At 41.5% G+C, this 72,089-nt stretch overlaps 2 protein-coding genes across 2 annotated transcripts; both read right to left on the bottom strand.

The window, feature by feature from the left end:
• Window positions 1-34,973: 34,973 nt before the first annotated feature.
• On the bottom strand, window positions 34,974-51,801 carry LOC141004575 (uncharacterized). The gene is made up of 13 exons (XM_073476188.1): window positions 51,707-51,801; window positions 50,859-50,983; window positions 50,242-50,607; window positions 49,805-50,054; window positions 49,486-49,709; window positions 49,245-49,392; window positions 47,441-47,550; window positions 46,904-47,109; window positions 41,875-42,088; window positions 41,479-41,648; window positions 40,821-40,990; window positions 40,247-40,472; window positions 34,974-35,451 (listed from the first exon to the last, which is right to left on the bottom strand). Exons 1-13 carry the CDS (start codon window positions 51,792-51,794, stop codon window positions 34,974-34,976), a joined length of 2,775 nt encoding a protein of 924 aa, XP_073332289.1. The 5' UTR covers window positions 51,795-51,801.
• A 3,015-nt stretch (window positions 51,802-54,816) lies between these two features.
• LOC141001041 (uncharacterized) lies at window positions 54,817-58,060 on the bottom strand. The gene is made up of 8 exons (XM_073471978.1): window positions 57,343-58,060; window positions 56,948-57,176; window positions 56,612-56,842; window positions 56,276-56,417; window positions 56,030-56,176; window positions 55,685-55,911; window positions 55,437-55,564; window positions 54,817-55,366 (listed from the first exon to the last, which is right to left on the bottom strand). The coding sequence occupies exons 1-8, from the start codon at window positions 57,842-57,844 to the stop codon at window positions 54,963-54,965; spliced, it is 2,010 nt and encodes a 669-aa protein (XP_073328079.1). The 5' UTR covers window positions 57,845-58,060; the 3' UTR covers window positions 54,817-54,962.
• Between the last annotated feature and the right edge of the window lie 14,029 nt (window positions 58,061-72,089).

Genomic DNA, 72,089 nt, shown 5'->3' with positions numbered 1-72,089 from the left:
ACACAAAATTCACTTCACAGTTCGTACTTGCATCCCTAAGTGGCAAATTGGGTCGTGAGAAAGACATTCCAACACGGTCCTTGAAATAGAGAAAATACCATATTTTATAACATTAATAATTAATATGTGGAATGTAAAGGGAAATAGATGCTATATTGGGATTCATTAGAGATTTCTATTCAATATTTTGTAATATATGGGTCCTTTCATTGGCGGCTATAATGCCAATATTGGAACAATCACTGCTTTTCATTTTACCCCGGTAATTTGTTTTCGATTAAAATCCAAAAATTGAAAGCAGTACTAATTGGGATTTTATCTGTATCATTTCATCTTACTGTTTTCTGAAGTGAATCCTGGTGGCCTGTCTACAGTGAACAAGACACTTCCTGAATTTATATCCTAAACCAGTCACTTTCTGATTACTTAATGGGCAACCCATCAGGCCTGTGATTACAGTTTTCGAAAGCTTTTATCATCATCTTTTATTTGAATGGCTGCCAATGCCTCAATGGAACAATGAGAGATTATTATATTCTCCTTTGAAGGCTGTGACCCTTTGATGTCTGAAAGAGTTTACATTCCCCAATAGTGTACCAAGAAGCATTCTGGGAGTGTTGTCAATAGTCACTCAAGTCTCTTTTTTTTGAAGTAGTTTGGCATGAAAGATCGCTTGTTGGGAATGCTGATCGCTAATTAGCAAAATTCACCCATTTTTAATTAGAGTTAGCATCTAAGATTTCACTTTTGGAATATGAGTTATCCTTGTAATTACAGTAGTGATTTCTGTGCAATATTTTCAATGAGTAGGAATGCTACATTGGGACTGGTTAGGGTTACACCTTGCAATTTAAAGTAAAATTGGTAATGTGAGCTTATTACATTACGCTATGCCATTTTTTTCCCCAACGTACCTCAATTCCAGCTGTCCTTCTGGTAGAAGTCTGGCAAATACAAACAGTTTCCTCAGCCTTCCACGGATGTTGTCCAATGGCAGATTTAGCTCCTTTGCCGCTGTAACCAGCTCCGCAGACTCCTTTAGCACTTCTTTGATCCAAAAGGTGGACAAACAAAAGGGGGAAAATAAACACTGTCATGTGCATTGTTTTGAAGGTAATCCTGCCAAGGCCTTGAAGCTCAGAGGGCAGTTTTCTTTTTTACAGTGGAAAGTAAATAAAATGGAAGAGACACATTTTAAAAGCAGCAAGACAGTGTTGTTAAAGCATACAACAACAAAACTTACCCGTTGGCATCTGATGTCCTTGCACTTCAGTTCTTTCCCAAACAGGTGTCGCAGTAACTTGTCAAACTCTGGCGGATAGGTCAGTCTTCTGCATTTTCCCAGTGTGGATAATGACATGTTATGTGCGAGAAAAGAAAGAAAATACTGTTATATAACAATCACTACAAGGATTATTTATTTATCTGTAGTACTTCTAGCCATGATCGTTGTGCTAAAGACATTGTATAAATTTGTGTGTTTCACTCACAGGCAGTGGTGCCAATGTTGGCAAGTCCTCTGAACTGCTAGAAATGCTAGCCTCCTCCTCCTTCAATGAACTACTATTGCAGCAATCTGGCTGACTCTACCCTGTCACAGTAAATCAGAATATAGTTGTTAAGAATTTGGACATTGCCACACCATGGTGAGGAATGTCTTGTCCTGGGTTTTGTGTCTCGTTAACTTCCTGTTTTATTTTAAAAAGTAACTCTCCTCTCGTTTCAGGTCACTTGCCCTTCCTCATGTGCCACCAGTCTGACGTCTCCCCTAATCCCTAATTGTTTCCACCTGTGTTCCATCACCTGATGTCTTATAGTCTGCGTCTCCCTTTGTTCTGTGCCAGAGTGTTGTATTCGTCACGCACCCCAGCCCTCATTCACAGCCTTGATATCGCCAAGAGTCAAAGTTTGTATTTCTGTTCTTGATCCTCTTAAGTGAGTGACTTTTTGTTTGTAATTTTTCTCAGTGAATTCCAGGTCTGGTTTATAGCCATTTGTTTGCCTCCGGTGGAGTGCCTCATTTGTTTCATTCTTTTTCATAGTCAGTCGAGAGAGTAGTTTTATGTTTATAGCCTTTTCTTCTTCCTCCGATTGGAGTGATTTTTTGTTATAAGTTTTCATAGCCAGTGAGCCAGAGTAGTTTAGTTCTTAGTCCTTTTATTTGCCTCCTCAGGAGTGATTTTTGGTTTCCTTATTCCTTTTTCTTTGAGGTTGTTTTGCCTCATTTTGTTGTAGTGCTGTTGCTTGTTTTTTTTAGCCAGCAGATTAGATATTGTGCTTTATAGCCTATTTGTTTGTCACCTTGCTCAAGAGTTCAAGTGAAGAAAACAAATTTCTCAATAAAAGCCTGCTCTAATTGTCCTAATTCTGCTCCTGAGTCCTCCTTCCTAGCCCAGGCCTGACAGACATTTGATTTAGTATATAATCACATTCTGTTGTATATTGAAGGACTACTGTATATGTCACATCAATTTTAATTTGCGCATGTTAAATACTAAAGTCACTAAAATTGCTTGTGTGGCATTTTACCTCAACACCCTCACACTCTGACTCCTCCTCGCATGGAGTAAATGTTGACCCAGCTTCAATCTGAACAGTATGAATGGATTTAAGTTGAAGGTTTATCATCTTATACTGTGTTAAGTATGACTGCTTTACTCAGAAATTTGGTGTTTGTGTGTGTGAATATGTACTCACTGGTGAACCATGCTCTTCTTTGATGTCCACTGTCGAGGTCATGTGTTCCATCTGAAAGACAGAAACCTGTAATACAAAGAAGGGACACATAAATTAATTAGAACTACTGGCAAAGCACAAACCTCCACCAAGTCAGCTTAGTTCCCCTGGATCCAGATATGCACCAAAATTTAATGGATTGTTTCTTGGGACATAACCTACCAGTCCTGAAAATTTCACCAAAATCCATCCATAACTTTTTGAGTAATCTTTCTAACAGTCAGACAGACAAACAAACAAATGCTGGCAAAAACATAACCTCCTTGGCAGAGTTAATAATTAGGGCAATAGTCTTTCCATGGAAGCGGGGTTAGGGTTAGGTAGAGGAAATAGTGTTGTTAAGTTACCTGGGGAGGTTTGTTTGCACGGGCAGCAGGGAAGAGCGAAGCCCCGTCCACTCAGCTATAATGTGTGGGTGTGTGTCAATGTGAGCATAAGGAGGAGTGCTCAGAAGGTTGATGTGGGACTCGAACCCGTGTGTCGTTCTGGGAAGAGTGTTCCTCCTTGTGCTGGTCAGGAGGAGCAATATATAAATACAGTAAGGATTATATACATGGTTGAGTGATGGACGCGAACCCAGGTCCCCCCGTGTGGTAAGCGGGAAGTTATGTCTTGCACCATCGAGGGATGATGCCATTAAATCTGTGGGGGCATGTAAAATGATTGCCGGATTGAAGTGGAGGAAACAGAGAAAAAGGGAGGGGGAAAGGGGTAATAGGAGTGGGGGGTTTTCTATTCATTTGTGATCGGTAGGGTGGGGGATGGCGTGGGTTGCACCCCCCTGAGATGAGAAAGGGTTAATGAATAAGAATGCAAATAATTATCGAATAAAACAGGTAGGCACACAAAACCAGTGCAATAAAATGGTGTAATAAGTCAAAGCATGCTAGGTTCAAGGACCCTGAGGGGGAAATCCGGCCAAATAACCATCCCACCGAGCTCCATGTCCTGTCTATGTGAAACCATACTTTCAAAATAAATTAGATAGGGTTAGGCTGAGGGAACTGAGCCTGCCCCCTGAAGGGGACAGGAGTTGCACGGTCGTTCCCCCGGTCGTACTCGACCCCCACAGTCCACCCTCCATCAAAATTTCCCATCCTTGTAGGTAAATATTTTTCAATTGTTTTTTAATTCTGGTGTAGCCTTTTGGTATATATGTAATAACGTAGATGTTTGTTATTCATTTATGAAATGAACTGTTTTATCTGAATTAATATTTTTAAACTCAAATTTTGATATAAACTAAAGAAATGAAATTGTTTTTAAATGTTTTAAACAAAAAATGCGAGTGCCTTGGGCATTGTTTCGACCCTGTCTGGGTTTTCTTCAGGCCTGCAAACAAATGCTAACTGTCTGACTGACTTGTGGAGAGATGCTTCCCTTTCAGTGATCTGAGCGAAGGTGAGCTCCTTCTCCTGAGCGTATCATTTTCTATCCCTCTACTCTTGTGTTTCAATGGTCCCGCAACCTTTCTACATTACGGAGCAATACTATAGTTCCCCTACAGATTTAAACTTTTTTGTACATGAAATAATCTGAATGTAGGTTTTTAAAGTAAGTATGAATTTATGTATTTATGAAATGATCTAATTAAGGACTAACTTTTTAAGGTATTTAGGGCCAATATACCTTGTTTACATAAAAGTATACCCTGTTTTTGAGTGAAAATAAAATGAAACAATTAAGTATTTTGACTTTATATCATTTTGACTATTTGACTTATCACAGAGTGGTATATGTCAAAGTTTAGTGAGGATTCCATTTTTGAATCATTTTAATTTTTTTTTAATGGCAGCACATAATCACACCTGCTGTCCTCTGGGGTCAAAATTGACCCTGTCTGGTTTGACTGTTATTTAAAGAATATAAAGTGGATACTTTACCCAATACTGTGTTACACCTTTAATAACAACTTCATTCAAACACATTAACACCATTTCTTTATTCCATTTGAAATTTAACGCCTATAAGACCTCATTTAAATGAACTTTTACCTTGTTTTTGAGTAAAAATAAATAAAATCATCACTAATTCTGACTATAGTTAACGATCAGAGTCACGTGTGTTGATAGATCATCACAGACTGGTATATGTCAAAGTTGAGTTAGGACGCTGTTTTTAAACCACCATTTCTTTTAATGGCAGCAAATAATCACACCTGTTCTCATCCCGGGTCAAAAATGACCCCGTCTGGTTTGACTGTTTATAAAACAAAGTATAAATTATCACCCACCTCTGTGTTTCAACTTTTTAGTCAGTTTTATTCCAACTCATTACCTGACATATACAACATGTCAACATTCATTTCCAAAACATTTAACTTTTCTAAATTAACTTTTCAGATTAGGGAGAAGGAAGAGCAACAGAAATGTAGCTTAATGCTCACCTTGCGTCGCTTGTTGTGAGGTATCACCAGCTGTCGCCCGAGCTCCTCCAAGAACAGTCTCCTCCTGTTGTATGCAGACGCGTCAAGAATGTTGTAGAAGACAACGAGGGACCAACGGGCTGTCATTCTTTTGCACGTATACACACTGGTAACCTGAAACATACCAAAAAATATTCAGGAAAGGAAGTTTATTTCCCTACACACAAATTCAATGCATTATTCCTTTCCATATATAATATAAATATTATGAATAATAAATGTGCATTACCTTGTCAAGGTTATCGACACCCCCTTTGTTGTGATTGTAATCTTCGATGATTTTTGGCCTTTTGTCATCCCTGTTGCTCACAGCAGCATCCCGATGCAGAGTGCTCATCAGAAGAACATTTTTCTGTTTTTTGGGGCGATATGACACCAGAGCATGGGTCTCGGTGAAGGCAAACTTCGATGAGAACCGAGCCCTGTCTGTTTTTGACACCAGTGCAGGGGGTAGCTTGGGCTTATTCCTCAGTACTGTTCCCACCATGTACAGCTTTCTTTTCAGCAGCTGCAGGCCAAGGACATGTGAAGTAAAGAAGTTGTCACAGGTGATTGTTTTCCCCTGGAGCCCTTCTGTAATGTTAGGGACAATTCGCATGCCCTGATTTCTGATTGCGCACCAGCAGGTTTGCCAGTAAATACCTGCATGTTCCATGCATAGCTGGACCTGGCATGGCATGCTGCCCATATTTTTATCCCATATTTCCCTGGTTTACTCGGGATGTACTGTTTGAATGACAACGACCTCTGAAGGGCGACCAGGTGCTCATCCACAGTCACATCAGTGCATGGATCATACATCAACGGCAAGAGAGACACCCACTTGTCCCATAAGTCTCGAATGGGAGCAAGTTTGTCTCGTGCACGGCGATCTTCTCTTGTGTCTTTATCATCAAATCGAATCACTCTTGAGATTTTATGAAACATCTTGAGTGTCATGGTAGCACGGAAAATTTCCATGCCAGACTCAGCTTGCCATAAACTAGCTGTAGCTTCTTAACTGGATCGGTACACGCCAGCAAGAATCAACATACCCACATATGCCTGCAGGACCATTCGATCCATCTTTCTCCACTTGTTGCCATACACACGTTGCCCCTCCTTGTTTGTCATGTTCAGCACCACCTCTTAAATAGGCTTGGGCAGAAACAGGTCAAAAGTGGGCTTTATGACATCAATACAAGACCTTGCATATGCGGTTGGACCATGGTAGTTTGTCTCTCTCTCTCTCTCTCTGCTGTCAACATGCATCCTCCGTCACTGGGAGGGATGGAAGACCAGATCAATGTTTCATCCTTTGACTGGAAATATTCTTCTATCTCAGCTGGGTCCTCTTCCTCAGATTCTTTCTCATCAGTTGATTTTTCCTCTTCATCATCATAAGTGCAGTCCTCCACTTCTGACACTTCTTCCATTTCAGCTTCAGGTTCTACCTCATCATCATGTTCATCATTTCCTTCACTTCATACCCTTCTTCCATTTCTGCAGCAGGCGATGTGGGGGCTTCTTCAGAGGAAGAAGTAGCATGTTGGATCTATCACCTCATCATTATTTCAAGTTCAAGTTCAAGTTACTTTATTAGTACGCAGAGGTAGATTTTGTTTGCAGAAGAGTCCTCATACACACCTATCGAAAAAAAAGAGGCACATATCACACATCATCCGACTTATGACAGTGGAAATTAAATATTGATATTGTATATTGTATTGTATATAAGATATTGAAGTAAACTAAAATACTAATAGTAAAAAGAAAATAAGTAAGTAAATAAAATAAATACAGCAAGGAGTAAATAAAAGCAGCAATAATCATCTGTGCAAAATACAGCTATGCATGGATTAAAGCAAAAAAAAAACTTTTGACTGAAATGTATTGTCGAGCTGTAGCCAAGTCATATTCCCAATTTGTAATTTGTGAAACATGTTACAGGGCACGTTACTTGACACGTGCTTAAAAAATAAGATAAGATTTACAGCCTCACCCCACACCATTTTCTCTAATGCAGACATAAAGTTTAAATATTTGACCAACAGTGTTTTACAGGAGGATGATCTGAACAGCTGTTCTATTCACACTTAAAAAATGTTTTTGTCTTTTCAATGTCATTTTCAATCTATGAAATCAAACTGTCTTTACTCTTCCAAATAATCAACCATCTACAGAGCTTTTCAGTACGCTATTTTTCTACTTTTTCTCATCATCATAATTATTACTATTATTATTATTATTATTATTTATTAGTATTAGTATTATTATTATTAATAATAATAATAATAATAATATTGTTTAAAGTGAGCCTCTTATCGTTTAACAGAAAAATACATCATACAAGCAGCAATTTTTGCAGCCTTGTCAGTCTGATGGCGAGTTATCACCTTTCTGTCATCACTAACATACTGTTAATAATCAAAGAAGCTCTGAGGCTTTGTTCTATATGTTATAATACAAGATTTAAGCATTGAGCTACAATCAGGCAACATTCACATTATAAAGTTTCAGGGCGTTCCTGTAACCATGGTAACTCACGGTGCCAGAGGGGAGGGAGAGATGCTGAATGAAGCCGTTTACACAGATACACTGCAGACAAAGTCCAGACTATAGTTGTTATTTCACACATGTAGCACACAACAGGAGACTCTCCATGTCAGACGAGTTCTCACGTGTTGACTAAACTCAAAAACTAATTGATAACGTAGCAGCGCAACGAGTCCTTGCTAGCTAAGCAGCTAAACTTTAGCACCGCTCCGTGTCGAGATCCCGCCCTGTGTGGTTCACTACACTGTCATTGGTCAGGCGTGCACACACTGTTAACGATACCATTGGCTGTAGAGTGTGACAATCCGTCAATAACAATCAGCCAACACTTGTTCTCCTCCGATCTACATTGATCTCATAAGTTGCCTCTGTGAAGTTTGAATGATGGAAATCCGTCGTAGCGATGGAGAACTTTAATCCATGGCTATGACTTATTCCTCAGTGTAATGGCTGCAGGGACAAAACTGTTTTTGTGTCTTTTTGTACTACACCTAGGGATTGTAAACCTGCGCTCAGAGGGGAGAAGCTGAAACTCAGTGTGCAATGGATGGGAACTGTCATTTAAAATTGAACCACATATGTGCTGTAGCTGTTTTGTATACAAGGTCTCCACGTTGAGCTGAGGCTCACCAGTCAGCCTGCTAGACCACTTTACTATTTGGTTGAGTGAGCTTTTATTTTTCAAAGAGAGGTTCCCAAACCAGGCTGCTAGTGCAAATAATAAAACTGATTCAATAAAAGCATGGTAAAAGAGAGTCATGATAGATTTGTCAATGTGGAAGCGACTCAATTTCCTCAAACAGAACAGGTGTCGATGCCCTTTTCCACAACATGGTTAAAAATGAGCTCACAAGCCTCCTGTGCAGTATAGCGCCTCTGCCTCCTCATTGTGCTGCCTGTCTCTCTCAGACTTAAATGTGAAATGCCCCAACACCTGTGAGAAAAGACCTTTTTTGTTGTTTTGTAATAACCATTGCTTGACCCCACACATCAAACATCCAAGATCAAAGATGTTTTGGAAAGCAGTATGGTGTGACAATTTGCTCCATCGCACCACTTTGTGCTGCAGGGTCTTTTTGACCCCAGAGGACAATTATTAAGGACAAGTAATTCGATTAGACAATAATTCAATCAAATTATTTCAAATTTATTTCAATCATTAAGAGCATAGTATCGGACAACCCCCATTATTTTCAGACCATTTGATGAATAAAAAACAAATTTTGACGGGAAAAAAATTTAACTTGGGGTCAGAACCCCAGGACAACACGAGGGTTAAGGTAAGTATGAATTGTTGTTTTAAGTTTTTAACGTAAGTATAAATTGTGGGGCTGGGACTTTATCACATTAATTACGATTAATTAATTACAGAAAAAATAACGCGACAAAAAAAATAACGCATTTAATCGCAATTTATTTTTGCACTCCAAACAGCGTGGAACATTGCTCGTTGCACAAGTTCTGGCAAACCCGTAATACCGATGCACAGGACACAACACAAGAAATGGAAACCGATGAGAAGTCGTTGCTGGGTTCAGTGGGTGGAAATTTTAGTTTTAAAAAACTACCAGGTGGAATCCTGGATAAAAGCCCAGTTGTGTGCAAATTGTGCAAGAAAGAATTTGCCTATCACCAGAGCACTTCCAGCCTCCGCTACCACCTCAATGCCAAACATGTTGCAGCTAGCACAGACAACACTCCTAGTTCAAGCAGGCAGTGTCGCCAATCCACACTCGACAAGATAACAGGGTTCAGAGCCAAAATGAGTAAGTCCACGAATGACAAATTAACAAACGCACTGGCGAAGTGGATTGCAGTGGACTGTCAGCCACTCTCGGTGGTAGACAGGTAGGGACTGTCATCAGTTGATGGATCATTTTTGTTTCTGTGTTGTTTTTCAAAACCATTTATGGTAGAAAGGGCACTTTATGTTTAACTGTTGGACTGTTTATTTTATGCCAAGGATATTATTCTAACTATTTTGCAATGTTAGTACAGTACATTCCAGAAAAGTGGAAACCTAAGTTCTGTTTTTTATTTTAATAAACAAAAACAAATGTGTTTAAGACATAGAAAGTTTACAAAAAGTCCTGAAAATTCTTTTATTCTTTGTTCATATTGCACTTTATGTTAACACTCAGTGGTGAAAATAAACACGATTTTGTTGTTTAAGCTCATTTATGTGTCTATTCATTGATTCAGTCATATACCAAAATCCATTTAAATTTAAAAATTTTGCTTCCTGTGTCAAATATTGATATGAGATTAATTGAGATTAATTAATTACAAAGCCTCTAATTAATTAGATTATTTTTTCTAATCGAGTCCCACCACTAATAAATTGTTGTTTTAACTTTTTGAGGTAAGTATGAAGTGTTGTTTTTAACTTTTATGGTAAGTATGAACAGAGTATGCAAGGTTAAAATCTCATATCGAGCAGGCTCTACAAATAACCTGCACAGGCACATTAGAACTGTACATTCATCAGTGCAGTTGGAAGTGAACCTGCTACTAATGAAAGTGCCAGTTTGTCTGCTGCATCTGTTGCTGCTGCTGCAGTTGTAACCCAGCTGTAGTTTCAGTCAGCTGATGTTTTCAGTTAGTATCGTTTTGTGTAGTGCCCTTTAGACGGTGTCATATTACGACAGTGTTACGACAGCCAATAGTATGGTGCTTCTGGTAGGGATCGTGGGCCCAGTAGATCATTATTGCTGTGTATTGACGTGTGTCCTGCTCATCAGTGCTCTGTATTAGCCTGACTTCATTTATCAATACAATGTTTCCTTGCTAGTGGGTCATTATTGGAGCAGAGACTGCTTTTAATGTGGCTACTGGGAGAACAGCTGCCGCCTGCCATCTCTTGGACCCGTCTGATATTTTCAGGCAAAACATCACATTGCACTTCACATATAGAGCTCTATATAACTTATTTTTTGCTGGCCAGTACTAAACATATTTTTTTTTGCTAACGACAATTAAAAGGACAAACAAAGGCTTCCTTTCATTTTGAATTGAAGACCGTCCGGTATTGAATTGTTCTCATGGGTTGAGAAAGGGACTCCCAATTCAAACAGACAAGGAGCATCTTGTCCGGTGCCTTTGTAAAGAGTAAAAATAATAATTTCATTGTTTATAGAGAATGTAAACAATCATTTGTTTTCAGAAAAGAAAGAAAGAAAGAAAGAGGGAAATATATTTGTGTTTTATTTTTATTTTAATCCATTTATAAAGAGTTAAGGTCATACAGTTGTGGTTGTATGTTGATGGTAATGTGTATTTCTATGGTTTCCACTTCTAGCATTTGTAGCACTTCAGTTCAGAAATTGAAAATTGTGAATAAAACCGGATAGGTAGTAAACTGCTACCATAACCCTGGATAAATTCCACTTAGTGGTTACACAGTGTCTACACTACACCACCACAACCCAGAGCTCTATAAGACAGTTTGTGCAAAAGGCTATGTACTTAAAAAAATATTTTTTGTAGCACTCTGTTCCATGTTGAGTATAATAAGCCATATACATAATAAATCACCCATTCTTGAGAATTGTGACAAAACCTTTTTTTTTTTTTTTAAAGGGGACATATTATGCAAAACTCACTTTTTCCTTGCTTTAGTATATATATTTGCGTATCCGGAGTGCCTCCCCACCCCTTAAGCATGATTTTTCGACAACTAAGTCAATATTTCGTAAACTACTGGAGTCAGGGATTGGGTCTCTAAACGAGCCGTTTGGATTTCGACCAGATTGTGACGTCACAATCCGGTCTTTTGCATACTCCAGTCCTGGCGCTGGCTATCTCCTCCCACACTTGGCCAGCTACCTGGACGAGGATCCGCCATTTTTCTCGTTCTCGCTTAACTTCTACGGGACAGCCTGACCGCTACCATGTGCAACCCGAAAGCCGAGCACTGCTGCTCTGTCGTCGGATGCACGGATCCTTCTGTTTCGCTACATGGCCTCCCTATCAAAGAGGATATCAGAGCGAAGCGGCTACATTTTATTTATCAGGGAAACGTCCCAGCTTCAGTGAGCAAAGCGTTACGGTCTGTGCCAGTCACTTCACGTCGGACTGCTTCAGCAACCAGGGTCAGGACTGGACGCTGGACTGGCAACAAGATTGTCCCTTAAAAGATGGATCCATACCCACTGTCAATGATGGAACTGTAAGTATTTAAAAAACAGTGTAGTTTGTGTTACTTTGGCCGTTTAGCACATGAGCTAACGCTAATGCTAACGCTAACCGTCGATGTAAATATGAGGCTAACGTGAAGTTATCAACGTTGGGCTTACTGGCCGTAGGATTCACGATTTGTCATATCAGCACTCTTTTAAAACATGACAGTGAATTGAGAAAATGAATTAGGATATTGAGATTTTATCGCTTCTAACCGGTCGGTGAACCACTGCTCGGCCGTAAACAAGCAGAGGAGATTGTATGAAATCGTCTCGGTTGTTAGCGGACGGTGAATCAGAATCAGAATCAGAAATCCTTTATTTGTCCCGCAAATGGGGAAATTCCTTAGTCACAGCAGCCAAAGGACAGTATCACACTTAAACAATAATAAAAAGTAAAAAATAAACAATATAATAGAGATAAGAAATAGAATTAACTCGTATATACATAGTATTTACAATATGAACTTGGTATTTACAATATGACATAGTATTTATAATATGAACAGTGTAAGTATAAGCAGTTTGGTATTTTTATTTACAAACATTAAATAATAAATATGGGTATTAAAAAATTGTCCAATTAGTGCAAACCAGAAAGTGTGTGGATATGTGTAGAGTTTAGTATTGCACAGTGCACATGTGAGGTCTACTGGGAGCAGTGCTGGTTGTACAGTCTGACAGCAGCAGGAAGGAAGGACCTGCGATACCTCTCCGTCACACACTTGGGATGTATCAACCTGTCGCTGAAGGAGCTGACCAGTGCAGTGATAGTGACCTGCAGGGGGTGGGACTCCTTCGCCAGCAGCGATGACAGCTTGTCCATCATCCTGCTCTCTCCCACCACCTGCACTGGGTCAAGAGGGCATCCCAGGATGGAGCTGGCCTTCTTGATAAGTTTATCAAGTCTCTTCCTATCTGCTGCCGAGATGCTGCTGCTCCAGCAGACTACTCCATAGAAAATGGCTGATGCCACCACAGAGTCATAGAAAGTTGTCAGGAGTGCCCCCTGCACCCCAAAGGACCTGAGCTTCCTCAGCAGATGGAGTCTGCTCTGACCTTTCTTGTATGTTGCTGCAGTGTGATCAGTCCAGTCCAGTTTATTGTTCAGGTGAACTCCCAGGTACTGTTCCTCCGTGAACACGCAGAGGAGACGGGGTGAAATGTCTCGGTTGTTAGCGGACGGTGAGGTACTGTTCCTCCGTGAACAAGCACAGGAGACGGGGTGAAATGTCTCGGTTGTTAGCGGACGGTGAGGTACTGTTCCTCCGTGAACACGCAGAGGAGACGGGGTGAAATGTCTCAGTTGTTCGCGGATGGTGAGCTACATTAATTCATTAGCATGTTGTGCTAAAGGACAGTGACCTGCACGTTACCTGCAGTCAAGCAATCACTACTTTGTTTTGGAGCCGGAGACAGGGGTTAGCTGCTACATGTCTGCTGTGCTACTATCAGTTATATGCAGGCATGGACACAGAAAAGTTGCTTCGCAAATGTGTATAGCTCGTTGCCATGGTCACGCGATGCTGTCCTCACGTCTTCCACCCGGCAGGAAGAGGTGGGCGGCGCACGCAGTAGCTCATTAGCATAAAAGGGAAAGTCACTCAAACCTGCCGCTTAAATCAGGGCTGTGAAACTGGTGTGTAAACACCCCTGCTGTGCTCAATCCTTCGGTTTTTTCGACCAAAGCATGTTACTTTCATTCCATTTAGACATCAAGGAACCATGTCAACAAGCAGAAATGAGCATAATATGTCACCTTTAAATTATTTTAACCTTCAATCATGCTTGGAAGATATATTTTAAAAGATCAAAGTCTTGGCTATTAAACCTTGTAATGGGCCAACCACCCAGTGATTTAATTTTTTCTTAAATAGCATTTTTTGCAGCTGAGGACTTGAACTTTGTCAACTCCGTCAGGCACACAAAAAGTCATAGTATTATAATATAAAATATTAAGGAAATGTTTAATGATTTTTGTTGTATTAAATACAAGATGATTTAATTAGCTGTATAATCAAAACGTTTAATATTTTCTTATTCAAGAAATAAATACCATTATAATGTTGCCAACTTACAATTTTTGTTAATAATGTCATTTGTCTTCGTGATAAACAACATATAATATAATTTATAACACAAAGGACACACATTAGGTGTACCAAAGACACTTTTTATTGACATGAACTCATTTTATAAACCATTATGAACATATATTTCATGAATATCACAGAAAAAGTCCGTCTGACGGAGGTGACTTCTCTATGACGGAGTTGACAGCCAACTGACGGAGTTGACGTCATATGAAACATAATAGTACACAAACCTTAAAAACTGGAAGCACACAGAAAGCCATTCCAAACATGAATCTTCTCTTTTTGATTGTTTCAGATTTTGACTTGAAATCAGCTAATTCATCGATACCTTAAAAAAATCTGAGAAGATTGAGAAACTTTGTAACCAAACTGATCAACTTTCAAACTAAATAACAATAACTGTGAAAGACCTATTTTCCCCTGAATTAAACAGCCACCATTTATTACAACTAGGGATGGGACGACATATCTAAATTCAATATTGCAATACAAAAATGTAAGGACATGTATAGGTCAGAAAATTGGGGATGCAGGAATTCCACTCTCACATCCTGGTTTTCACCATCCACAGAAACAGCTCTGGCCAACCACCAGTGCTCTTCATAAACTACTGCCATCCAGTCCCCAGGTTTAATACTCTCAGCAGTTATTCCTGTGGATGTGCCCTCAGGGCCTGATGGTGGCTCTTCTTCCATTTCCACCAGAAGTTGTGCAAAAGGTCTTAACACACATCAGTCCCTCCAGAAAAACACGATTATGCGATCGCATAATTCAACGCATAATCAGCCAAAGTCCGCACATTTATGCAGGGGCCGCATTTTTTTCAAAGACACCACACTTTGGCCGCATAAATCGCCAATTTCCGCGCAAAATGCACAAAATATGCGGGGCTTGCATGATTTCATAATCCCCACATTTTCGTTGAAAAAAAGTCACATACATCTTCGCAGAAAGTTGAAAAATGTTGCGTTTACTTCACACAAGAGCAGCCATTTTCCTCCTGTTGCCTTGGGAACGTTATGAAGTGAAGTCATTGGAAAGCTGAGAACTTAATTATTCCCAGCACTTTCTGTGATGTAGTATGCTTGCTTACCATAGGAAGTCATTAGAAATTACTAGGTCTAATATTACTAATATTATCAGCTGAGCTCCGAGTGCAAATAAAGCCAACTTGGTCGGGGTGAATCAGGTTGGTCATCACCTTATCTAACCTTACAGCTAGAATCTTAGCAAGAATTTTACTGTCACAGCCAATCAAACTGATTGGTCTATAGCTTCTACAGTCTCAGACAGTGTGGGGGGTAGGCTGCCCTTATCCAGTGCTTCACTATACATTTGCAGAAGTAGAGGGGAGAGTTCCTCAGCATACACCTTAAAAAATTCTGCTGTGAAGCCGCCCAGGCCTGGCGCCTTGCTAGATGGAAGGCCTCTAATAACATCCACAATCTCCTCCCTAGTGATTGGCGCGTCAAGCAAATCTACCTGGTCCACTGATAAGGTGGGGAGAGTGAGGGAGGTCAGAAATGCATGCATCTCTTGCTGGTCAACTTGCGTTTCTGACGAGTAAAGCGTTGCCTAAAACTCTCTGAATATCTTATTTATCTCTTTGGGATCACGCGCAACAGCACCACCTTCTGTCCTAATTGCTGCTATTGTGCTCTGAGACTCTCTCTGTTTAATCTAGCCAGCAATCTTCCTGCTTTGTCGCCCTCTTCTAAGTATTTTTGCCTAGCTCTGAAAAGAGAGAACTCTGCCTTCTGAGTCAGAAGGGAGTTAAGTTCATATTTTAGTCTGGTCAGATTAGTGAGATTTGAGGGGGTCATATTTTGCTTAAATACAGCTTCAGCGGCATAAATCTCCTTCTCCAAATCAAGTTTTTTTGTTATGTTAGATTTCTTTTTGAAAGAAGCACGTTGTATTACATGACCTCTAATAAAGGCCTTGAACGCTTCCCATTCCACACCAGCAGATGGTGCTGACGCCAAATTAGTTTCTATAAAAAGATTAATTTGAGTCCTTAAAGATTCTTTGAAACTTAGGTCAAGCAAAAGGCTGGAATTGAGCCTCCACCTGGGGGACTTAGGGGTATTGCAAAAAGGGGTTACACAAAGAAACACAGGAACATGATCCGAGAGGAGAATGCTACCGATAGAGCTAGATACTATGGAGGCGATACCAAATCCAGAAACAAAAAAATAATCGATCCTAGAAAATGTATTGTGACGCGGGGAATAGAAAGTATAATCTCTTGTGGTTGGGTTTAATAACCGCCAGACATCAACTAGATCAGAAGCTTTGCCCATTTTGTGCATAATGGAGGCTGATTTGCATTGACGCTGTGATGGGGTGCTACGATCCAATATGTTATCCATAACCTGATTAAAGACACTCCCCATCAAAATCGGGTAGTCTCCCATATCTTTGAGTTTACACTTTAGTTGCCCAAAGAATGTGGGATCATCAATATTAGGGGCGTAAACATTAGCTTATATTACTTTATGGCCCTGAATCTCAGCGAGAAGTAACAAAACCCATCCAGCATCATCAATACTTTCCCTAATACATTTTAATTGCATTTGTTTGTGGACTAGAATTGCTACCCCCCTGCTATGACCATTCCAGCACGAGGCGGAGACATGACCAACCCAATCTCTGCAAAGCTTTCTAGATTCCTGAGTTAATAAGTGAGTCTCCTGCAGAAATGCTATATCACATCTTTTCGGCTTAATAAATGTTATGACTTTTTTCCTTTTGATAGGGTGGTTAAGACCTTGCACGTTCCATGTCATTAGTTTCAAGGTCCTTCCTTTATCGGCCTGCATCATTAGATTGGAGTAGGTCTAGCAACCGATGCATGTAGGGGATGTAACCTATCATTAGGAACCACCATCACTGAGCAACAAGCATCATGTACATGGGCAGGAAAAGAATTGGGAAAAAAAGAAAAAGAAAAAAGAAAACAATATGACAGGAAAAAAAGACGTGTATACATACTGATACATGGTGACCGTGAACTGTCGTCACCTGCAGGTGCTCAAAAAGCACCAAACCTAACACACAAAAAACTTGGTCCGTGACTTTGAACAGTCTAACAGCTCGCGAAGAGGGCAGTCAAGCAGCTTTAATTATGTAGCTACAAATTAGTAAGGGCTACATCAGTACAAGAACTGTGTAACGGTCATAAGCAATAAATAGTCAAATATAACCAAAATACTTGAACAAGTTAGTTTTAAGTATCTCTCCACTCATCTAGTAATGTCTATCTGAGGCATATGTCTCCCCATTAAGCCCTTATCAGCTCTGGGTTGGTCTATAGTGCTAATGGAAATGGTGGGACGGAGCGGAAGAAGACAAAACAAAACAAATGTATTTCTCCACCCCAAAAACAGGTGAAATAATAAGTGGGTGAGTAATAAAATAAAGGTACACCAGTAAGTTCAGGGAGTGACATACATTACAGATATGCTCCCCCTACTATAGCAACTCTAATGCCAACAGTATAGACAAATAACAATCTGAATCAGAGCACAACCAAAAATGATAGGTATAATAAAAGCCATAATGCCTCCATCCAAAATAGTAAATGAAATATCTCTTTCATATTCAGATGTGTTTAACAGTGTAAATGAGAGACGTGTACAGTTCAACTGGATGGTTCTAGGTAACTTAAGGGCAGAATATGAATATGCTTTCACGGGGGCAGAGAGCGAATGAATTCCAGTGCTTTTTTGGGGTCTGTGAACTCACGTCTACCGTCCACCGTCCTCAGGGAGAGCACAGCTGGATACATCATGGAGAACTTGATCCGACGCTCGTGAAGCAGGCATTTGCATTGATTAAAAGAAGCCTGTTTCTCGGTGACAAGTTTGGAGTAGTCAGGAAAGACCATTATGTGATGCTTGTCCCAGTGCACCTTTCCCATCTTCCGCGCAGCTTCAGCGATCCGTTCCCTGTCCTGGAATCTCAGGAAACGAGCAAGGATCGGTCTAGGGGGCTGGCCGTCAGGTCTGCATCTGGCAAGGGTCCGGTGCGTGCGGTCAATTTTGAGGTCCCCCTGAAAATCAATGTTCAGCATCTGTGGGATAACTTTGCGTAGAAACACGAGTGTGTCCGGGCCCTCGCATCCCTGCAGGAAACCAACAAAGCGCAGATTGTTCCGCCAGCTCCTATTTTCCAGGTCGTCCAGCTTCTGTCGCTAGATTTTCACCTCAGTTTGAGTGGCGGGAGGATTAGTTTCTAGCGCCTGATGAGCGTCTTCAAGGAAATCTATGCGAGACTCAACATTGTTCAGGCGTGTAGCAATGTCAGACAGCTTGGCCTCCACAGCCCGAGTTGCTGACTGAATGGCATTAAGCTTGCGCTCTTGAGACTCTGAGGTTTCTTTTAAAAGTGCATAGATGCTCGATATGTCCTTAACCATCTGGTTGGGGGGGGTAGCTCTGTCGCTGGGAGTTTTGGAGGGCAACGGCGAGTTGTTTATAGCCGCAGTGTTACCTGCTTTAGCTGTGTTACTAGCTTCGCCGGGTTTGCTAGCTGCCTCTTGGCTTCATGTTGCGGGCTTTTGCTGCTGGCCAGGCATCGTAACTCAACGAATGTAGTTTCAAAATACTCCAACGTAAAAATGTGTCACACACATGTCAAAATAAAGCAACGTGTAACCCTTCATTTAAATAAAATAAACTACTCAACTGCAGAGCCTCCGACTAAGCTGCCATCTCTGCTGCCTGCATCACGTGACTCCCCGATTTTGAAGACTTTTAACAAATTTTTTAATCGTTTGAAGTTGTAAATTCCTGTCTTGGACAACGGTGTTTTCTGGCATGGCAAGTTTAGAAGTTAAAAAAAAAAAAAAAGCACACCAATACATTTTATAAATCATTTATTTCATATATATAAATCCTTTAAAAGGAAATTTTCACCAAAAAATAAATGGAATTAGTGTGTTGATAATTAATAATTTTAAGTTTTTTTGGTAGGACATGATTTGTCCCAATTCTCAAGAATGGGTGAAATATTTGTACATTAGTAATTAAATTTATACATATTTTTTTGTAATAAATTAATTAATTTAAGCAACAAAAAATTGGAGGAGCCACTTGGGAAAGAGCCAGCTCATTTCAGTGAGCCGAGTCATAAGAACCGGCTCTCTTAAAACAGCTGGAATTCCCATCACTAACGGGAGGTGCACGGTCCTTCCCACTTGAAGCCTCAATCACTCAGTCCCAACCGGGTTGACGGTCGCGCCCGTAGCGTACCTCCGTCCAACCCCCATCCATTGTTTTGTTTTGGAGTCGTGTATTTATGTAATTATAGTTATTGAAATATTTATCATCATCATCATCATCATCATCATCATCATCATCATTATTATTATCATTGTTGTTGTTATCTACGAATAATAATAAATAATCCCAAGGGCTACCACCAATCACATTGTGAAGTTTGCGGACGACACAACAGTGGTGGGCCTCATCAGGGATGACCACGACCTGGCTTACAGGGAGGAGGTCGAGCAGCTGGTGGGCTGGTGTAGAAAAAACAACTTGATCCTGAATGTGGACAAAACCAAAGAGATCATTGTCGACTTCAGGAAGAAGCAGCCCAGCCACGTTCCACTTCTCATCAACAACACGGCTGTGGAGGTGGTCAGCAGCACCAAGTTCCTGGGGGTGCACATCACAGACAACCTCACCTGGTCTGTGAACCCTCGGCACTGGTCAAGAAGGCACAGCAGCGTCTGCACTTCCTGCGAAGGATGAGGAGAGCCCTCCTGCCCCCGCCCATCCTCACTACATTCTACAGGAGCACCATAGAGAGCATCCTGACCAGCTGCATTTCCATGTGGAGGACAGCGGAGAAGATCATTGGGACTTCTCTCCCCTCCATTCAGGACATTGCTCCCAAGTGCTGCATGTCCCAAGCTGGAAATATTATCAGAGACTCCTCCCACCCTCACCATGGACTGTTTTCCGCGCTGGCCTCTGGAAAGAGGTTCTGCAGCTTTCAGTGCAGGACCACAAGGTTCTATAACAGCTTTTTCCCCCCTTGTCATCAGACTGCTTTCAGTAATTTGCACTTTTTAGTATGTTTCTGTTTTTGATATTTATTTCTTATTGTGGTATTTTTTGATATACTTTCATTTTAATTTCTATGCTGAGCCTCTGAAACAAAATTTTGTTCATTTGTTGCTCACAGAATGACAATAAAATCTGTCTAAGTCTAAGTCTCTAAGAAATGAAAATACATTTATTTATGCATTTTTTAACTAACTAAAATGATCTATGAAATGAAAAATAATAATTTGTGTGTAAGATGAAAAGAAATTAAATTGTTTTTAAGTATATAAATGAAAAAAGTGTGTGCCAAGGGCGACGTTTCGACCTGTAGTACTTCCTCAAGCCAAGGTACACTAAAAAGAAAACAAGTTGGCTGTTCTTGACTGGCTGACTGAGGTGCTTCTCTTCCTGTGGTTAGAGCAGAAGTGAGCTCTCTCTCCTACAAGCCTCCTTTTACACCCTCCCGATTTTGTGTCCCTTAAGCTTTAGTGGTTTCTTCTTAGATTGTCCTTTTCACTTCATTTGTCCCTCCCCCTTTCCTCCAATGTTATAATCTCCATATGAATTTAGATAAATGTAGAGTCTTTAAGGTATGTATGAATTGTTGTTAACTTTTTTAGGTAAGTATGATTTATTATTTTAGGGTTTGGGCAGGGGAACTGAGCCCGCGCCCCAAAAGGCACGGGAGGTGTGTAGCACTAGTGTCCGCCAGACACACTATTAAAGCCACTGGACCAGTTCTAGGTTCTGATGGAGTGGGGCGACAGGTTAAAATTAGACCAGAGACCAGGTTCTTTAAAATTAAAGCCAGTACTTTACTTAAAGTAAACAAGAACAATAAACATAACAGTGTTCAGACAGTGTCTAAGGTATCCTGCAGGTATGGGTTAGGGTGTAACGCTTCAGTAGGGTGTAACACTTCAGTTCAAGTTCAATAAAGTTTAAGTTCAGTTCAGTTATTTTTCCAACTCAGTTCAGTTCAAAAGAAATATCTCCAACACTCCTACCTCTCCGGCAGCGAGTTTACCAGTAATCCATCCGGCAAATCCTCATTGAAGCGATGAATATGAAGGTGAAGATGAAGATGTCTTTTACGAACGAAGTCTGTGGGTTTGGCTCGCCATCTTGTGTCCCACGGCTGCGTGCGTATGTGTGGTCTCCCGCACCTAGGAAGAGTGTCTCTCTTTGGTCAAACTTCATTCAGGAGCAAGCAAAAAAACCTGACCTGTACAACAGGCCATAAACAAAATAAATTACTCTGTCCATGCAAATGAAATAACCTTTTACAGCGAGTTTAAATCATAATGTTACTGTTACGTGGTGTAACCGGGCCCCACACAGTGACATGGGTACTTTTCCTCCTGCCGCTGGGCCGTATAACTCCTCTTTTTACATGAAATAAAACTCTTTGGTTGATAAACCGCAGACTATTAGCCGCTAAACAGTTTAGTTTGACTTTTCTCCGCACATTTTTTAGCTAAGGCTATTAGCGCTTTGCTAGCGACCAGTCACTCACTCAAGTGCAAACAGTACAAGGAAGCATAAAGCGAGCTGAAACTCACCAAAACCGCTGTGGCTTATTCAGACATGGTCCTCATGAAACACCAAGTAGATGGGTATTATTTTCCAGGCGTTAAAGCAACTGTCTTTGTAACTATTTCACTCGTTAATTTCTCTGCTTCTCTTCGCTTCTCCTCTGCTCTTGGCTCTGCTGCTCAGCTCTGCCAGGAGCATGCGTAAACACAGGGCAACGAGTGCCTTAAAGGGGAAGCGTCATCACATTTCTTAAAGGCATTTTTTTAATCATTTCCATTAAATTATTGCCAAATCTGTGTTAAGTGGCTCTTAATGAAATGTATGCATTTTAATCCAAAAACACATTTATGCTTCTTAACAAAATAACCATATTTATGCTTTTAAAATAAATATTTATGTTGTATCTATTTTCCTTCTCTGGGCTGTGGACCATCTTGGATTACACTGTAATACTGTGGAGGTAAGTGAAGACCAGTCGTGTTCTACAAAGTGTTTTACCAAAAGAGTCTGTGCGTTTTTCTTTTTAGAAATATTACATCTGTGTTGGATGAACCTGGTAAGCATTGTTTTACCTGTTTCACCCATATATTGCATTCCGCACTGTTTATGTAACCAATAAGTGGATTTACCAGGGTTATGGTAGCAGTATACTACCTATCCAGTTTATTCACAACTATTAACTTCTGAACTGAAATGCATCAACTTCATCTTCACAACACTTCATCAACACACAACCACAACTGCATGACCTTAAATCTTTATCACTAGATTGAAATAAAAATAAAAACACAAAATATATTTCTCTCTTTCTTTCTTTGTGGAAACAAATGATTGTTTACATTTCTGAACAATTCAACACCAGATGGTCTTCAACTCAAAATGAAAGGAATCCTCAGTATTTTCACGATCCGCTTCCAAGATTGTAGGTAAGAACCCACAGGGAAGGAGCATGTCATGATGCAGGACCCGTTCTCTGCCCTCTCCATCCTCAGGCTTGACCACATAGACAGGGATACTCTCATCTGGCTGTTTGACAACAACATGAACAGTGGACTCCCACTTGTCTGAGATTTTGTGCTTCTTTCCGAGACTCAGGGTCCTTACAAGGACCCTGTCCCCCACTTCCAAAGGCAGAGCAGTCACTTTAGCATCCCAGCGCCATTTGTTCAACAGCTGCCTTTTCTCAGCATTTCTTGAAGCTAGCTCATATGCATGTCTCAGTCTTTTCTTCAGGTCACGCACATATTGTGAGTGCATTTTGGGGTTGTGGCCTTGAGGGCTGATGCCCAAACATAGGTCAATGGGAAGACGCGGCTCTCTGCCGAACATGAGAAGAAAAGGAGCTTCCCCAGTCACATAATTTCTTGTACAATTATACGCGTGTACTAGGGGCCTAACATATTTCCTCCATTCCTCCTTCTTTTTCTCCTCCAGAGTTCCCAAGAGATCAAGCGTTCTGTTGAATCGTTCTACCGGATTCCCTCTCGGGTGGTAGGGTGTTGTGCGAGACTTGGAGATTCCAGCATGCCTACAAAGCTCTGCTACAACTTCTGACTCAAAACAGGTTCTCCCATAACACTGTGGCAGCAGTTTTGGATGTCTGGTCTCTTGTTGGATATGCCTGTGCATATTTTGTATAGTGATCAGTTATGACCAGTACGTTTCTAGTGTCTCTTGAGTCAGGTTCTATTGACAGAAAATCTATACAAATCAACTCGAGGGGACCACTGACTTTGATGTTAACCAGTTTTGATGCCTTTTGCACTCTAGCTTTCCGTCTAACACATCTATCACAGCTTTTACATTTTGTCTCAATGTACCTAGCCATTATCGGCCAATAGAATCTAGCTCTGGCTAGTTCCGAAATTCTTTCAATGTCCATATGCCCCACTTCATCATGAACACCTTGTGACTACTAGGTATGACAAGTTGATGAAAAGCTTCACCTCTTTGGTTGAGAACCCTGCGGCACAACACGCCATCCATCAAGGGTAGTTTTGATCGCTCTCGTAAGAGTAGGGCTACCTCCGGCTTCTCAGCTCTCATATCCATTGTCTCAGTGTCGATCCCACTTTCAAACATGTGAATAATTTGTGCTAGGGCAGCATCCTCTCTGCAAACAATGAGTGAGTGCAATCAAAGTAAGACACTAAGCATTTTTTACAGACAGCATACAGTACCTGTACCAAAGACAATGCTGGTGCCTACCTGAGACATGTAGCAAACGCTGTTCAAGTTGCATACACCTCCACTTGAAGTAAAATGAACGGTCATCTCCGAATCCGGCACTGACCCTGTCATCTTTGGAGGGGGCGATGGAGAACTGCAAGAAAAGAAAAGTACATGTCGCCATCAGGTAGTTGTGATGCCGGACTGGCACCAATGAATGTCTTTAATATGGATCCATCCAAAGGATATGTGTCGAATCACAAACATGCTGTAATCCACCTGGCATTTTGGCTGAAGAGCTGCCTGATGTTGGATGCAAGGCCACTATTACTATTCCAGCTGATTTATATAACCTACAAATACTTGCAGCACACTTAACCCTACTGCAGCAGTCTTCATCCATCACAATATTTAAACATTCCACCAAAGAATCCCGAATATAAATTCTTGATAGGAATGGCAGTGTTAGCTCTCTGAACAAGTTGGAAACTCTGTTGAAGGTGCCCAGCATTGTCATATCCATCAACGGGCAATACTGGATAATGGGTGACAGTACGCGCAAAGGCAAATTAGGGCTAGCAATGAAGGGAGTGTCAGGGTCAGCATGAAAGATATGTTTTGGCACTGTAGGACATGCAGAAGGAACAATATCAGGGTCAGTGTGACGGACGGCGTTGGGGTCACCATGTGGGACATCACTGGGGTCACCATAAGGGACATCACATGAGTCACCATGAAAGACATCACTGGAATCACCATGAGGGTCATTGTTGGGGTCAGAGTGATGGTCAGAGTCAGGGTTTGAATGGTGGTCAGAGTCAGGGACAGCATCAGAGCCAGTATTATAAAGAAGCACCCTCTGCTTCAAAGGTCCTTGATGTACCTCTAAGTGTTGCTGGTTGATGGCAGATGGCAGACTGAAAAGGTAGAGCAGAGAAAACTTGCTTCATGATAAGGTGTATGCCCACCAATACCTGGCTTGGCCCGACCAATCCGCCTATCCCAGACTTTTGGCTCTTTATACTACAAAAATGGCTGAAAACATTTTGTGTTGACACACGAAAAATATAAATAATATAGGTGATGGAGCCTAGCCGCTAGCTAAAGCATACAACATTATCCCAACAAACATCTTAATACACAGAATATTTAAACAGATAAGGTGGATGGCTTGGTTTAACAAAGATATTAATTGAACTTTAAAAGGTCACAAATAGTGCTGCTTACCCGCAATAGTCACAGTAGAAGTGAGCACGGCATTCTCAAAGGCCCAAAATAACTCTCATGGGTGCCACCTAGTGGCTCAACTTTATACATCAATAAAATGTCAGAATGCAATTACTATTAAATACTTGGTTTCACTAATTTAGTTTACTAATGCACTGAAGCCCATGCCTTTTGCTTTACTTGCAGCTTTATCTGAGAGGTAAAATGATGATAATGCAACACTTTTCTCACTACATGAGCTATTATTACATTATGAGCTGTTATTACATTATGAGCGGTATCAATAAGGCTCTTAATGTAATAAGTTATTACATTATTACATTATGCGCAAAGCCCTTATTACATTATACGTCCGTGATTTCATTACATTATGAGCCGATTATTACATTATGAACTTTTATTACATTTAAATTATTACATTATGAGCCATTATTACATTATTAGCCATTATTACATTATGAGTTGCTACAGCACCGAAACTGGCAATGTTTACCTTTGATCTCTGGAGGACGTCCCCGTGGCCTGGCATGTACCAGACAGCAGATTTCCCTGATTTTCTTACAGCTGTGTCGTAGAAGAGAGGGGGAAAAGGAAAACAGAGAGAGGGAGAGAAAAGGAAGTTTTAAGTCAGAGTTGTTGATGTTCAATGGTTGCAATATGCCTTGTCTGACGTGAAATTGCCTCAACCCGGTTTAAGAAATGTAAAGTACACTCACTGATTCCAGAGGTGGTCCAAGTTGGACCTGGCATCGGCCACGGGACCTCCCTTCTTACTGTAACCCTCTTTTCTTGTCTGGTAGCGTACTCCAGTCTCTCTTGGCTGTGGATAAATAGCGGGCTACACTTCTCGTTCTCAGTCTTCTTTTAATGATCACCAAAACGGCAGAACAGTACAACTCATCTCTGACCTCAATGTCGGGGTTCACATACAACAACTTCTACCTTCATCAACAAGGCGGAGCAACACCGTCACCCACATACCTGCGCCCACCAAAACAAAAGCATGCATGAAGCAATCAATCCAAACTCTGTACATCAAAACATCCAAATGAAAGTGCTGCAAATGACAATGAAATAATGTAACAATAATATATTAATAATAATAATATATAAAAATAATATTAATGTCTTTATCAGTAACTTAAGTAATACAAATAATATACATAATATACATATATAAATTATAATAATATATAAAAATAACCCAAAATATAAAGTGTACAGTAATTACGGTTACATTACCAACGAAAAAGCAGCCCTTGTCACCCTGCGCTTGAGCTTGCCTCTTCAGGCAGAGCGGCCTGATGCCCGTGAAGTAGGCATCAAACCACTGTCGGTGGGAAAGGAAATGCCAAGCTGGTTTTTCAAGTCTGCCATCTTGTGGAAATGTTTTTTTGACTTTAATGTTAAAATAAAAACACTCAACTCACCCTATCCTCTTCTGCACTGATTACCACTGTGTCTTTCCTTGAACTGGAGCAACACCCCAGCACCGACGCCCACCTGTCTGTCGTTCCAGTCAGTCACCTGTGATGGGGGATTATTTTTGTAGGCAAGGACACAAACAACTTTCAATGTACGGGAGTCAAAGTTGCAGGGAAACTGAGCCAACATAAGAATAAGCGCACGCTTACCTTGAAATCCACAGCTGTGTGTTCCGATTTCCGGTGCGTAATCATCAGGGTCACCATGCAGAAGTACCGGTAAATCGTCATGTGCTTCTCCGATAACTGCTCGCTACTTTGCAGCTTACGGCAAGCTTCCTCGATCCATTCTGTGGCCTCCTCCAGCAGACCCCGGTGCTCAGACCAGGACTCCTCCTTCCTCTGAGAGCTGACATGCATCACAGGTTCAAATAGGAAATGTAGATTTGACACATCAAAAAAGAGTCAGCTTAAATGTCAAATAAATCATAAGCATAACTAACCTCCCCTCTGCAACCTGCGGTGTCTCCTCTTCTTCACTGAGCACAAAGAGTCCTTTGCTCCTCATTCAACACAAGCCTATTCAACACACCTGGCTTGGCAGAAACTCACTTGATAGCTACTTTACTTCAATGGTCTCACAACAACTAACACAAAAAGTATCTAGACTAGATTAAATATTTCAACTAACTTTCTCCACAGAATGCCTAAACACCAAGTCTACAATTTCTCTTTACTCACCAGCAGCAGTTCAGCTTCCTTCACCTGGACAAAATGTATTTTCATGTGTTCGACCAGTGATTGGCAAGCCTTATCTGGAACCAAGGAGGACATAATGTCTCGTATTCCCAGCATCTGCCAACCCTGGTCCACTCTCTCTGCGACTCTTTTGCCCTTTTGACTTCAGCTTCCCGTTCCTCTTGAGTGTTGTCCTTCATGCAGGATCTTTTGAGGTGGACAGGCAGTGTGTCACACCCCTTTTTGCACTGGAGGAGGATAATGTGGAGATGGACAGAGGCAACAGTGAGGGTGGTGCCATAGAGGGGTCAAAGGTCAGTTGTATGGTAAATGGCATAAGAAGTCATAAAAATGTCGTAGTTCAGTATACTCGGTTAAAAAACATAAAAATCTTTGAGTCTAAATCTAAATCGAACGATAGAAACATCAAAGTATAGTGAGTTAAAATATCATATAGAAAAAAAGTGTCAGTAGAATGCCAGTACGTTATCGTGTAATCACAGATGTTGAATCAGACTCACATTAGACTGGTCTGATACTGACTTAGGTCTATGTGAGACTAGAATAACCATCTGTTACTTAGTATGAGCAAGTACAAACCAGTAGGTAACCAGACTGGGACTGTGTCATCTTCAGGTGAGTAGAGACTCTGATGAGGAGTGGACTCACCCGAGCTCCGGTGACACGACACCTTCTGGCCAAAAACTCTGACATCGTAGCTGCACTCGACACCATCCAGTATGCCAAACAGCCCTGGCCACACCAGCCCTGATGACTGTTCCTGACATCACCTATACTAAACCAATGGCGTAACCAGAGATCATTTATACTATTTCCTGCAATCTTAGATCAGTTAGCTGAATACTTTTGTCATTAATCAGTACTTTAACTCAATAACCAACACTAACTCATTGTTTGTACTTCTTTAGTATCGTTATTAATCACTGACATTTTTCTGTTTTGTGTAAATTTGAACAATAAAAACATGAAGAACTGAACCGTCTGGATCTTTCCTAAACTCAAGTTTAAACTGATTCACAAACATGTGTTACTGATCTGTTATAAAATCATCAGGTCAATAAACAAAACAATAAACTGACAGTTTCCTCTGATCTGCTCATTATTTTACATCACACAGAGATTAAACAGTTCACAGAAAATTAACCCAAAGGGGATTTATTATTGAAATAGAAACTTGAACATATTATTATATATTATATATATTACATATTCATATTTGAAAAAGTTATTTTACAGTCTTTTTTACAAGAGACTAACCAATTAATTTCAGAACAGGTGGAGAGTTTCAGTCAGTATTAAACTGTCCTGTTAATTTTTCTTAGTGACCCAATAGTTAAAAACCAAATAAACAGTTTTACCTCCCAGGTGGTTTAAGATAGTGTGTACGTGATAAAAGTGGTTTATGTGCATGCCATAAAATAGTAATTAAAAATTGTTATTCTGTTGAAGCAAGAGATCTATAGAATGCTTAAACAGTTTTTTGACCAACAGAAGGACAAGATTGCTGTGAAAGTCCCTCCTGGTGTAAGGGCACTCCAGTTTAACAAATGTGAACATCACAGCTAGAGCTATATGAACTAGAATATATTTTTGATATTTTCTTATTTGTATTTGTTTTTCAGATGCCGCAGCCAAACAGGCAGCCGTTTCCTCATCCTCTGTGGCACATCAATGTACTTCAGTTCAACCTCCTGAACTTCCTGTTCTCCCCTCTTTTGATGATGTCACTGTGTCACAAAACCGTGCTGACGGTGAGGAGAAAAAGACATGGATCAGGAAAGGTTGTTCTCAACAGGAGTCTGGCTTGTGGCTCCACCCTGATGGCTGGCCGGTCTGCCCCCGCTCTCTCCTTCATGTTTTACCCTGCGTTGCACACGGGCCTACACATGTAGGTAAAGCAGGTAATACCATCAGCCATAACCATTTGCCGCTGCATTCAGGTCCTTTTGTAAATATGCAGATTGATTTTGTACATATGCCTAGTTGCCAAGGGTAGAAATACTTGCTTGTAATCACTGATATGTTTTCCAAATGGGAGGAAGCGTATCCATCAAGAAAAGAAGAAAAGAAGATGCATGAACAGTTGTAGAATGTTTGATAAAAGAGCTTATCCCGCATTTATAGGTAACTATGAGACTAAATAGTGATAGGGGCCCTGCTTTTGTTGCAAAAATTAGTCTTGCATCAATACTGGGGATCCAGTGGAGATTGCATGTTCCCTATCACCCACAGAGCTCAGGTCAAGTGGAGAGAATGAACTCCACCATTAACAAAGACTATGATGAAAACAGGGCTAAAATGGCCTGATGCCCTTCCGCTAGTGCTGTATGCTATTCGCAGCACGTCAAACTCCACAACGGGACTTAGCCCCCATGAATTTTTTTTTTTTTTTTTTTTTTTTGAGGATTTAGCTCTTTATTTCTCGCTTTGTCAGTACAGCATGAAACACATGAACACAGATGCCTACAAATACTTACATCCCTGACAAATATAGCTCTTATTTTTTTTGTTTTTTAGAACTTACTCTCCACACATACACGCAAAAAAAAACAAAAAACAAAAACAGACGAAAAAGAACAAAAAAACCAGAAGGTTTACACAGTCAAAGTACCAGGGGGGATCAAACACAGCAGTACGCCGACAGCACATCAAGATCTAGGAATGCATCTTGAAACCTCAGTCCATGCCAGACCACAGAGACCACTCCGGAGAGCCCGGGCCCCATCGTCTCCAATATGTTCTAGAAAGGGGTCCCAGATTTGAAAAAACGTTTATCATTAAGCCAGAAGCTTATAGCTTCTAGGGGGAGAAATTCCATAATACTCCGGATCCAGTGTGAGACTGTGGGGGCAGAGTCTGAAATCCACTGTAGAAAAATACATCTCCTTGCATTAAACAGCAGCACCTTAAGCAGGTTCAAAGCTGCTGGTTGTACTCCCAGGATACAGGAAATAGGTTCCAGGGCTAGTTTCCTCTTGAAAATAATATCAATTTCTTTACACACTTTGATCCAAAAGTCATTAATAAGAGGGCATTCAAAAATACAGTGGAAATATGAACCTTCGGTAATTTTACATTTATTACAGTATTTTGAAAGCAGAGGATGGAATTTGTTATGTTTCACAGGAGTAATTTGAAGCCTGTGTACAACCTTAAACTGCAACTCCCTAGCTTTGTTGGTAAACAGGCAGCCTGTGGAGCTCAACCAAACACGGTCCCACTCCTCATCTGAAATAGCCTCTCCAAAATCGGCTTCCCAAAGAGCCCTAACATGAGCCATACATACGTTATTTGGGCTTGATAGGGCCCTATAAAACCTGGAAATAAGTTTTCTGGAGCCTGGGTTTTGGATGGCCTCCTCCACAGCCGAAAGAGAAAACCCATTAGGGTGTAGTTTAATAATAGAGGTAATAAAGCTACGTATTTGTAGGTATCTAAAATGATGGTTCTGTGGGAGATTATATTTGTCTCTCAGCTGCGCAAAAGACACCACAACATCATCTATCAACAAATCACCCACAGTCTCTATACCCTTACTGGACCACGAGGAGAAGGCGTGGTCTATCAAGCCAGGGCGGAAGTCTGGATTTAAGCGGATAGGTACAAAGCGAGAAATGAAGCCCTCCTGGCCCTCAAGTTTTCTTGCCAGTCTCCAGACCCTTATAGCATTCTGTAACAAAAAGTTGCCTTTTACATTAGGCTGTGTCCATTTCTTAGACACATATAAAATGTTACGGAGAGGAATAGGGGCCACTGGGGTAGCTTCTAGAGTGAGCCATGTAGAATCAGGGTCACCTCTGAACCAATGCCATAAATAACTACAAAGGCAAGCAATTTGGTAACGTTTAATATTCGGCACCGCCAGACCCCCTTCCTCGAAAGGGCGATGTAGGGTGGTGAGTTTCAGCCTAACACGTTTATTTCTCCAGAGAAAGGAAGATAGAGAGCTATTTAAAACTGAAAGTGATTTCCTTGTTAAAAGAACCGGGATCATTTGAAAGGGGTATTACAACCGAGGAAGTATGTTCATTTTGAAGAGGTTTACTCTCCCCAGAAGAGAACAGTGGAAGAGCCGTCCAGCGGGCTAAGTCTTCTTTAATCCTACGAATTAGGGGCACGAAGTTGGCTTTGTACAGGCCAGAGATGGAGGGAGTAATATGTATGCCCAAGTAGACAAAACCTGATGGGGACCAACGAAAAGGGACAGAGCAATTTGAAGACCATGACACATAAGGGGTCATTGGCATTGCCTCGGATTTAGAGTAATTAACCTTATAGCCTGAAATTTTTTTCGAAAGATCTAATTATCTCCACTGCTCTTACAATAGAAGCCTCAGGGTTACACAGATAGAGAAGGACGTCGTCCACGTAAAGCGAAATTTTGTGCTGCAGAGGACCCACCTGTATGCCAGTCACTAATGGATCAGTTCTAATGGCCTCTGCCAAGGGCTCCATGGCGAGAGCAAACAAAAGAGGGGAGATTGGACAGCCCTGTCTAGTGCCCCACCTCACTGTGAATGCAGGGGATCTCATGCCATTTGTAATAACCGAGGCACGAGGGGCAGCATATAGAAGCGATATCCATTTAATAAAATTATCACCAAAGTTAAATTTAGAGAGAACATATAACAGGTAAGGCCATTCAATCCTGTTGAAGGCCTTCTCTGCGTCAAGGGAAATCACAAGAGATTTGACTTTTGACTGTGTGCTATGTTGTATAAGATTTAGGAGTCTTCTTACATTACCCCCTTCTTACGACCTAGAATAAAACCAGTCTGGTCTAATGAAATAATATCTGGGAGGATACTTTCAAGCCTTCTGGCCAGTATTTTAGCAAGTAATTTTCGGTCCACATCCAGCAGAGCAATTGGCCTGTAGGAAGCACATTCATCCGCAGACTTGTTTTTTTTAAGGATTAATGAAATATTTGTGTCCATCATAGTATTAGGAAGAGCTCCAGATTCAGAGGAGTAAGACAGCATCTTGAGCAAGGGATCACTCAGCAGGTTCTGGAAAGCTTTATAGAATTCAGGAGTCAAACCGTCCGGCGCTGGGGTCTTGTTATTTTGTAAATTCTTGGCAGCCTGCATGACTTCCTCTTTTGTAATCGGCTTGTTCAGCAGCTCTTTTTGTGTATCAGAAGCTCGAGGAAGATTGATGGATGACAAAAATGTATTCATCAGGGTCTCCAAATTACTACCAGATTCAGAATTATATAAACCTTCATAGAATTCTGAAAATGAGTTGTTAATATTCTTGTTATCATAGACTTTTTTGCCTGATCTGTCTTTTATAACTGGGATGGCCTAGGAATCAGCCCTTGCCTTAACTAAATTTGCTAAGTATTTACTTGATTTGTTCCCGAATTCATGCATCCTTTGCTTCACAAACAAAATGGATCTTTGAGCCTCTTTAGAGAGGAGAGTGTCCAGAGCTGCAGTAGTAATGTAATGAATGTTGGGTTCAGTCAAAAGATGGCAGACTTGTCACCAGGTCAGAGCCGTCCAATAACACTCAGAGAGAGCAGTGGGTACAAAATACAATAATCTTTATTACAATAGGACACAATTATAAAATAGGGGACTGAGGGGTGGGTTGTGGCCAGGAGAAGCCTGCGCTAGCTGTCAGGAGAAAAGGGCTCCCACTATTACCCACTACAAATCACTGCAAGCTTAAGGCACACTATAACACAGCACGCTATCACCCTCTACTGGAGGCACTGCAACTACACTCTGCTCGGCCACAAAACCTGTGACCTATTAACACTGCAACTCACGTGACGTCACCAAAGAAATGGCAGCCCCCCCTCGCTACGCTGCGCAAGTGAGTCCCCCGACTGAGCTCCCGCCCCCACTGTCCAATACATTACAATAACTTACAAGTAAATATAGTAAAAGGGTACTCAACTCGCCGTCTGGCGAGACCCCCCCCCCGGGGTCTGAGCTTGAGACGCCGTCCAACTCCCCGGGGAAGACGGCTTCGTTGGACGGCGCAGATCAGTCCATCCGGTGGCAGAGACGCTCCAGCGGAGACGGTGGCAAGGAGCGGCAGGAGTAGCAGCAGGCTCAAACGCTACGACTGAGAAGGTGGCAAGGGGCAGCAGCAGACTCCCACTCTCTAAACCCGGCCCTGACTATACTACAGGAGGCGCCCAGCCTCCCCTCCTATCGCTGGAACCACTAACCCCCTGCTCTGGCTGTCTTCATCGCCGGTGGCCCTAACCAGCCACGAACGACACCCTCCCCACCAAAGAGTTCCAGCCGCCAGACTCAAAAAACTCCCTCTCCACACACAGCCGAACTCCTTTTCTTTCCAAACCCAGCGTCTCCCTCCTCTAATTACCACACCTGGTCTCTCCCCGCACCTGTTTCTCATCTCCTCCACCTCCCCAGCCCACGCCCCTCCTCAGTCACATCACAGTAACATCAATTTGAAGTCTCAAATCCTCTGACGGGTTGAGGTTAAACTCTCCCTGCAGATTACATAATTGTTGTTCAAGCTTCTGCTGTTCTGCCCTCTGTTTTTTCTTTACGCTTGCTGAGAATGATACAGTAAGACCACGGATAACAGCCTTAGCGGTTTCCCAAAGCAGACTAGGAGAAACACCAGGGGTGTCATTTTCAGTGATAAAATATTTGAACTGTTCAGTAAGATGCGATTTAAAATTAGGGTTTTTCAGAAGATGATTTGGGGACCGCCACTGTGCCTTGGGGCATTGTACTTTACTGGACATGACTAAAAATACTGGTGAGTGATCACTAATGATAATATTACCTATCGAACAGGAGCGCACATTCTGCAGTGCAGATTTGAACCTTAGAATAAAATGTATACTGCCTATCGGTGGGATGGAGAGTCCTCCACGTATCTATAAAATGGATGTCATTGCAGCAGCCAAGTAAAGACTGGCCCTGCCCTATATTAGATTGAACTTTTTTACTAGATCTATCCAGCCATGGATTTAGGTAACAGTTAAAGTCGCCAGCAATGAGAGAGGATTCAACAATCCAATCTGAGAACAAGGTACAATAAATCTGGCCGAAACCCCCGATATTATGTCAAGACTCTGTGGAGAAAACCTTCTGACCAAACAAAAAATAAGACATAAAAACAGTGAAAACAGTGTGGAGAAGAACAAAACCCCAGCCCACCCACCCTCTACACCCCAAACGCCTCCCCAAACGAAGCGTCTACTACACCTCACACGGTGTATCCTAACTGCACTAAACCAGTGCTCCAAACCTAACAATATATAACACCAAACGTCTAGAGAAAAAGAAAAGAAAACTTGTCATGGACATTAACTGTATACAGATTCAAAATGAAATACTTTCAGCACTCATCACACTTAATATAATATATTAAATTGAATTGAATTGAAATGGCGGCTTTAAATGGGAAAACACAGTTTTAAACAGTTGTGAAACAGATTTAAGCCACCCATATTGGATAGTCTGTGGGGCTGTCATGGGGAGAAACAAACCGTGAGCCCGTGAAGAGTTACCCGTTGTCGGTGGTGCCGTCAGCTCGACCCGCCGGGAGCGTTGGGGCGATGGTCTCCGCGTAAAATCTCTCTGCCTCGTCCGGAGCAGCGAAGCTGTATCTCCCGCCGTTGAAGGTCACCTGCAGCCGAGCCGGGAACAGCAGACCATATCGGATGTGGGCAGCCTGGATCTTCTGCTTGACATTGTTAAAAGATGCCCTCCGTTTAGCGACTTCAGTAGTAAAGTCCAGGAAGATATGCACTGATTTTCCACGAAATGTGAGCGGGCCTTTCTCCCTGGCCAGCTGGAGGATTTGCTGCTTTACTCCGAAATGGTACACCTTCAAGATCATTGGTCTGGGAGGAGTGTTGGAGCCCGCGCCGGGCGCGAAGCGAGGCGGTGCGCCCCGTCCACCATCTCTGGTCCCTCGGGAATATCCATGCCCAGCGTCTCAGCGAAGAAGTCGGTCATGAATGTCGTGACTCTAGGCCCCTCCATGTCCTCCGGGATACCAACCACGCGTAAATTCTGGCGGCGGCTCCTTGACTCGAGGTCCTTGGTTTTCGTCATTAGCAGCTTGTTGCACTTCTCCAAAGTCTCACACTTCGCCTCCAGTGTAGTAATCCTGTCATCACAATCCTGTAGCGAGGTTTCCACCACTGTCATACGTACCCCGAATGACTCTATAACAGACTGCAGAGTGCTCATCGAAGAGCGGGTTTCACTGCGGAAAGTTTCAATAAGTTTGATAACGGCTGACAGGCACAGGTCCCCCTCCTCCTCGTCGTCGCCATGCTTGGGTGACGGCGGGTGGTTAGCCTTCTCGCTAACGTGCCGAGGTTGAGCTCGATTTCAGCGGTCTAGGCGAGAGTTAGCTTTCCCAGCCATACCTGAATGTTTCATACATCGTCATAAAATAAAAAAACAACCGAAGTAGTCCAGTAAAATGACGTTTGGTGTGCTATTAATGATTAAATATACAGGAGCTGGCAAAGACGTGTCTACACAGTGGCCATGTTGACACGCCCCCGCCCCAATGAAATCTTGATGGGCATAGTGATGACCATTGGAGTCAGTGCACCTCTGACCCCGCATCAAGTCACCCTATTATGGATGGATGATTACATGTGTAGCTGGGTCAATGTTTACTTTGTTTTATTCATCTGATCATTCATTATTCATCATTATTATTGTCATTATTTATTTATTTTCCTAATTAATTATGGTGAACATTCTCAAAACCTGGTCAATGCTAATATTATCTAAAAAAAAAAAAAAGTTAAAATTTCCTGCATTGTTTTATATCAGTTCTATTTCTAAGTTCCGGGTTCACCTGTAGCAAGGGGGAGCCTTATTGGGGTAACACACATAGGGGTACGTGGGTGACGTCGGACCAAACTCCCGGCAAAAATATGGCTGCTCTTGTTGTGGAGGCAGCCTGTTCCTACCCGCAACTGTGTGTTTCCTGACTCTGCCCTGTGCTGCCTTTGCAGAATAAATGAACAAACTCCGATCCCTGGTGTTGTCATCCTTCAGCCTATAAGCAACCATTTCACAACTGCTACATAAGACTGGTGCCGTGACCCGGATCCATTGGTCAGCCGCCACCGATCGCTGTACCTGTGGATCCTGTTAGTTGCTGAAGTGTTTGCTAAGACTGTTTAACACAGGCATTCAGAAAAAAATCAATAACTAACCAAGGAGTCATATTGATACAAGTTGCATTTTCTGTGATATCTGTAAAACTTATTTCTGAGGGTTTTTTTTCCCATTATTGTATATGTGCATTAAATTTGTGTGATATGGCAGGCAGAGGTCAGAATACCTTTAATGTATCTACGCCAGCTTTTGATAGGAACAGGGGTTTATTCAACACAGATGGGGTAGTTCGTAGTAAGTCTACAGTGTTAATTAATGAAGAGCCCTTAGATTCAGATGATTTCACTGACACCCCTCCACTTGAGCCCTTGTTTTCCACACCTGCTGCTAACACTGAGAACACAGTCCAACAGCTACGTGATCTCATTGGTGAGTTGGGGAGCCAGATAGGTGAATCAATAGCCAGTCGTCTACTAGCCAGTCAGTCCCCATTCACCTCACAGCAGTCCCCTGCAGCTAGTTCAGCAAGGGTTGAAGCACAAGAAACGACCATTGACCTTTCCAAGGTGAGCCTGGTCGTCAGATCAGATGTGAAGGAACCTCCCATGTATCGTGGCGATGGAGATGAAAAATATTCCATTCAGGAGTGGATTGATATGATGGAGGTGTATTTGCACAAGAAACAGTTCTCGACCCACGAACATAGAGATGAGATTCTGAGTCATCTTCTTGGCAAAGCTAAAAGTATTGTCAAAGTAGGACTGAAGAGCAGTTCGTCATCTGACACAGTTGTTAATCCCGAGACAATCTACAGCATACTGAGAGGTTATTTCAGTGAAACCCCTGGGTCTTGTTTACCATTGGCTGACTTTTATGCCACACAGCCAGCGGCAAAAGAAACACCAGTAGATTATTGGGTTAGGCTAAATACAGCTGCTGAGGCAGCAGACAGACACCTGAAGTGCCAAGGGAGCAAAATGGACAATATGGATGCAGAAATAGCTATGATGTTCATTAGAAACTGTCCTGACCCCAGTCTTGCTTGTGTTTTCAAGTGAAGGCCCATAAGTAACTGGTCTCTCACAAAGGAGCAGGAGGTCATCGATGAACATCAAAGAGAGTGTCAAGTTAAAAGACCAAATGTAACCACGGCCAAAGCACACGTTCTGCAGGTAACTACAGCTACAGCATCCATTAGCTCCCCTGAACCCGACACTGATTTTGCCCAAGTGAACACGGCCAAATGCACCCAAACTAACCCAACCAAGTCAAATGAAGCAGCTGCTTCAGAATCAGGTGCTCTGGAACGTGTGTTGAGTATGCTAGAGAGAGTGTTAGAACATACCAACCAGTCTGCCCCTGCTGCTGGACCTCAGTTCATCCCATCAGCTCAGTTTGCCTCATGCAGAGTTTGTGGTAACAGCTCCCACTCAACACGAACACACCTCATGAGAGAACGGAGATGTTTGAGCTGCTTAGGACTAGGACATAGATGAAAAGATTGCCCCCAGGTCACTGCTACTCAGCAAGGCAACAACTCACCTGATCAGGGAAACTAAATCACTCACGCATGGGAGGGGACAGTGTGAGTGACATTGATGAGACCCTCAATCCCAGTGAAGATATGCAGTCAGTGTATGCAGAAAGCCTAAAATCTGCTCCACCTGGTGCCATTGTATTGTTCCAGAACATAACCCAGCTCAATAAATCTGACAGCCTATTCTATGCCAGTGCACAGGTGGATGATAAACTGTCATTACAAGCTCTGCTAGACACGGGCTCCATGGCTTGCACCATTAGTGAAGAGGCTGAACAGATGCTTAAGAATGTTGGTTCAGTATCAGAGACCAACTCTGCCCATCCTGATGTTGTGCTTGTTGGCTGTGGTGGAACCCAAGTCAGGCCCAAATCCATTCACAACCTGAAGATGGAAGTGTATGGTTGTACATTTATTGTACCTGTTTTAGTGGTTTCGGGGCAGAAAGATCAGTTGATTTTGGGCACAAATGTCATTAAATATCTCTTGAAGCAGTTTAAACAGTCTTCCCATTTCTGGCAGGTTCTGAGCAAACCTCAGTCTACAAACGCACCTGAGATAATGCAGTTTCTTAACATGTTGTCTGGCATCAACAGATGGAAAGGTGACACTATGCCAGATTTTATCGGGTCTGTCAAGCTGGTGCAAGCAGTAACTCTTCTCCCAAAGCAAGAGCACCTGGTTTGGGGTAAGTTACCTGGAGTCTCACCCCTCTCTGAAGGCAGCGCTGTTCTGGTTGAGCCATCGAAGAACAAATCCACAAGAAAAACATAATCGTCTGTCAATCTGTTGCTTCTATAAATGGTGAGAGATGGATCCCAGTCAGAATCTTGAACACGTCTGACAAGGCTGTCACATTAAAGTGCCACACCAAGGTAGCAGATGTGTCCTCCTGCATTGCTATTGAGGATCTGGATGTGGCCTCTGAGCAAACATCAACTGCAGAGGTCAGAATGCAGAACCAGACAGTATGTGGTGAATCAGCCCACAGCTCAGATCCTCCACCATGTCCCAACTTTCGTGACAGTTTGTGTAATCTGGGATTGGATGATCTGGATATTGATTCATGTGAGGGGACAGACCACTGGAAGTCACAACTGTTGCAACTGATACAAAAGTATGAGGACATTTTCTCAAGGAGCAAGCTTGATTGTGGGATGGCTAACGATTTGGTCCATCGCATCCATTTGTCCGACCAGCGACTGTTCAGACTCCCGTACCGGCGTGTTCCACCAGAGGAATATCACAAGCTCCGACAGGTTCTCACGGAGATGGAGGAACGTGAGATCATTCGCAAGTCCAACAGCGTGTGGGCTTCCCCATTAGTGCTTGTATGGAAGAGGAACGGGGATCTCAGGATCTGCGTGGATTATCGCTGGTTGAATGCACGCACAATCAAGGATGCACATCCCTTGCCCCATCAATCTGTCTGTCTGGCAGCTCTGGGAGGTAATGCCATTTTCAGTGCAATGGATCTCACATCTGGCTTTTATAACATTGCCATGGCAGAAGAGGACAAAAAACTCACAACCTTCACAACACCTATGGGGCTTTATGAGTTTAATAGACTCCCACAGGGGTTATGCAACAGCCCTGCAAGCTTTATGAGACTAATGATGGGCATATTTGGAGATGAGAACTTTCTAACTCTACTCTGTTACCTGGATGATGTGCTTGTGTATGCTCCCAACGAAGCTGAAGCTCTCAGGGGGCTTGAAACAGTTTTCAGCAGACTTCGTGTTCATGGACTAAAGCTGGCCCCTAAAAAAATGTCACCTACTGAGGAGGAGCGTGAAATTCTTGGGTCATATTGTGGATGAAAACAGTGTGTCGACCGACCCAGATAAGGTCAAGGCAATCGCCTCCATGTCTGAGTCTGATCTTATGATGGAAGATGGCGCTACACCGTCCCAAAGAAAGATCAAGTCATTCTTGGGTATGATCATCATCAGCAGTTCATTCCTGATTGTTCCCGCATAGCCAAACCTGTTTGCACTGACTGCAGCACCAAAAGGAAAGAGAGGGAATGCAAGAGGCGCTGCTGCGTTCAGGAAACTGCACCCCAGTGACTGGAGAGAGGAGCACCACAACTCATTTGAACGTCTGAAAGCTGCACTCCTGGAGTCTGTCGTACTGGCACACCCTGATTTCAACCAACCATTCATTCTTTGTACTGATGCCTCCCAGGATGGCTTAGGCGCTGTGTTAACTCAGCTCCAGGATGGCGACAGCAAGGCACGTCCTATTGCCTTTGCCAGCAAAGCACTGACCCGCGCTCAGTGCAACTATCCTGCGCACCGCCTAGAGTTCTTGGCATTGAAGTGGTCCGTCTGCGACAAATTTAGCTATTGGCTGAAAGGGCACACCTTTACTGTTTGGACAGACAATAATCCACTGATTATCCTCACAAAACCCAAACTCGATGCGTGTGAGCAAAGGTGGGTAGCCAAGTTACCGCCATATAATTTCAGCATCACATACATACCTGGTAGCAAGAACATCGTCGCTGATGCTCTGAGCAGGCAGCCATTCGTTCAAACCCGTGTCAGCCAAAGGCTCATAAAGGAGCCATATGCCGAGCTTTTGGAGGAGTCTCAACAAGTTCGAGAGGGTGTTGTTCAAGAAGTGTTCAGGGCTGACGCCAACCACCAGAGCGTCGAACACCCACTTCGAGAGTTTCGAATGCTGCTCTATGACTGATGTTGAGGTGTCTGCAGTGTTGGCAGGACATGTTGAGTGGGATCAGGGGTCCAAACAAAGGGTGGTCGCTTGTCTTGCGCAGGATCTGGAGCAACTCATCCCACCAGGCGAAAGCACCCTGCCTGTCTTCTCACTCCAGGAGCTCCAGGATCAACAGAGAAATGATGCCACACTGTCGCAGGTCATTCGTTTGTCACCCGTGCAAGGCGGTCTTCAAGGAGAGAGCGAGCCGGATTGTCAATAAGGGTGCTTAAAACTTTGAAACAGTGGCATAGGTTGAAAATGCTTGATGGTATCTTATACCGAGTGTGTAAGGATACAGTAACTAGGAGGAAGTGCCATCAGTACATGGTACCCACCTCTTTGGTCAGCGGTGTTCTGCGAGGCGTTCACGATGATGCTGGCCATCAAGGTCAGAGCAGGACTTTGTATCTGGTACGGCAGAGGTTCTTTTGGGCTGATATGGAGCGTGATGTCAGAGAGTACGTCAAGACTTGCAAGCGTTGTGTTGTCAGTAAGACCTTGGAACCTGAAGGAAGAGCCAAGCTTGAAAGTATTAAGACCACAAGCCCCTTGGAACTAGTCTGTCTGGATTTCTGGTCTGCAGAGGATGCTAAAGGAAGGAGTGTGGATGTATTAGTGGCAACAGTCCACTTCACTAAAATGGCCCACGCCTTCAAGTGCTCTGACCAGTCAGCAAAGCATGTCGCACGTCAGTTGTGGGATAAGTACTTTTGTGTCTATGGATTCCCTCAAAGGATCCATTCAGACCAGGGTGCAAATTTTGAAAGCCAGTTGATTCAGGAGCTGTTGCAGGTTGCCGGTGTAAAAAAGTCAAGGACAACCCCTTACCATCCCATGGGGAACGGCCACACTGAGAGATTCAACCGAACCTTGGGGAATATGATCCGGACTTTACCCCCCAGAGATAAACAAAGATGGCCGCAGATGCTACAAATGCTGACCTTTGCATATAACTGTACAGCTCATGAGTCGACTGGCTATGCTCCCTTTTACCTGATGTATGGACGCATTCCCAGACTGTCAGTAGATGTGATCTTCTGCAATGTGGAGAGAGATAATGACATCACTATGACAGTTATGTCAAAAGGATGAGAGATGACCTCAAGGAAGCCCTCGCACTGGCCCAGGTCAATGCCAATCCCAGCCAACAACGACAGGCAGACCTGTATAACAAAGGGGTTAAGGGCACAGATATTGAAGAAGGGGATCAGGTTCTCTTGGCAGATAAGGGTGGACGCGGACGCAGGAAGTTGGCTGACAGGTAGGAGTCTAAACTCTACACAGTTGTTTCCAAAGACCTAAGGTGCCATACTTACCACATTAAAAATCTCACCACCAGTCAAGAGAGGGTTGTCCACAGAAATATGCTGTTGCAAGCTAACTTCTTACCAGTGGAAGTGGAGCATGAAGTTGAGTCAACCTTTGACAGTGGCTCAGAAACAAGTAAAGAACACAGGAGACTCCTGTTGACTGAGTCGGAGGTTGACCGGTCAGATCGCACTGCCAGTTGGGTAGCTGAGTCTGCTGCTCCTGAAGGCCCCCCAGAAACTGAGCCTGTGCCCTTTGATTCCCCTCAACGGCCCCTTGGTAATCCTGTATCACCCTCTCGGGTGTCACAGATAAGCGACGGTGTCAGCACTGAGACTGACGGGGAGAGCGTCAGTGCTGCGTCAGATCTTCCCATTGAAACAGACATGGACAGCAGCAGTAAAGCAAGCAGCAATGTGGCAGAGACTAGGCGAAATAGTGTACAATCAGGATCAGGCGATGGTCAACCAAAGAGTCAAACAGCCAAGGGAGAAACTACTAAACTAGCCTTAAAACCTGATGGACTGCCACCAAGTGACTCAGTGGGCCATATTAGGACAAGAGTAGGCAGGATTATAAGGCCAGTTAACAGACTGATACAGAACATGACACAGAAAAACACACAGCCAAATGGCATAGTTTCATAGTTTGTTATGTCTCAGGGACAATTCTAAGTTCAACATTGATGTGCTTTTTTTGTGTAAACATACAGTTTGGGTTATAGTTATCTAGTCAGCTACAGGGGATTGTGTATAAGGCACTTTCCTAAGCAAGAGTACATTAAAGAAGTCTGGCCAGCTTCTTCATGTTACTTTCCCTGCTAGTTGGGAGACATTCATGTTGCGTGTAGTAATGTAAATTTGAGAGTGATAACTGACTATGTTGAGATTACCCTTAAGCCAGCTATTATCCTGTACTGGAGCTGTTTTTTAGGAGTTCAGGGGGGAGTATGTAGCTGGGTCAATGATTACTTTGTTTTATTCATCTGATCATTCATTATTGTCATAATTTATTTATTTTCCTAATTAATTATGGTGAACATTCTCAAAACCTGGTCAATGCTAATATTATCTAAAAAAAAAAAAGTTAGAATTTCCTGCATTGTTTTATATCAGTTCTATTTCTAAGTTCCGGGTTCACCTGTAGCAAGGGGGAGCCTTATTGGGGTAACACACAAAGGGGTACATGGGTGACGTCGGACCAAACTCCCGGCAAAAATATGACTGTTCCTACCTGCAACTGTGTGTTTCCTGACTCTGCCCTGTGCTTCCTTTGCAGAATGTAGGAGATACACTAATAATAAATGTAATTTATTAATCACTGGTGATTAATAAAGCACTCGTAAATGGGGCACCACCTCCGTTGTTCGTCTATTTGAATAATCCGGAGGTAATTAATCAAATTCGACTGGACAAGTTTAACTTGTATCAATTCTAATCAATTTCAGATCAATTTATTCAATCTCATAAATGAAGTAGTGACTTCTACACAGATCCATCGGTTCTCCACATTAAAAACAAACCTGCACAGACAATGACATACGGTTAAATATGTTTATTGACTAAATAATTCAGATTAAATAAATGAAATGGCAATTTAAATGAATAACAACAGGTAACAGGAAATATGGAATAACTAAGTAATGGGTTATTAGTGGAATACGGGCTGATGGTGAGATCACGAGTTAGGTTGAAGCATTTAAATATTACGGGAGTAATTTTAATACTACCAAAATCCTAACCGACTTTCTCTTAAACTAAAAGATATGAATCAGAGCCATAGACACCATCTCATGTATCATGTGTGAATCCAGCTGTGATGAGCGATGGAAAGTCTACTTTCTTAGCAGAGTGGTTGAGTCCGCGGCGGCGGGTTCCCTCAGGTGATTTGCGACTCTAGCTGGCAGTCCCGGTTCAATGGTGGGGGTCAGCTCGTCCGGTATCAGCTGGTTGGACACCTCGGTCCGATGTCTTAGGAAGAGGGCAGCTGGTCCAGTACCGCTTGTCAACGAGTCTGTCTTTTGTTGGAAACCGCTTGCACGGTTTCAGACACAGCAAGTTGCTGTAGTGTCGTGATGATGATTTTGATAAAGATGTTCTTCTTCGTTGCTTCGAGTGGTTCTCAGGCTCTGACTTTGTAAACTAAATCTAACTTCTTGAATAAAATAACTGAGGATGATACGTTGATCAGGCGGATCTTCCGTTGTTAGTTAATGCAAGATAATCTAAATTAAGTTCACTTCCTCTAAATCAGGTTACAATACTTAACTGTATAAAACAAATTAAAACAGAACTTCGTTCTGGTACAAACTTAATAAAAGATACTGCGAAAAATATATAAGTGAGAAAAATCAACGCGCGAGCACTTCTGCTGAGATCGCTGCCTTGAAGCGTGTTTCAAAGTAAAAGTAAGGAGCGGAAAAATTAAAGACGAGAGTTTCCAAAATAAATTACAAGAGTAAGAGTGAAACAAAAAAAACCTAGACTAACTCGAGACAAGTGATGTCTCTTAGTTTTGTTGTCTCCAAATGGCGGGCGTGCCTGGGGGCAGGACTGCCGACTTTTTGTCTCCGAGTAGATAGTGTGAAAATTAACAGGAACTCACTAAAACTAAACTTATAGTTTTAAACGTTTCAACACCGTGCTTCACCTTTCACAGAATCTCACCATGGCTCAATAGATGTACTTTGTCTATCATGAAAAGGTTTATGACATGATTAAAATCACTAACATTCAAAAGGAATTAAAACTTGATTAAAACGTAAAAGAAAACACACTTGAATATACCGTAGGTAGAACTGGTAGAATTGATCACTTATACATATTTCTCCTAGTTCTAGCCTAATACTTGTTAAAACAAAAACATATCAGAGACATTTACTGGCAATAACAATAAACATATTAAACAGAATATTTCTTAAATAGCTCGTCATCAGGAGGTGCTGTGGTTCCACCGAACACAGGACAGATTAAACATTAAAACTTGATCTCAGTCAATCTTAATCGTAGAGAAACGGGAAAAAGATCAGTTTTATGAAATTCTTTTACTGTTTCCTAATCTGTTAAAATTAAGAGGATGAGTTCCTGGTTTAATGGTATTTTAGAACTTGCTTGAAATCGGGATGAGTGCAGAAACCATTATAGGTTGGAATGTGTGATAAGAGAAGCGTAGTCGTAAACCATTAGGGCAGGAGGGCTGGAAAACAGAGAAGAGGCCCAGAGTACTTTTACTCTGTAGTGGATTCATTTGATGATGAACTCAACCGACCTGAGAGAAAGGAGTGTCAATATCTTGAGTGGGGGAAGAGGACAAATGGTTATCCAAAGCTGTAAATAAAGAAGAGGGGTTCTCCTGTGAAGCGTCCATCTGACGGTTTCATTGAAAGCAAAACAAGTCAGGTGAAGAGGTGAGAGACTTCATGGCGTCTCTTTCCTGAAAACAGTCAGCTTGCAGATGAGAGGAGTAATTAATGCAAGAACAGAACCTCAATGGAATGCAGAGGCGATGGACATGTGTTCCTACACATGCTTCATGTCACAAGGGAAGATGATAATGAAGCTGTTAAGAGCAGTGAGAAAAGCACCACAGAAAACATGACAACTTGTGAAACAACACACAACTCTAGTGGAAATTGTTGTGCCACCGGGGCACAACAATTCCAGAGAGCAGAAAACCTGGAAAGGAAACTTGTCAAAAACAAAGACTTTCATAAAGAGTATCAGAGATTCATGTCTGACCTGATCAGTAAAGAGTATGCAGTGGAAGTACCAAAAGAAGAGACTGTGTCTGAAAATGATAGTGTGTGGTACATACCTAATCATGGGGTATATCACCCCCAAAAAGGGAAACTTTGCGAAGTTTTTGAATTTGCAGCATCATCAGGGCAAGTCATTGAATACAGAACTTTTACAAGGACCAGATTTAACAAATACACTAATAGGAGTGTTAACAAGATTCAGACATGACCACATTGGTTTAATGTCAGACATAGAGGCAATGTATCATCAAGTGAAAGTACCACCAGAGGATCAAGACCTCCTGCGATTCCTCTGGTGGCCGAATGGAAACCTGAATGAGCCCTTGAAAGAATACAAAATGGTTGTGCACTTGTTTGGGGCGACATCCTCTCCCAGCGGTGCCAACTTTGCATTAAGGAAGACAGCTGAGGATGCTAAGGACAAAATGGCACCTGCTGCAGTTAAAGCATGCACAATTTTTATGTAGATGACTGCCTTTTGTCAGTGTCAGATGAAACCCACACTGCAAAAACAGCCCTTCTAGAAAGAAGCAAAAAATTCTTATATTCAATCAAATCATCCTATATCAAGCAAAAAAATCTGCCAATGGGGTAAGCTTTTTTCGCTTGACAAGATTTCTTAAAATAAGCCCAAAATTCTTGGCTCTGAAAGACTAAAATGAGACTTTAAACTAGACAGAAAATCTTAAATTAACCCGAATTCTTCTAAAACAAGCAATGAAAAAAACACTAATTTAAGATTAAGTTACTTAAAATTAGAATTTAAGTCTCTTGAATAAATTAAATTTAAGAATTGACACCTTAATCTGGGATTGATAATGAGCATAAAAGTAGTTAAAATAAGACATCATTTCTTAAAACAGCATAACAAATATAAGTGATGTCTTAAATCAAGACACCAAAACTTTCTCATTTAATATTTTTTTATTAACTTTGCAATACAATTGCTCAACTCAACATCCAAAAAAGGACAACTTCCACATTCCAGAGCTATCATAATCTAACAGATTGAAAAGCCAGTTTTGATTTGAACCTCACTATCAAAAAAACCCATCAGTTATTGTAGCAGCATACTACAGCAATAAACACCATGTTGCAGCTGCTTTGCAGCATATTATCCCACAGGAAAGGTTTTCAATCTCACCAACAAATGTGTCTAACTGTGATGAACTTTTTTTTTAAACAGAACATCATCTTTCTTTGAAATACTTACAACAGGAAGAGTGGGGCAGAGTGATGGACAAAGGGACTCACTCACTGAATGACTTCCACTCACCCATCGCTTTTTTGTCGTGAGGGGTCAAATCCTGCTCATGAATTGAATCTTGAAGTACCTCTGTCTGCAGTACTGACAGTAGTGTAGAAATGCACTTGGGGTAGGTCATGTGCAGGGCATAGTAATATGCCATGACGTAGAGAAGTCCCTCATTAAGTCCGTCTATGGTGAAGGTGGTCACAGGTGTTTTTCCGATGGCGATCATACAGTTGTCCTCAGAAACGAGCAGAACCGGAGAAGACAGGGGTCGCTGCTGCATGAAACCATTAGGATCCTCAGAAGTCTAGATGACACAAATAAATCAAGAAGATTAGAAAAAACATTGCAAGTAACATAAACTTAAGACCTGGACTAGGACATTAGTGAAATCATATTGTACTTTAAAACAAACAGTCACAGTAACCCCTCAGCATTAAGCCCACTGCAAATGCTGAATGCACAGCTAGTTCCAATGATGTTAGTACTACATTAAGTACACTATGGAAAACACTTCCCCTTTGGAGCTTTTGAAATGATAAAAGTTTATCTCAAAGTAACTAAACCTAATATAAAATGTATGCCTGAAAAACTGTAACATATATTATGAAATGTTTCAGTAAGTCTGTAAATCTCACCGCTAGGACATGGAAAAGAGCCTCGCTGCTTGAGCCCAGTTTCTTCGGTGGCAAAGTGCTGGACGGAAAGAGCAGTGGCATGGCTCTGAAGACAGCTGTGATATGCTCCACTGGTTTAATGGAAAAGGGACAATACAAGGTGGTACCATAAATAACTTTAACATAACAAATAATTACGAGACATTATTATTAGGGATAGACTGATTATCGGCCGGGCCGATTATCGGCGCCGATATTCGGCATTTTGACGCATATCGGCATCGGCCTTTTTTTTAATCCGACGGCCGATAAGAGATCAATTTAAAACTGGGTTATTTTGGCTCTGATGCAGCCGCACCTCTCTGTCTGCTGTCGCTACTCTGTCTCCAGCATTGTCCCACCCACAGCACCATCTGAGTGGTTACAAGCTCTGGTTACACGCACAGGTAACAGCCAATCAGCAGTGAAAGCTGTGCATGCACAGTGCTCACGTGAGTTGTAGAGTTTCGCTACAGTCTGCTGAGCGTGTAGAGCCAAGCGGACCGGTGGGCTAACGTTACGCTAATGCTAATCAGCCTTCACCTCAACGTGCTTCCCTGCAACAAAACTGGACTGAATTGAGTTCATTAGGTTTTTACTCTCTCTCTCTCACACACACAGACTTCTACTATCACGGACTATTTCCATATCGATATTATCAGCAACCTTGTTTCGAGTGATTAACACGCACGTCTGGAGGGACTGCGAGCGAGCAGAGCTGCCGCTTATGTTTATATAACGTTAATGGGCTCACAGTCATGTTACTAGTTGAGTGTAGAGGACTGGGATGTTAATTACAATTTCAGGAGAGTCTGCTGCCTTAACTTACCTTCGAAACCGAGCCCCCAGGAACAGCGCCGGTTCCGTTCGGCAAAACTTTTTCTCCTCTCCGCTCGCAGTCCCTCCAGACGTGCTTGTTAATCACTCGAAACAAGGTTGCTGATAATATCGATATGGAAATAGTCCGTGATAGTAACGTAGCCCGCCGGTAGCCCCACCGGTCCGCTTTCTCCTCCTGGCTCTGGACGCTCAGCAGACTGTAGCGAAACTCTACAACTCACGACGTTACTCTGAGGCCCAATACGTTAGCGGCAGCTGTCTGTTCCTATGATAAACACTGATTATTAAAGAGAAGATGCTGCAGGCTATTTAGTGTTTTTAACGGTTTAATCACTTGAAACAAGGATGCTGATAATATTGATAGGGAAATAGTCAGTGATCAAAGTAAGAAGTGTGTGTGTGTGAGTAAAATTCAGTTAGTTTTACTGCAGGGAAGCACGTTGAGGGGATGGCTAGAGAATTAAGAAAACTAAAGTTAAAAGTTAATTAATAAAGAAGTGTGTGTGTGTGTGTGTGTGTGTGTGTGTGTGTGTGCCACATGAGAAGCTGCAGAAACTGACAGCAAAGCACCGTCTGTCTGAGAGAAAACTGTAGGGCAATAATGGCTGTTTAACTACCAAGTTATTTTACTCTACCTTTTTTTTGTGTTGATTGAGATCCCAAGCAGCAGAAAATGACATATTGTTAGATGAAGTGTGTCCTGAAGCTGTCTTTGACAGTTTCTTGTAGAGAGGAGCAGGATATTGCTGTTCAAGACTTAAGACATAATATAACTGCATCAAGGCCAATATTTTCCCTTTTACTGCAAATGAATATCGGCTCCAAATATCGGTTATCGGCCTCCTTGACTACTAATAATCGGTATCGGTATCGGCCCTGAAAAAACCATATCGGTCTATCTCTAATTATTATATAAAATGAACAAGTCAATGTATTGTGACTTCACCTCCATTCAAAGTTTTAGGAGGCTTCATGGCCTTCTTCATAACTCCATAAAACTGGACCTTTGAATAGAAGGTTTTCCATCTGTTCTGCATCTCTGATATGTACTGGGAGTTGGTCGGTTGGATGATTCGCTGCAGCTCATCCAGCACCTGAAAAATAGATTCTGATAAAGAAAAAAAAACTGAAAAAAAGTACATTCTGATGACTTCTTCAAAAAAAAAAAACCCAACAACATTACTTACATGATCCAGTTCTCTGAAACAAGGGTAAGCCTCTAGAATCTTTGTTGCTCTGTCTTGCTCCTTTAAAACATCAGAGGTGATGAAGCGTCTTCGAGACTCAAATTCCATGTTCAGCAAATGAGTTACCGCAGCTTTGTTTGGCTTTTTGGACTTGTACATTTCTTGGAGGGTCTTGTAGTGTCTTGCTTGGATTTTCTGGCTGTCCATGATGTCAACTGAACAAGCTGAAGACATTACAGGAACGTTATGGTGGAAAGGGGACACGAGATTTCCAAACTAACAAGTAAAACTGACAAATTAAATGTAATAAGATACATACATTCTTCATCACTGCTGTTCCGGTTCTGCGCTGGGGTGCTGGTTCTAGGTGACAGATCTACTGGGATGCCCATGGTGTTAACAGGTGACCGTTCCAGAATAATGGTGGATGTACTGGAATCTCCATCATAGTCAGTAGTTGCAACGTCTGAACTGACTTCTTGTCGTGGTTTCTTGGAAGGAGGACCTTTGGCCTTCTTTGGACTTCTGACATTTGAGAGTCTCTTCATGAGCTTTTTGGCAACATGCTCCTGTGAGGCATATATAGTTAACATTAAAAAAAATGACAATAGGCTCAAACTTTCTTATATTCTAATTATATCTTTCGGCAATGTCTTGCTCCATTTGAACTTTCTGTCACGATTTAGCACTGTATGAACAGAAATCTCAGTATTAACATCATACCAGCAACAAGCAAAAGTGACAAAATCTACTCACCCACTCATTGTTTGATGACCTGTCTTTTATCATTGGATAGTAATCCATCAGTCGCTTTGCCATGGCATTCACCTCATGTTTGGTGGGGTATCTGGAGTCCTCTGTGGCTCTTGCGATGGAGATCATGTTAGTCATAGTGTTTCTTATGAGTCGGCAGAAGAGCTCCTTGGATAGGGTCACATTGTGCTCGGTCCCCAGCCGTTTCTGTTCAAAGTAGGAGCGTCGCACCTGTTCAAGCTCACTGTCTGTGAAGACTATGTATTCTGGGTTTGACATAGTCACAAATTTAGAAGTATTGGCCTCCTCTTTTGAAAGGTCACTGCCTCCAGTGGGGGGTGATTGCTGAATTTCGGGAACAGTATCCACCTAAAACACATTGACACAAACATTTATTGAGTAACTTTGTCATAGTATGTTCTTACTTGTTAGTTCAAGCATTATCATTTTGGGGATTAAAAAAGCACTTTTTTATTTTATATCCACTGTTGAAATGGACTCAAAGCAGAAATGTCTAAACAAATGACATATTTATGTATATGAACCAGATTTAAACTGTGATATTGGAAAAATGTTGTACTGTTAAACAGTTCTGTTGTACTGTGAAAGACAAACCTGACCTTTTCATCTTTATTTACAACAAGCCATATAGCCCGCCGCCTCAAGAAATTTTCAGGACCAGGAAAGAGGTCTTTGATGTCGTCTCGGGAAAGCGAGTGGAGTAAGTCTTCTCCAATATTAGCAGCTGGAATATAGAACAGGTTATCATTGAATTCCCTCAGATTTTAACATAGCAGGTGAGGACATTTTGCCAACACCCCTTGTACAATAAGCACTGTTTGGACATTTTACACATTTTTCCTATTTTTACTTCAAGAGCAGTGAGTGAATTTGACAGCATTTATAAATTACCGGTACATATATTGAAGCCATGCAAACTACAGTAAGAGTGACAATAGAGCCTTGCTAGATAAAATGCATTCACATTTCATGTCAGTTAATATTGTAAAGCTTGATAGACAATTGGCACCACAAATGGCACCTTTAAACAAATGCGTTAGCATACAGATTAAACTCAGGCGCCTTGTACTTATTGTGCGGGGGGGAGAGGGGGAGGGGGTTGCCAAGGTAACAAACACCGAGTCAGTGGCAAGACTTGAACGGGGTCCTGTGCGCGCAAAAGAGCTCCAACGGCTCCGGCTCCTGCCTGGGCATGTGCACTGCTTAATCAATTAACCCTTAACATTTTACAACCAGGCATTTTTCAGCATTTACAGCCCCTAATATTAACAACATGGACCCAAAGCTTAATTAGACTTAACCTATTTCTAGATGGGAATCATAATGCAACACCAGCCGGTTTTTTGATGTAGATAAGCTGCTAAACTTTAGCCCATTAGCAAATCCACAAATCGTTAAGATAGGTAAACAACGCCAGCACAACATAAAAGTAACCCCTGTAGCATACCTCTGAGTGTGGCAATTGCAACCTCGTCCAGTTTGTCCATCTTTTGACTCTGATATCCATCCACAATCGATGTTTGAGAATAATACATTTCGAGCAGCAGCAGGTGACCTCCGGAATAGCTGCTGTGTAGGCCTAATTCAAATTGCAACGGACTCCAAGCGGAGAAAAAAAAAAAAGAAAAGCGGGACAGGGTGGATTGTACCATCTTCCAAGAGGGAGCGGGGGTGGGCACTCAGCCTAAATGAGTTTATTTTGCATTTATACAAATTATATTCATCTAAATAAGTTTATATTACTTTATAATTATTAAAATCGAGGCACACTCATGTGATAATTGATAAATGGCAAGTCGTTTCTGCCGTCATAAGACACTGAATTATGGTGTGAGCAATAACCAGGACGTATCACCAGGTCATGGTTCAGACGGTTCAGACAGAGCAGGGGCAAACGCAGGTCGGACTCCAGCTAGTTAACTCAGGCTAAAAACGGGGGAAATGATTTCTTGAAGGCATTGCTCCATTAGAAATAAAGTGTGTGTTAAAACAGTTAGTTCTTTTAGGTCAACTAGACTTGGATGTTCTCAATACTGCATTAACTGGATTTCCCTACTCCACTTGATGTCAAAGACAAACCAAGCCCTATAGCTTACAGCACATTAGCTTCAAGTGATAATAAATTGAAGCAATCCTCAGGCCAAATGATTGTTCTACTAAAGATATTGCCATTTCTTATTGATACAGCTAAAGATACTGAATACTACAAAATAATTCTTGAACTCATAGAAATTGTTAAAATTTTGTTTGCTCCTGTCATTGGTCTACAGACAATTAGCAAGTTGAAAAGACTTAATACTTTAATACTTTGCAAGTCTTTAATAAGGCATAATCAAATGTATGAATGTTGTCAGAATGTAAGTTATTCTGAACACCCAACTTTTTTTAACGAGTGTGCGTTGGGACCAACTTCAGAAATACGCAACATGTCGTATTTGAAAGAAAAAACAAGGGCTTTCCTTGGAACTGATGACATAGACAATGCAGTGTCTGTAAAATGGATTAATCTAAATGATAATAAATATATACGGGAGAAGACATTACTTGTAACTGCTGTTAATTCCAATGATTTACCTGAGTTTGGACTTGTGAGCAATATCTTTTTTTTTTTTGTAATTTATTTTTTATTGACATTCAGAAACAGACATTCACAGCATATACATCATGTGAGCTTCTGACTTCTTGCATCTGTTGTCTGCCCTAAATGCCGAAATAGTATTTTAGTTTATATCCAAGTTATGAGAAGAAAAACGTACAACCATAACAACAACAATTGAAACAAACAAACAAAAAAAAACTATGTACTGGTAGGGAGTGATCTTTCTCATACATCATAGCTACTGGTTTGTGAAAATAAAATCCGGCCTATGAGGCGTGACATATTTGACCCAGTTATCCCAGTATGATGTAAATTTCTCCAATTTGTGATTAACAAAAGCTGTTATCTTTTCCATTTTATAAATGTCCATTGTGATATCCATCCATATATTTATGGTTGGGCTCTCTGTTGATAACCATTTTCTGGTAATACTCTTTTTACAGGCCACCAGCAAAATATTTACTAAGTGTTTATCTCTTTTCGGCCATTCCTGAGGTATGTGTCCAAAAAACATAGTCTTACTCTCAAGGGGTATTTCACATTTGAAGATATCCTGTAGGGCGTTGTGTATTTCTCTCCAGTAGTCCCTCAAGACAGAGCAGTCCCAAAAAATATGGTAGTGGTTTGCACTTTGATTTCCACAGTTCCTCCAGCAGACAGGAGAGTTATTATCATAGTGAGACTTCTGGGAGGGTGTTATAAAGTACCTAATTAGGCTCTTCCAGCCGAACTCCCTCCACTTTTGCGAGCTGGTACACATCCATTGATACCTCCATATTGCCGTCCATTCTTCCTCAGATATATTTATCCCTCCTTCCTTCTCCCATTTTATTTTAATATATGAAGTTGAGTGTGATTTCAAATCCAATAGACCCTTATACAGACATGAAACAATTCTATCATTAGTTTCTGAATTATAGCTTTTTATAAACAATTCAATCAAACGTGTGTTTGTCTTTGTTACATTTTTCATCTTCGTATCAACATAATGTCGTAACTGCAGGTATCGATAGAAGTCTTGTTTTTCTAATAAATGTGTCCTTTTAAGCGTTTCAAAACTGACCAATTTTCCATCTTTCATTATACTACATAGGACTGTTATACCCTTAGCTATCCAGTCCTTGAATCTAGAGTCCAGTTTATTAGGTGTAAACTCTGACTCGTAAGCACACCATTTAAGAGCTGTAATATTGGTCTCGAGTTTATATTTCTTTATGATAGTTTTCCATGTTTTAAGGGTCCATTTCACCCATGGGTTATCAATGTTATTTATATGGGTTTGTAAATTATTATCAGCTAAAATTGCCTGAATGGGAATGGACAACATTTTTTCCTCAAGGTTTTTCCATTGGGCAGTGTATGACGGGTTACACCAGCATATCACTGCTCTCATCTGCGCTGCAAAATAATAATATCTGAAACAAGGCAAGCCCCATCCTCCCTTTTGCTTAGCCAGCTGTAAAGTTTTTAGGCGAACCCTTGGTCTTTTACCTTGCCATATATACCTAGATAACATCTTGTCCCACTCATTAAATTGATTTTGGTTAATCTCTATTGGCAGGGTTTGAAATAAATATAAAAATCTTGGCAATATATTCATTTTGATAGAGTCAATTCTGGAGCTAAGGCTAAAGAAGGGAATTAAATTCCATCTTGCTATGTCGTCCTTTATTTTTTTATGTATGGGTAGATAATTCTGTTCAAATAATTTTGTAAGATCTTTTGGTAGGTTGATGCCTAGGTCATACCTGTCAAGTTTCGGATTTGAAAATAAGGGAAATTTTCCGGCGCCCGCCACGAGCAGTCTCACCACCCCAACCAAATTCCAGTATCCCTTACATTTTAAGACAGATGTACAAGAAAGCTAAAATCACCACTTGTCAACCACTTAGGCCTACCTTTGTTGACATTGACATGCTGTGAACATTCATTATAGCCAAAATGAAAACACAAAAGGGTATATATGAAAAGCATTTATTCAATTTCTTATTTGCACATTTTCTGTTCAACATTGCTTGTCTTTACATTTTATTTTCATTCCATACATTCTTTTCATTTCATATTGCTTTTCTTTCACAGTTTATCTTTTCAGTTTTCACTTTTCTTACTCTTTTAGAGACTTGTTGTACAAGTTTGTTGCAGATTTAGCATTCCTTAATACCGTTTTTGAAGGAGTGTATTTGTGAACTGGGCCAGAGTAGTTGATTTTGCATGACAGAAGAGCACTAACAGTTGTGTTATCAAGTGACATCCTATTCTCTGTTACAATTTTTCTGACCATGCTAAATACTCTTTCGGAGCTTGCGTTGCTATGAGGAATGCTCAATAAGGCTTTCATAAGTCTCGGCAGCTCACTGTACCTGTCCTTTCCTAGCAGGCCCCAGAATCGGTCAATGCTGTCTTCTTGGGGTAGATCCTTCCTATCTGTCAGTTGGAATTCTGTGAATTCTTCTCTCAGCTTATCTGCTTGCAGCCTCAACTGGGGGAACAAGGCCCCTAGCCTTTCCACTGCAAAGTAAAAGTGTTTGACTGAACATTGCAGATCTAAATTGCCTTGCCTATTGGAAACTGTTTCTACCTGTCCCTGGAGTTGTGTTAAGGCGAGCTGCAGGGTCCAGCACTTTCAGGTCCCTCAGGAGTGGATGGTCGAGGGGAAAGGAGGAGAACATCTTCTTAAGCACTGCCTCATAGAAGCTTCTCACAGTTCTACAACAGCATAAGAGTGAAAAAAAATGCATTAGTGGTAATATATTGGTACACTACAACCTACACTCTCATACTGTCAAAAGATGATATCATAATATAACTACTGGGTAATATACTCACTGAAAGATTTTCTTCTCGGCTGACACAGGGAGCTCAGCGCTTCTCATGAATGCCTTTGTGTCTGCTCCGATAAAGAGATCTTCATCAGCCAACTGATGTCCATCTCCATACTCCACCTCCCTGAGAGGTACACCCACGATTGCCCTGGCTGGTATGAGGTAGCCCAGGATCCTCTTTATCAGCCTGCACATCTCCTCTTCAAGTCTGTGAATTTGTACTCCCTCTGACTGCAGATAATATCAATGGTCACAACAAAAATAACTGAAATTAGAATGCTACAATAAGCACAGACATTGAAGTATATACTATTAAATCACTCATTCATTCAATATAATTGAAACCCACCTGGAAGGCAATGTTAAATTCAGACAAAGGCTTAAGGGCAGCACTCAGGAACAGGAAGTAGGTCTTCACGATGGGATCACGCAGATGGCTTGCCAGATCACGCACTTTAACACTCCTCTCCACCTCCTCATGACTGTTAAAGTAGGCCTACAGTACATAGAGATAGAGGGTGACAATACATGGTTAAAATAGAAATATAGCATAGTAAACTGTGTAGATATCTGCTGAGTGGAGTTACCATCCTACCTGTAGCGCGTCCCACTGGTTCAGCACCCTCTGGATGCAGGTTAACAGACTCAGCCATCTGGTGCTGCAGTACCTGAGGAGCTTCAGGTGGTCTGAATCAGTGAAGTCTACAAACTCTTTGTAGATTTCACATCTTTTTGCACTGAGGGATAGAAAATTACTCTGTTAGTGGTTGGAAGAGTGAGTGAGTGAGTGAGTGAGTGAGTGAGTGAGTGAGTGAGTGAGTGAGGAATATGAACTGCAGGCCTACTAGGCTACCTTGTTCATGAGTTAGCTACAGGAAATGTTATATAATATTAGGCGAGAGAAATAGCAGGCCCATATGTATGCATTTACCTTTTATCAAAGTGGGTGTATATCCCCACCAGGATGTCTTCCACCGGTACCTTGGCTGCTCTGATCCCACAGCCTGTGGCCAGTTGTACCAAGTGGCAGATGCAGCCAAGGTCCTGGATGTGGGGCTGGCTGGTCTTCAGTCTGCTGATGACCGAGTTATGTCGGCCTTTCATAACACTCGCATTATCCGAATTAAAGGCAATCAGGTTATCCCATGGGATGCCTCTTTTTCTATTGGAAACAGGGGAAAAAATGCCACAAAATGTCTCAGACAAAATGTAAGGTTGTAACTAAATGCAAGCTACAAACATGTCAACACAGTGCAGTTCCCCTTACCTTAATGCTTCACTCAGCTTTTCATAAAGATTTTCTGCATTTCCCACATTGCATGTAGGCATTTCCAGGAATTTTGTAGCGACCTGCAGAGTGGCCTCATCGTAGAGTCTAGTCAGGATGACGAATTCTTTGTCTGTATTTCTGTTATTAGATTCGTCGCACATCAGTGAAAAGGGCTGAGATCGGCATGTTTTGGCCAACTCGTCCTGTAGTTCTGCTGCTATGGCACCTGTCGAGTGTCCAGTAATTAGCTAGTAGCCCAGAACATTGTTCAACAAGCATGCCATGGGCACATTATCAAATAGCCAGGCCTAACGTTACACAATAGTCATACTTATGTCATTCAATGCTAGAGTTTTTCCCTCAGTGTACAGCTGTATGGCTAGCTAACTTACCTTTGATGAGTTGAGTAGCCTTAGTTTTTCCCGTTGAATATTTCCGTGCAATAGCAGAGTCCGGGAACATGTCGGCTACACACTTGTTGAAGTCATCGTGGAAGGAGAAAGGAATGTTATTTTTGGCGCACAGCATTGCCATTTTGACCTCCGCACGTGTGACCTGGTCTGCCTCGTTGGTATTTTTCGTCACGAACGCTGACATGGACTGGGCACTTTTTTGTGCCTCCAGCCCGCGCTTGTGCTTTGCAGATTTTTCGTGCTGTCCTACATCATTCCTCCCCCCGTGCGAGATGCTGAAGTCAGAGTTGCAAATCCTGCAGAACGCATGACTGTCCCCCACCCTGCTCCTCTTCAAAAAAGTGAAGTCACTGTCCCACCGGTCACGGTAATTACACAGCGGCTTTGGTTTTTTGGCAGGAGGACCTGGAGGAGGCGCGCCCGCTCTGTCCCGTCCATCGTCCATCTTCCTTCTCTTTTTTTCTCGCGTTGTCACCATCATCTGACGCTAACCTCGCGACAACTGCCACCTACACCTAGGCTACTGCAGTTATCGCGAGGCTAGTGACAGAGCTCAGGGCAGGGGATGTTTTTTTTTTTTTTTTTACTCCGCCCGGGCCCGGTATTATTATTTTTTTGTAACGCAGGTTAAAATACGGGATATTTACGGGAAAATACTAATACGGGAGGACGGCGGGAAAGAAGGGTAAAATACGGGACTTTCCCGGCCAAAACGGGATACTTGACAGGTATGGCCTAGGTATTTAAAAGACTCTGTTTGCCATGCCAGGGGGTAACTACCTTTTATTTCTTCTGGTGGGCTATAATTATATGAAAGTAGCTGGGTTTTACCTATATTGATTTTGTACCCTGATAATTGGCCGTACTGTTCAAATGATTGCATCAATTTAGGTAAAGAGTATGTTGGGTGTCCAAGGTAGACCAAAATGTCATCCGCGTAGCAGGCCAATTTATATTCCCTCCCTTTAATAGTGATTCCCTTGATGTCTTCGTTTTGTCTAATGAATTGAGCTAATGGTTCCAAATATAATGCGAAGAGTAATGGTGACCATGCACAACCCTGTCTGGTGCCCCTTTCTAGGGTAAAACTGTTAGATAAACATCCATTGACTTTAATCCTAGCGGTAGGATTGTTATATAGTGCCTGTATAGTTTTAATAGTCGTATCATGGAAGCCGAATTTATATAATACCCTGTAGAGAAAATTCCAATTGACGGAATCAAAGGCTTTTTCAGCGTCTACGCTTATCACAATTGCTTTAATTTTATTTTTTTGTATATGGTCCATAATATGTAGTGTCTTCCGTATATTGTCTTGTGTTTGGCGTTGATGTATGAAACCTGTCTGATCGTTATGTATCAATGTTGGTAGAAACTCTTCCAATCGTTTGGCCATGATAGACGTAAAAAGTTTATAGTCCACATTAAGAACAGAAATTGGCCTAAAAGATCCACACTCCATTTTATCCTTGCCTTCTTTTGGTATGGCTGAAATTATTGCCTCCTTCCAGCTGGGTGGCATTTGTGCCTTTTTCAAAGCCCAGTTCAATGTGGGAAGTAGAACGGGTATTAGTTCTTTTTTAAATTCTTTATACCACTCTGCCGTGTAACCATCAGATCCTGGTGACTTGCTTAATTTAAGCCTACTAATTGCAGCTTTTAATTCTTCTTCAGTTATGTCCGCTATCATTGTTTGATTTTGTTCTTCATCTAGAGTGGGTAGGTCTAGGGAATTCAGGAAGCTGTCAATCTGAGTTACAGTCCCACCAGGGACTTCGGAATATAGGGTTTTATAAAATACTTCGAAAGCTTCCTGAATTTCATTTAATTTATTTTTTATCACTTTTGTTCTTGGGTCCCTAATTTTATGAATTGTATTTTCCGCTATCTTTTTTTTCAGTTTCCACGCTAGTATTTTCGTAGATTTAGAGCCACTTTCATAGTGTCTCTGTTTCAGAAACATTAAATTTTTCTTGATTTCTTGTGTGGCTAGATTATTAATTTCGTTCCTGATGTTTTTAATTTCTCCTAGTGTATCCTGTGCCAAATCCATTTTATGTTTTCTTTCTAGTTCCTTTAGTTTGTTTTTTAAGTCCTCTAATTTTCTATTCCTATTTCTTTTCTTGAATGAGGATATTGCTATAATTTTCCCTCTTAGTACAGCCTTCAAAGTATCCCATAATATGGGAGGTGAGACCTCTCCAGTATCATTGAGCTCTAAGAAGAGACTAATTTCTGATTCAATTTGTGCCTTAAAGGATGGATCATTTAACAGGCTTGAGTTCAATTTCCATGTATTATTTTTTAACCGTAGGTTAAAATCAATGGATAAGTATATTGGTGCATGGTCACTTAGATCTATCGTCCCAATTCCACAAGTATGTATTTTATCTTTATCCTTGCCAAATGTTATAAAATAATCTATCCTTGTATAGAGAGAGTGAGGAGCAGAATAGTGAGTGTAATCCCTTCTGTTAGGGAAAAGGTCTCGCCATATGTCGATTAAGCCTACCTCCTCAAGAAGTGTATTTACTTTCTTATATAGGGATTTCATATCGTGAGTTTTCCTACTAGACGAGTCTAACTTGGGCTGTAAATGTATATTTAAATCCCCTCCACAAATCAGAAGGCCTTCTGTTTCTATTACCATAATATTAGTGATTCTTTGGAAGAAACTAATATCACTCCCTGGGGGGGCATAAACATTCAAAAGGGTGATTGGATTCCCATCTATCTTTCCTTTTACTAAAATAAATCTGCCCTCTTTATCACCCATTTCGGATACTTTTTCAAAATTTAGTTTGCTTGAAATGAGGATTGCAACTCCTCTCCTATGTCCTGATTTGTATGAAGAAAAGAACAAATTAGTGAAGCCCATTCTCTTTAATTTTACGTGCTCCTTATCTGTCAGGTGGGTCTCCTGTAAATAGACTATATGGGCTTGTTCTGCTCTCACTTTAGATAGGATTTTGCTACGTTTAATTGGGTTTAACAGCCCATTGACATTAAAAGAAATAAATTTTACTTTGTCACTAGCCATGTTTATTCACTGTGTGTCAACAAAATAAACAAAGTAGGACTTAGTAGATCTACTCCCTGAACAAACAAGAACATCAAACATAGGTAACAGGTAAAGAAATAGAACTGTGATTCCAAGGCTGGGGTCTCTAATAGATGACCCTGGGCTGAGCTAGAAAGAACGTCTAGCTGTGAGGGAAAGCCTCTCCCACCTGTGGGCTGAGGGCCCTCACCATGGCACTTGGAGAGAGGAGGAAAAAGGTCTCTGTTCATTACACAGAAAGTGTGTCCTTATGCATCCCTCGCTTATATATATATATTCTCACCCAACTGGGGTATATGCAAATATTTTGAGGTGGGCGTAACACCGCATATTTTAAGTTCTGTTTAGTTTTACCTCCCTTTAGAAGTCAGTCAGTACTTATGACTCCTCTGAAGAGGGTGTGACCTGTCTTCTGAAGGCTCGCAGTCTCTCTCTGATGTTTTTCTCTCGCTCCTCACCTGTCCCTCGCCGGATCGGTCCTCCCGCTGCTTCCCAGGCGGTGCGGGACAGCTGCTCAGCCAGACTCTCCTTCGGTGTAATCACGCTGACTGGTAGCCCTCTGTCCTTCATGTCTGTGGTCGCCTCCTCCGCTGTCTGATATAGACGTGTTCCATCCTCATAAAACACTCGTAGTTTAGCCGGGAACGGAGTGTGGAAGCGGATATTTTTCTGCTTTAACACCCGCTTCGCCTCTGCGTATTCCTTCCTCTTCTGCAGGACTGCTGGAGGGTAATCCTGGTCAAAGTATATTAGCCTCCCGTTCAGGAAAACCTTCTTCTTTTCCCAAGCTCTGCGTAGAATCTCTTCTTTAACCTTATAGCGGAGGAATTTGACTATTATTGACCGCGGTTTGTCTTGCCTGTCTCCGGTGGGTCTTGGTGCCAGCGCCCGATGCGCCCTCTCGATGTCGAGCTCCGCGGTAGGGTTTATCCCCAGCGTGTCCCGCAGTAGTTTTTCCACAAAGTCCATCATAGACGATCCCTCGGCTCCTTCAGGAACATTATATATCCTTAGATTCTCCCGTCGGGATCTTCCTTCATGGTCGAGTAGCTTGTTTTCTTGCTGGTGCATGACTTTTATCACCTTATTCAGCACCTGCTCCAGGTTTTGAACGCGGTCTTCCACTTTTTCAATTCGCACCTCTGCCTCCGCTATTTTTTGGTTAACGCTGGTAATCTCTGATTTAATATCGTTCAGTTGTTCTTTTGTGTCTTTTCGGAAGTCCCGAATCTCCTCCAAAACTTCTGCCAGACTTGCGGCGGCACTTGAAAGAGCTGGGTTAGCATTAGCTTCGCCATCTTGTCCCTTCGTAGGAGAGCTGTTCTCCGAATTTTCTGCATTTGCAGTTTCTGCGGCGGTGATTTCTTTGTTTGCACGCGTCTTCCCCATTCTTGCCCCTCTTGTCTGTTCAAGTAATATCTGAAGATCTGGTATTTGACGGTCTAAAGGGGCAAAATAACTATTTTCGCGAGGGAGCTGTTACTTTAGGCTGCCATTCAGGATGGTGACGTCACCGGAACCCCTTGTGAGCAATATCTATGTAATTAACTCATCATTATATTGTTTTGAGTTGCAGCAGCATACTACTGTTCGCTATGATGGAAATTACATGGCATATACAATAGAGATTCCAAACATGGCACAAGCAACTGAACTCATAGCATCTGATAATCTGGTAGATTTCACTCCATATTATAGTTATACTCACAAGGATGTGACATATGTCCCTACAAAATATTATCTGGGAGATGTGCTTGGGCTACACAGAGCCTCATCTGATGGACTGTAAAAGGCGCACTGTTTAATGTGTTTGCCACAAACTGTGCTTCTTGACCGTTAATTTTGTTGTTTCATGATTCTTTCTTCTTCAGATGAACAATCAATTAGCAGTCAGATGCCGATGCTGCAGGATACTGCATGTTCTTTTGTGATTCAGGATGCAATTGAGTCAAGGGTCATATCATTTTGCCATTTTTTCATTTTGTTTTGTTTATGGGCCATGCAGTTTTCATTCAGCATGGTTATTTGTATTATGTTGTGTGTTGTATAGACCAGTCTGCTGTCATCTTAATATGTTAGATATGAAGCAGCAGGTTCTGCCCTGCAATGAAAATAATAATAATAATAATAATAATAATAATAATAATAATAAACCTTTAATTGTCCTTGTTTCATGGCATTCTTAAATTGAGAAGTTGTGCAAATGGTCTTACTCTTAAAATAGGGCAAATAATCTTGTCACTGCACTGGGTTTTATTGTAAAACATTTTTATACTCTGTTTCTGGTTCATTCTAGCTCAAAATTAGCTGGTATATCTTAACAAGAAAAAGTAAGGCACACTTTCTTAAAATGAGATATTTTTTCTAATCAAAACATGCTTGACAAGATTAATATTCTTTTTGGGCAAAAAAATAAGACTTATTTTCTTGATACAAGGCTTTTTTTACTTTCTTGAAATTCCTTTTTTGCAGTGCAAGCAGTTGATGTGGTCAGAGACTTGACAGCACTGTGTGAGAGTGGAGGATTTCATCTTACAAAATGGATGAGTAATAGCAGGACTGTTCTAGCCTCCATTCCTGAGTCAGAAAGAGCAAAAGAGGTTAAAGATTTGGACCTTGATCATGATGCATTACCTGACGGAAGAGTCCTTGGAGTGAACTGGTGTACAGAGTCAGATGTTTTCAAGGTCAGAATTAATGCAAAGAATACACCATAAACTAGACGTGGCATCCTGTCATTTGTAAGTCCTGTATATGACCCGTTAGGGTTTTTGTCACCTGTCATCCTTCCAGCTAAAATGATCCTGCAGGAGCTGTGTGGCAGGAAAGTCTCCTGGGATTAAGATATCCCTGCTGACCTGGCTCAAAAGTCACAAAAGTGGATTTTGGATCTTGCAAAACTTCATGGTTTCACATTGGACAGATGTCTAAAACCAGTTGGTTTTGGAAAAGTCACATCTGCACAAATGCACCACTTTGCAGACGCGAGTGAGAAAGGTTATGGAGTTGTCACCTACCTTCTCATTAAAAACAAAAAGGGTCTCCATTAAAACACTGATTAAATCCACTGTCAGTGGATGTATGTGAACTCTGAGCTGAATCCAGCCGACCATGCATCCAGAGGCATGAATGCAGACACATTCATAAAGTGTCAGGACTGGACTGGTGGGCCAGATTTTTTGAAGAAAGATGAGAAACACTGGCCAGTTTCACCTGATATCAAAGAAGATACAGAAAGATGTTGTTGAAGTTAAAGCTGCAGTGAGTGCGAATGCTACAAATGCATATGAGAATACACTTAACAAGCTCATTTGTCATTATTCAGAATGGCACAGATTAACAAGAGCAGTTTCCTGGATGATGAAGTTGAAACAACTGCTCCACAAACTGAGTGTACATCGCAAATTACTCACATTACAAGCAAGTGGGAGACTGAGTCATGAAAGGAAAACTGAGATTGTTGCAAACCAGATGCAAAAGTTCAAAACAACTATCAGTGGATCTTTGCTCACTACTGAAGATATTGCACTGGGAGAGATTGAAATTGTCAAACTGTATCAAATGCAAGGCTTATGTGATGAACTGATGACTCTTTAGAAAGGTGACAAGCTGAAGAGAAGAAGTCACATCATCAAGCTTGATCCTGTCGTGCAGGATCAAGAAAGATATCAGCAAAACCTGGTGAACAGAGAATGGCAAATCTGCCACAAGATCGCCTGATACCAGACAATCCTCCGTTCACTAGTGTAGGAATAGACTATTTCGGACCCTTTGAGGTCAAGTGTGGGAGGAGTATGGTCAAGAGGTATGGGGTCTTGTTCACATGTCTCACAGTCAGAGCAATTCATATAGAAGTTGCTAATTCTCTCGAAACTGATTCCTTTGGACGATTTATAGCCAGGAGAGGCCAGGTGTCTATAATGAGGTCAGATAATGGCACGAATCTGGTGGGTGCAGAGAAAGAAATGCGTGAAGCAATCAGAGGCTGGAATCAGTCAAAAATCTCAAATATGCTCATGCAGAAAGGAATCACTTGGATATTCAACCCACTAGCAGGTTCACATTTTGGAGGCATCTGGGAGAGGCAGATTCGTTCTGTGAGGAGAATTCTTAACCAGATACTGAAACAGCAGCCTCTTGATGATGAACGTCTCCACACATTGTTCTGTGAAGTCGAGGCTATTGTAAATGGCAGACCTATAACAAGAGTGTCAAATGATCCACATGACATTGAGGCTCTCACACCTAACCATTTACTTCTTCTGAAAAGCCAACCAGTGCTGCCTCCTGGAGTGTTTCAGAAAGAGGACTTGTATGCCAGGAAGAGGTGGAAACAGGTACAATACCTGTCTGACATCTTCTGGAAACGCTGGACCAGGGTACTTGCCGCTTCTGCAGGAGAGGCAGAAGTGGACTGAAATCAGGAAAAATCTGAAGGGAGGACATGTCGTTCTTATAGTGGACGACGGTGCACCAAGAAGTTCACGGGTGATGGGAAAAGTTGAAAAGGCAGTTTCTGATGCAAAAGGTCTTGTTAGATGTGCTTTTGTGAAAACTAAAACTAGTGTTTTGGAAAGACCAATAGATAAGTTATGTTTATTGCTTGAAATGGATGAATAAGTTCTTATTCCGTGTGTGATACACTTGTGTTTAAAGCATGTGATTTATGCTCCACACTAAACTTGAGTGAAACTTTACAAGACTGACTTTAGTGATGTAGTAGGTGTAAAATATTGAATAAAATGTTGTGCTGTATGACTTTATTTTCACTCTCACATTTCACTTTACGATGTGCAAATTTACAAGTGGATCGCCGATATTGTCTCCAAGTGTATTTTGGGCAAAATTGTCATCAACCGTCCACCAACGTCATCAGTCACTTGTCAACAGAGTGCAAGCTAGGTGGAGCATTTTTACTACGAAGTTAACATGAGTGGCAGTTCATATAAACATAACAGCGGGCAAAGTGCAAAGAAAAGGAAAAAAGAGAGCAAGGAAAAGCCAAATTACAAAAACTGGACACATATTTTGTTCGTCCCCCTGGAGATGAACCCGACATTGTTGTTGGCAGCGATTCAGGCCCGCCAATACTGCCAGCACAGTCAGGGAGCCAGATTTACAGGTAGCAATTCTAACAATCACTGCACTATACACAATGTGTGAGTTAGTTGTAAACTGTTGATGGTTGTTATTGTAGTAGCCCAGCCGCCTAGCTTAAATCCCCTTCTTTCTCTCTCGGCTGTATCGCGGTGATGTTAGGGACTCAGCAGTTGCTAGCTGCTCCAGGGTAGAGCCAGACCTGGTACCTGACCAGCAGCCCCCCTCCTCACCCGCACTGGACACTGGAAATGAAAGCAGCAGGTCTCCTCATGCTACAGGTGACACGCAGACCGTGGATGATGAAAACCCTCCTCTGGAGTGTTTTCTGACTGATTGGGCCAATTTTGTTGAAAACATCCAGGACGCCAACATTAAAAGATATATCCTTAAGATGGGCCCATACAGACCCAAAGGTCCATTTCCCACTGATAACGACAATCTGTGTTTTTCGGAAAGTTATTACACCTCTACCACTAAAGTTGGGATGAAACTTCCCCGCAGCTGGATGTACTATTCCCCCAAATTAGACTGCTGTTACTGTGAGCCTTGCTGTCTTTTTGCCAACCGAAATGCCCCGTATTACAACAATGCATGGGTAAACGGAATAAGAGATTGGAAACATCTTTCTGCCAAAGTTGAGAAGCATGAATCCACGCAAATACATCTTGCTGCATGCATAGTCTACGAGCAGTGGAAACTCAACAACACAATAGACGAAATGGAGAGGAATGTACGTAATGCAGCCTTGTTTTGGAGACAGGTCGTGGAGTGCATTGTAAATGTAACTCTTACTCTGGCTTCATGCAACCTGGCATTCAGGGGGCACAGGGAAGTTCTAGGTCAGGGAAATGCTGGCAACTTTTTGTCAATAATCGAGTTATTAGCTCGCTACGACCCTGTTTTGAAAGAGCTAATCAACCGACCAGAAGGGTCAGCGAAATACCTAAGTCACCAGATTCAAGATGAGATTATTTACATATTATCTCAACGCGTGAAAGCTGACATAATTAATGAAATAAATGAAGCCCCGTTTTATTCGATTATCATGGACACAACGCAAGATGTGTCAAAGATAGACCAGCTGAGCCAGGTGTACAGTTACGTAACTGTTGTTAAGAATGACATGGATATTGCAACAGATATACAGATCAATTAAGTGTTTTTGGGTTTTGAGGCGACTGTGGGCTCATCAGCATCAGAGCTTGAAAACCAAATCCTGGGCTCTATAGAGAAAAACGGAATAGATCTGACAAAATGCCGCGGACAGGGCTATGATGGGGCCGTGAATATGAGTGGTGCATATTCAGGAGTACAGGCAAGAATAGCAGAGAAGGAGCCCCTTGCCTGTTATGTTCATTGCGCTGCTCATAATCTCAACCTAGCTCTCAACGACTCTGTTAAAAACGTCCCTGGAGTGAAGCAGTTCCATGACACTGTAGAGATCCTGTACAACTTTTTTGGTCACAGTATCAAACGATGAGCGCTCCTCAGTGAGTTAATAAAGCCAGAGAGCAGAACTGTCACATTAAAACGCCTCTGTCCCACTCGCTGGACATCTCGACATGATGCGCTTTTTGCGTTAAGGCACAGATATGGAGACATTATAAAAGCCCTCATCAAAATATCCCTGACCAGTGACAAAAACGATGAGCGTGGTGAAGCAAGTGCGCTCAAGAATGCCATAAGCAAATTTTCTTTCATATTTTTAGTCAACATGCAAACCAAGATTCTTGAATGTATAAACGCTGCCTCACAGTTACTGCAAGCTAAGGACGCGGATATTCTGAAAGCATCTACTCTTCTGCAAAACGCCATCAGTGTTTTGATGGAGTTTAGGGAGCAATTTGATGAGGCTAAGTCTGCCACTCTTGCTCTAGCTACAAAATGGGGAAGTCAAACGCAGTTTGAAGCAACCAGGGCCAGAAAAGTTGAGAGGCACCTGGCTGCAGGCCTCCACTGTGAAGTCGCTTCCGGTGCAGGCTCCACTGTCAGGACACCTCCACTGTCAGGACGGAAAGTGACGACATTTAAATCTGGATTTCACCTGCATTTTCATTCGAGAGAGACCAGCGAGTGAGCATGTGTTCCGAGTAGCAGTGAGTTGCTGATTTTTATTATCCACAGAAAGTAAATGCATGGTTTCTTGTGTTCTTCGTCAATATAGGTGCCGTAAAATAATAACGTTATAGAAGTCATTAATGATGCAAATTAGTTAGATAACGTCAAAGTTAACTTTCACCAGTGGAGGTTAGCATCAACACCGTAAATTATCAGGGATTATTAACTGTATAGTGCATAACCTAAAGTAACTGTTCGCATTTGTTTGTATGTAACGTTATAAAACATTTTTGTAAACTCTCCTTGCATTAGCTGGGCATCGTCACAAAGTTGAAAACGTGTCTTTCTGAACTCACAGACGTGATATGTGAGACAGCCAAGCTACCAACACGATGCAACACACCATGATGTTTTGCCAGAGGTCGACTAGCTAATTAGTGATATCACCTGTTTAAGTGCACAAGTGGAATCAAAATGTGGCAGGACTACATGGCACATTTTTACTTTTTTATTTTTCCACCTCTGTTGTAAACTACAGTATATAAACAAAACGAATAGTAACTGAAATTACTGAGAAGTAGCTTCTGCACCATCAGTACTTTTATTTTTGATACTGAGGAAGGAAATACACATTTAGAGTGACGTCTGAGAAGGGCCCTCTGACCTCCAGACTGACTGATGGGATCTTTTCTTTTTCTTCTTTTTGGAGCTTGTGTTTTGAATATTACAACTGATCATTTTGCTTATCTATATATTTTCAGGAAGAAGAGCAGCAGGCTGAGGTCTCAGTCAGACCTGCCGATGTGGACACACCAGTGGAAGGGGTAAGCTTTTTCACAGTATCTATTGGTCAGATACTGTTGGTGCAGCAGCTATGTACAGACATCTTTCTTTGTCTTTTCCATAGGAGTCGGTTGAAGATCGCATTCTTCACGATTGCAGACATGCAGCAGAGCGGGTTGAGGCCAACAGACAACTGTTGTCTGCCAAAGTAGACCTGCCTGATGTTCTGTGCTTGGGGGAGGAGAAACAGGCTGAGGCTGCTGTGCAATATGGGAGGGTGTGGAAAGAAGAGGTGGATGAGCATGAAAAAGAAACAATCCTGGAGCCCTTCAAGTTCACGTTTTACAATACTGAGGACATGTGGAAATTCTGTGAAGAAATAATGGACAGAAGAAATTATTTGGCCTATTGTGAATGTCACACAGATGAGTGAGTTTGTGTTAGAATAAAGAATAAAGGGCTACAGAACATTTATTCATGTTGTGACTTGTGTTTTTTTTTTTTGTGTGTTTTTTGTTTTTCTCATGGATCAAGTTAATAATTCACTTGGATTATACTGTAGATATCAAGAGTAAGGGTAGTATTTAGTGGTAGCTACTTGGGTGTTCCAGCAGAACAAGAACATAATTAGCATAGACATAGAACCAAACATGAAATTTATGGTGGTAAAGAATAAAAATACAGAATAATACAACAGGAAGAAAAATTGAAAAAATATATAGAAAAAGAGCAGTGCAATAAAGTCAAAGTTAAATGATAAAAAGTCAGTTAAGTACTGTATAGTGCACAATAAAATGTATAGGCCAATGACATCTTATGAGATGTTGGCTTATGAATATGAGTAATAACTTAAGAGACCATTTGTGCACTGAGCAATGTTATTCCTGCCCTCCATTGTTTTCATTTATCAACTATTTGACCTTCTCTTTTCAAGATCCTCAGCTTTGTAGTAGGCTGCAAATAGACTATTGAGCCCCGAGTCATATCACCCACCGTTTGTTTTTCGTAATGACTAAGTTGTAAAATTACGCAGTGCAGTGTATATTAGTCGGGCTTTTTGTCCTAGATTTGGACAGAATAAAACAAAATGCCCACGTTGGGGCTCATGCGCAACATAAAAGGAAAACACGGACCAAAAACGACAAACAAAAAAGTTTACTATATAAATACGATATAACGATTTATACTATAGGCAAGGAATTAATAGATTTTACATCATATTGTTTACTAATTAATGCATTTGTGAGGAAAACGATTCAACCGGAAGTGTATTTCGCGATTTTATTTTGAAATGTATCCCGTGCATTTCCTGTCCTGACAGTGGAGGCGGCCTGAGAGTGGAGCCTGCGGCGGTAGCGACATCACAGTGGAGGTCTGCAGCCAGGACCTCTTGGACAATTTCACTACGACGACGACGCCGCCACCACCACCCCTCCCCCACATTGATGCACAGATTAAAATTTGACAAAACACTCACCATCATTTGACTTAAAAAACGCTAATTCATCCACCACTGGTCACCTTAGTACATCTTAACACATTTATTTTAGCTTAACACTTGATATTTGGCCGGATAAATAAGTTGCCACTCAATAACTTTGTTTTAAGCAACCACTTGTTGCCAGCAAACGTGAACGTAATTAACAGCTTGTCTCAACCAGGTCAATGACAATTAATTCGCTTCACACCCCATGATATGTTAACACGACTTCATACAGCGATTACCATCCCGTAGAAGTAAATATATTCGGTTCTTACCTTATTTAAGCCGTATAATCCACACAGGGTCTTTGCCGTCTTCTCCTATTACCAACCGACATGAGTGAAAAAGGCATCCAAACCGGATGTTGTGATTAACTCCGCCAGGAGTGAATGTAACTCAGTCACAGGTGTTAATATTCAACTCGCTTGATTGACAATGCTCACAGAGCTATTTCATCACTACAAGTGTTGAAACCAGTAGGCGATTTGAGGGGGGCTGCCGCCCCCCTTGCAGAGGTGTATAAAGTACTTGAAAAAAATAACTAAGTAAAATTACAAGTACCATAACTGAAAATGACTTTGTTAAAAGTTAGTCACCCTTAAGAAAATTACTTGAGTAAAAGTCTTAAAGTAGCTCACATTAAATGTACTTAAGTATCTTGTGAAAAAATATACTCAAGTATCAAAAGTACAAGTACAAGTAAAGTACAAAGTATTTTTATAGTATGCATAAAAAGAAGCAAAACAACCAAAAATAGTTCTCCCCTTGTTCTCTTTATTTCACTTTCAGGTGAATGAAATAGATGTGGTATGATAAAACAAAAACAAAAAACCACCTGAGCAAACATGTGGAGTGAGTGAATCAAGTGTCTCGTGTCTTCCTGAGAACACAACTATACATAAAGTGTCTGTCTGCCTAAGAACACAAAAAAATGCCTCCTATCTGCCTCAGAGAACACAACTAAATAAGGGGCCTTGTGTCTGGTTAAGAATACAACTTAAAAAATACATTCTCACTACACACAGCACCATCACTGGAGACTGGTTGCACATCACTTTTCTGAACAAGTGTCTTGCACAAACTGTATTGCAAAATTAAACTTAAGGACCACTTTTCCACTTTTAAACTATGTTGGGGGAATCCTCATGGGCTGAGGCATACTCACACCACACACACAAACTTTCTGGTTCTGGTTCTAGTGGTGATAGAGAAGTTGAACTCGCGGTTCATCCTCAGCAGAAGTTGATTTTCAAAAGTGTTCGCAGCTAGCCGTGCTCTTTTTGGGCTGAAGATGAGACCTGCTATGCTGAACAGTCTTTCACAGGCTGCAGAAGCAGGCAGAGGTGTGTTGAATTTGACAGACAACTTGAGAACCACAGGAAATGTCTTCAGTATCTTGATGTTGTCTGTTGAGTAGGTTGGGTACGAATCAAGCTGCTTGGTGGCGCTTTGTGTTTCGTGGGATCTTTTCAGGGCATGGATCCAACATCTGCTGAAATGGAAGAATCCTCCAACTGCTCCCTGATGTAGTCCAACCCTGAAACACAGGGAGGGTGAAACTAGCATTAGTACAGCCAGGGTATGTGCACATTTTTATAGGACAAATTTAATTACATTTATGACATTTTCCATAACTCTAAGGGAAAAAAATTTAATTACATTGACAAACAATACTATCAGAAACAAAAGGCCAAAATTAGCAAAAAATAAATAAAATAATAGAAAAAAAGTTGAGACAAATTGTGAAAATAGATCTACAAGCTCGCAACACGAGGCAGTGTGAGCTTGCAGATTGGCTACTTTCACAATTTCTGTATCTGCCAAATTCAGGGAATAAACAAGGAGAGAAACACAAATTTAATGTCTTGACTCTAACAATTCCAGACATCTTGAGATATTTTCAGGCCCCGAACTTCAAAAACAAAATTTACAGTACCCTGATTACAGCTGAAATACTATCAACCTAATTCGAAATTAGACTGATGTATAAAATGAATAATAAAATAACAAATGTAGTAAGTGTACATTAAATTTGTAATTTAATGTATATTTGCTACATTTCCTTTATTTTAAAGATCTTCATGTTGTCTTACCAATTCTCAGTGTAGCATCATCTTTGATCCAGGCCGTTCTGAACTTTGGGATGAGAATCGCTGCAGCAATCAATTCAGGGTCTCTTTAACATCTCGCCAAAACGGTTCTGGATGCCCACTTGAATGGCTTCAACCAACGGCTTGCAGT

This window comes from Pagrus major, chromosome 1 (assembly GCF_040436345.1).
Source record: "Pagrus major chromosome 1, Pma_NU_1.0".
Lineage (NCBI taxonomy): Eukaryota > Metazoa > Chordata > Actinopteri > Spariformes > Sparidae > Pagrus > Pagrus major.
The sequence above is the reverse complement of the archived record's forward strand: the minus strand, read 5'-3'. Positions and strand labels throughout refer to the sequence as shown.

Coding starts and splice junctions, on each gene's coding strand:
- LOC141001041 (XM_073471978.1), bottom strand. CDS start 57,844: ATGATGGTGACAACGCGAGAAAAAAAGAGAAGGAAGATGGACGATGGA. Junction 56,843..56,947: donor AAGCTGAGTGAAGCATTAAG/GTAAGGGGAACT, acceptor TGTTTCCAATAG/AAAAAGAGGCATCCCATGGG. Junction 55,912..56,029: donor AATTTAACATTGCCTTCCAG/GTGGGTTTCAAT, acceptor TATTATCTGCAG/TCAGAGGGAGTACAAATTCA.
- LOC141004575 (XM_073476188.1), bottom strand. CDS start 51,794: ATGTATTATTCTCAAACATCGATTGTGGATGGATATCAGAGTCAAAAG. Junction 49,393..49,485: donor GTTTCAGAGAACTGGATCAT/GTAAGTAATGTT, acceptor TCTATTTTTCAG/GTGCTGGATGAGCTGCAGCG. Junction 40,991..41,478: donor GGAATGCGTCCATACATCAG/GTAAAAGGGAGC, acceptor CTCTTCCTTCAG/GTTCCAAGGTCTTACTGACA.